The 70,705-nt window shown below is 44.7% G+C and overlaps 3 protein-coding genes and 1 pseudogene across 7 annotated transcripts; 1 reads left to right on the top strand and 3 right to left on the bottom strand.

Annotated features, from left to right (window-relative positions):
• Nucleotides 1-2,039: 2,039 nt before the first annotated feature.
• ZNF662 (zinc finger protein 662) lies at nt 2,040-13,299 on the bottom strand. Of its 3 annotated transcripts, XM_030935597.1 has the most exons (6): nt 13,000-13,282; nt 11,293-11,419; nt 10,542-10,658; nt 8,070-8,171; nt 6,910-7,057; nt 2,040-3,934 (listed from the first exon to the last, which is right to left on the bottom strand). In XM_030935597.1, exons 1-6 carry the CDS (start codon nt 13,087-13,089, stop codon nt 3,859-3,861), a joined length of 660 nt encoding a protein of 219 aa, XP_030791457.1. In that variant the 5' UTR covers nt 13,090-13,282; the 3' UTR covers nt 2,040-3,858. The 3 variants fall into 3 exon arrangements, with proteins under 3 accessions (XP_030791457.1, XP_010372636.1, XP_030791459.1); XM_010374334.2 differs by lacking the exon at nt 8,070-8,171 and having other exon boundaries at nt 10,542-10,655; nt 13,000-13,299; XM_030935599.1 differs by lacking the exon at nt 8,070-8,171.
• Nucleotides 13,300-30,856: 17,557 nt separating this feature from the next.
• LOC104670957 lies at nt 30,857-31,822 on the bottom strand (annotated as a pseudogene).
• A 12,712-nt stretch (nt 31,823-44,534) lies between these two features.
• Nucleotides 44,535-46,380, top strand: LOC104670956 (7-alpha-hydroxycholest-4-en-3-one 12-alpha-hydroxylase). The gene has a single exon (XM_010374333.2). It carries the CDS (start codon nt 44,869-44,871, stop codon nt 46,372-46,374), a length of 1,506 nt encoding a protein of 501 aa, XP_010372635.1. The 5' UTR covers nt 44,535-44,868; the 3' UTR covers nt 46,375-46,380.
• Nucleotides 46,381-55,007: 8,627 nt separating this feature from the next.
• On the bottom strand, nt 55,008-70,318 carry ACKR2 (atypical chemokine receptor 2). Of its 3 annotated transcripts, none has more exons than XM_030935580.1 (3): nt 69,894-70,318; nt 69,505-69,656; nt 55,008-56,385 (listed from the first exon to the last, which is right to left on the bottom strand). In XM_030935580.1, the coding sequence occupies exon 3, from the start codon at nt 56,353-56,355 to the stop codon at nt 55,201-55,203; it is 1,155 nt and encodes a 384-aa protein (XP_030791440.1). In that variant the 5' UTR covers nt 56,356-56,385; nt 69,505-69,656; nt 69,894-70,318; the 3' UTR covers nt 55,008-55,200. The 3 variants fall into 3 exon arrangements, with proteins under 3 accessions (XP_030791440.1, XP_010372634.1, XP_030791449.1); XM_010374332.2 differs by having other exon boundaries at nt 69,505-69,653; XM_030935589.1 differs by lacking the exon at nt 69,505-69,656.
• Nucleotides 70,319-70,705: the final 387 nt, after the last annotated feature.

Below are 70,705 nucleotides of genomic sequence, written 5' to 3'. Positions count from 1 at the left end.
AAATTGGGGTTGATAATGCAAGGGTGAAATTTGGTTTTCTCTCTCTTGAACAGGATTTTCATGTAATAGTAAAGGCTAATTAAAGGTTTTAGCTTTTTCAAATTTTTGAGTTATCATTTTGGCAAAATTAATTACTTATAGTAACCTGGAATTCTATTTTTTTTTTTTTTTTTTTTTTTGTGAGATGGAGTCTTGCTCTGTCACCCAGGCTGGAATGCAGTGGCACCATCTCAGTTCACTGCAATCTCCGCCTCCTGGGTTCAAGTAATTCTTGTGCCTTGGTCTCCTGAGTAGCTGGGATTACAGGCACCTGCCATCATGTCCAGCTAGTTTTGTTTTTTTCTTTTCTTTTTTTTTTTGATACGGAGTCTCGCTCTGTTGCCCAGGCTTGAGTGCAGTGGCCGGATCTTGGCTCACTGCACTGCAAGCTCCGCCTCCCAGGTTTATGCCATTCTCCTGCCTCAGCCTCCCGAGTAGCTGGGACTACAGGCGCCCGCCACCTCACCCAGCTAGTTTTTTGTATTTTTTAGTAGAGATGGGGTTTCACTGTGTTAGCCAGGATGGTCTCAATCTCCTGACCTCGTGATCCGCCCGTCTCGGCCTCCCAAAGTGCTGGGATTACAGGCTTGAGCTACTGCGCCCAGCCAGTTTTTGTATTTTTAGTAGAGACAGAGTTTCATCATGTTGGCCATGCTGGTTTCAAACACCTGACCTCAGGTGATCCACCTGCCTCGACCTCCCAAAGTCCTGGTATTACAGGCGTGAGCCACCATGCAGGGCCTGGAATTCTATTTCATAACATCAAGTGTTTTAAACATCTAACATATGTGACAGGCTTCCCAAAATCAAATTTCAGCTTCAAGGTTCTTTCCCTATCCCTTGCTGTTGGATGCTACAGAGGGCCCCTGAAGCATCCAGAAGAGAGGTAAACAGGATTATTTGACATGTTTATGTACATGGAATTGTCAAAATGATGTTTAATCTTCATATTATATTTTAGTGAATATTAATATTATATGCTCCAAAATTGTATGGGATGTCTACAATTCTAATGTCTGAGTATATGCTGTCAATCATAATTAAGGTTATTATGTTATTGTAAACCACAGAGATAACCAAATTTTGTCAATCATGTTTTTAACTATAACTACCCTGGACATTTTGTCATTCATAGACAATTGTCTTGTTTTGATCCTCTTCAAAGGATAGTTTATAACCAGCCATAAGGCTTTGACAGGTGCTCTCAAATGCAGGTTTCTGATAACCTTGGAGATTGTGACATTGGAATGAAGGAAAACATGCAGGACGCATGAAGGGCTGAAATGTTAATTAATATCAAACAGAACAAGAGTTAACAGAACATACTGAACTAAAAGAAAACTGAAGTCATCTTTTTTTAAAGTTTTTGCTCGAAATGTTGCTTATCCTTGTTTTGTTTTCAGAGTCAAGGAAACTTATTTTGAGCCATTTATAGCCTTTAATAATTGAGTATGGTATACTCATGTGATCAAAATTTGGAGCATATTTGTTTCTCTCCTACTTGCTTCTCCAGAATTTGGAAACTAGTTGTGAGTATTCTTAATTTATAGCAATATAGTTTTTTGCATCAGTGCAATAAGAATCACTTTCTTTTGCAACAGGACACCATTGCAGAAACTGGTTGCTTTACCAAGGCTTTGATTGGAAGGGTATGCTTCCCTTTTAGAAATCAAGCTTGACTTAAAGAGCCGATAAAAGCCCCTTGGGAAAACTGACCTCATACCTTGTCTACACAGTCCCCATACAGGTTTCCTAACCTGCAGTGAGTAAGGAATGTCACTTTCTACAAGGCCCAGGAACCCCATATTCTTGGGACCTCAAGAAGAGAGGAATTCACCCAACTCATAGGTATGTGAGGGTACAAACCCATGGCTGGGCTCAGCATTAAAAATCCTAAGATTCCTTGCAGAACAGAATTCCATCAAAGCCAATGTTAAAAGCCTATGTAAAAATAATTATTCTTGCTGCACTTTATGCAAATAATCAGGCCAAATACAAGACTAAAGTTTAATTTGCAAACAACTCCATCCTATTGTGATTTATTTTTAACAAAAATGAGAACTGGAGAGAGAAACTATGTTTCAAGATGTATACATTTGTCTTTAGATTCTAGACTCATTAGTTGTTTTTAAGTTTTTTGCACACATTTTAAACTAACGCTGATTATTCCTGTGAACCAACCAGCAATCTCCGGCTGCAGCTCAGGAGAAGCAAAAGGGATGAGTAATGTAAAAATCTGAATCAATATTCTAGTTCTGGGCAATTACCCTGCAAATCCTGCCAGATGATTAGAGTAAGTAAGGTGCTCATAACCCGGAGGTATCTTTTTTGGGAAAATAAGACCAAGGTAGCTAACCAAAGCCAAGCCCCATACACCCAAATCTTAGCAGGCATAACTATAGCTACCAGTTATCTGGGTGTGTCCACAGTTTTAGGATTTTTTTTTTAGCTGTCCTTACCATCTCCCCTTTGTTTCATTTTTATTATGTCTTCTAATAACCTAGTTTGTCTCTTCTCACCTTCAGGCCATTGAACTCCAAACGTTCATGCAATCGGAGCCTCAAACAATGGCTACCTTTTACCAGGGACCCTTAGATAGGCCTCAGGGAGATCTCACTGCTGTTTTCCCAAAACAGTGCCCCCATCAGCAGGAAGCACTTAAGATTGATCACTATCCTTATCCTTATTCTAAGAATAGATGTACTTATCCTAAGTTAGATGTACTTCTTTAGAGGGGGAATGATAGAGTCAGGAGACAGCCAAATGCTGCCCAGGTCATTGTGTACAGAGGGATTGCCTAAACATGCCCATGACGAAAAATTTCATCCCTTAACACATACACAGTTAAGAGAAATAAATCAATGTGGAGTGGCTCAGACTAAGGGCCTGCCTGCACACTGGGAGAATGGGGTGGAGCCACCAGGAATTCACGCACGGGTAGAAGACTGGGCTCTTCAGCTCATGTGTGGTGGCCTGGTAATTCAATTTAGTGAAGAGAAAACCTGCATGCAGGACCCCTCTTTTTGTTGAGAGTTTTCCTTTTCACTTAATAAATTCTGCCCTCCTCATTTTTCAGTGTGTCCCTGTGCCTAATTTTTCCTGGTCATGAGACAAGAACCCGGATTTTTGCTCAACTGAGGAAAAAATCCTGCATTAATGGTATGATTTAAAGCATCAGTTAGTTAGTATGCATGAAATTAACCTTAGGTCATGAGAGCCACCTATTTATTTAATTTTTATTTTTATTTTTTGAGATGGAGTTTCGCTCTTGTTGCCCAGGCTGGAGTGCAATAGCACAATCTTGGCTCACTGCAACCTCCACCTCCCAGGTTCAAGCAATTCTCCTGCCTCAGCCTCCTGAGTAGCTGGGATTACGGGCATGCACCACCAAACCTGGCTAATTTTTAGTAAAGATGTGGTTTCTCCATGTTGGTCAGGCTGGTCTTGAACTCCCAACCTCAGGTGATCCACCTGCCTGGGCCTCCCAAAGTGATGGGATTATAGGTGTAAGCCACCACACCCAGCAAGAGCCATCTATTTAGATGCTCAATTTCCAAGCAACTGAGATAAAACTGAGAAGCTTATGAGACTACTAAGCAAGAGGAAAAGGTGACACTGAGGAGTTGTATGAGAAAACAATGATTTCAAACACAAGACGGTATTAGTGTGGCTAATTTGCAAATAACAGAAAACTCTAACTCGTTTGATAGAAGATGTTTATTGGCTCACACAGCTGAAAAGTTCTGAGGTAGGTCTGCTTCAGGTAAGGTTTGGTCTAGTGGCTCAAAAGATGTCACCAAGAACCTAGTTTCTCTCTGTTTAGTCACTGTCTTCTTTGGTATTGGCTTTAATCCTCAGTCTCCATATGGTAGCATCTGGAAGCTTGAGATCTCCCCTTTTAATAGAAAAAAAAAAAGTTGCTATAATTCTAGGCCTCACATTTTCCTATGTGCCACAAAGAGGACAGATAAAATCTCCTCTGGTAGCTCTCAATGAAGAAAAGCCTCTCTTTTCCACAAAACCCAGTATCTCCTCATATCACAATGGCTCTGTGGCCAAGGGGATGGGATAAGCTGATTGACACAGCCAAACAGGGTCCACTCATGAAGATGGTGGTGGTGCTAAACCACATAGCTGAGAAAGGATACCTTCCCAAAGAATACCTGGGTAACTCTTCCCAGAGGGAAGGGGAAGAGATGATGGAAACCAATAAAAGATGACCACTTCTAAAAATGTTGTTTTATAAACTCTGATTTCAAGTAGTTAGTTAATTCTATAATTCCTAACTTTCCTGTGTAGACTCTACATGTTCCTCATGTTTGTTTTCTCTCTGGTCCTGGACCTAGGAAGGGCATTTCTGACTCTGATGCTGATACTGGATTATGTGAAAACTTTTCAACTATTGACTGGATGAAGCTATCTAACAAAGCATTAACCACCACCAGAAAGTGACCATTTCTCCCTCCCTTGGCAGTAGCCTCACAGTTTATTAGAATGTAGGCTATCATGGTAGTGAAGGATGCACAGACTGGGAGAGGATTTAGGATAGGAAGCAGTGAGAGGGGCTGGAACTATATAAATTTTTATGAAAAAAATCTCCAGTTGAGTTTACATATTCCCAATCCCAGAATGATGTCTCATAAAACAAAGGCAATCAGGTCTCTTAAGACCTGAATTGGCCAGGCGTGGTAGCTCAGGCCTGTAATCCCAGCACTTTGGGAGGCCGAGGCAGGTGGATCACAAGGTCAGGAGAGCGAGACCAGCCTGGCTAACATGGTGAAACCCCATCTCTATTAAAAATACAAAAAATTAGCCAGGCATGGTGGCAGGCACCTATAGTCCCAGCTACTCAGGAGGCTGAGGCAGAAGAATGGCATGAACCCGGGAGGTGGAGCTTGCAGTGAGCTGAGATTGCACCACTGCACTTCAGCCTGGACAACAGAGCAAGACACCGTCTCAAAAACAAAAAAATTAGAAAAAAAAGAAAAAGACCTAGATTACCCTCTGCTGTTTCCCTAAATTACTTTGGTGGCCTCAAAAGGAAAGTAACTTCTGAAGAAAAGGTCCTAGAGTTGATAATGTAACTGCAATGTTGCTTCCATCAAATAAGGTTTTCAGTGAGACAGAGTTATAAAAAGCAGTACTAATAAACACTTGTTTATTAGTATTGTACAAAGAGTACCTACAGAGATACACAACCAGTAGGAGTGATTGCCTCTGGGGAGAACTCAAGAGATAGGAATGACAAGGAAATTTACTTTTCACTGAACACCCTTTTCAACTATTTCAATTCTTTTTTATCATGAGCATGTTATATCTAGTCAAAGATTAATGTTTCAGGATTTGAAAAACAAAAGAAATGCAGCGCTGGTCCTCAGAGTCATTTAGCTGGAGTTAAGACTAAGAGACTTGAGACTATTAGAAAAATATAAGATGGCACATAATTAAACACTAACTTGGGTGGTATTGATTACAAGTAGAAGAGGAAGAGAGATCTGCTTAGTTGAAGGAGCTGGATCTGAGTGATGAAGGGAAACTAGAAGCACAGGAAAATAAGCAAATCAAAACGGGCAGAGACATAAATATGTACAATTAAGTAAAGAACAGTAAACTCTGCAGTCAGAGAGGCCTGGCTCCAATTTCAACTCTATAACTTACTGAACAACCCTGAATGAATTTTATAACCTCTTTCAACTCAGATTTCTCATTTGTAAAACAGGGAGAAGAGCACCTACCTTAATAGGATTGTTATGCATAATGTATGTAAAGTGGTTAGCACCTGATACAGAGTAGCTGCCCAACTAAATGATGCCTTGTACAAACATCATAGAACAGGGGGACCAGTCTTGCTAGACTAAATGTTCAAAACGGCAAGATAATACTGGCTATTAAAGTTAAGGGTTACAGCAAATTGTGAACAGTCATCTCATTTTGTCTCTGGGGTTCCTGCAGCATAAGAATTATAAACAAGTATCACCATTATGCACTCTCTAAAGTTCAAGGTGGTGAGAGATTTGACAGTTATAGGGCTTTTCTCTAGCATGGCGCCTCTGGTGCTTAATTAAGACAGAATTCTGACTGAAGGCCTTCCCACAGTCATTACATTTATAGGGTCTTTCCCCAGTATGGATTCTTTGATGTCGAATAAGGTGTGCCTTGCAAAAGAAGCTTTTCCCACAGTCAGTACATTCATGAGGCTTATCCCCAGTGTGGACCCTCTGGTGCTGAGAAAGATCTGAGTTCCACATGAAGCCTTTCCCACAGTCCTTACATTCATAAGGCTTCTTCCCAGTGTGCATTCTCTGATGTCGAAGGAGGGCTGGGTTTCGAGTAAAGCTTTTCCCACATTCCTTGCATGTATATGGTTTCTCACCAGTGTGGATCCGTTGATGTTGTGTAAGGCTTGTGTTCTGACTAAAGCCCTTCCCACATTCCTTACATTCAAAGGGTTTCTCTCCAGTATGTATTCTCTGATGACGAATCAGGTTTGACTTCCAAACAAAGGCCTTAGCACATTCTTGACATTCATAGGGTTTCACCCCACTGTGAATTCTCTGATGTGCAATGCAATGTGATCGAAAACTGAAAGCCTTCCCACATTCCTTACATCCATAGACCTTTTCTCCATTATGAGTTTTCTGGTGTTGATCAAAGTCCTCACTTTGATCAAAACACTTGCCACATTCCTCACATACATAGAATATTTGCTCACTTAGAATTTTGTGATGTATACCAAGGAGGTTATTGACATCAGTATTCTCTGAACTCTCTTCTACTGAGATCATCTCATCCTTGACAATCACTTCTATAATATCATTTGAAGAACTTTCCATACTTCCCCCATTGAGGTAACCAGGCCATCTCCCTAACCTGCTTTTCTCTTCACAGGTTTTCCCAAACCATAATTCCCGGGATCCACACCACCAAGGTCCACTTGATAGGACCATGAGGTCCTGTGCTTCCTCAAGACTTTCCTCCTTCAAGATAAAATCTTCTTTCTTCCTCTTCAACACACCCTCTGAAAAAAGAAATCAGAGCTTCAAATGTCATCATTATCCATGACAGAGCGACAAAGGTCACCAAGTGGTATTAATATGTCCACTTCTCTCCAACTGCCACCTGTCTCAGTGGCCCTGTCCTAGCTGAAAATGGCAAAAACAAGGCTAATACACAGAAAGAAACCAAAAGTAAAGACAGCAACTAGATAGAATCCCTGAGGGCTATGATTCCTGGCACCAAACCAAGTACCAGACTAGGCTCTCAGAAAACAGATGAATTGAATCTAAGGAAAACAAAGTCAGAATTCCTCCTAGGTAGCTGAGTACAGTTTGTAACATGAGAAGAACAGGCCAGGACTTAGGGCAGAGGACCTGTTCAGAAATAAGGAATCCTTAGTGGTATACCTGGGAACCTGGGCTTGTCACACACAGCAGACAGTAGCAAGAATGAGCTTCCTCATATTTTTCAACACTAAAAGGAAGTATAGTCTTCTCTTTCAATCCAATCACCAAGTTCACCATGAAACCATGGAAAGTGCCTTCTCAAACTACTCCAGGCAGAACTGGGTAAAGACTCCCTCCTCTTTGTTCTCATAGTGTCTTACTCACATTCTATTACAGCTTTATCATTTTTCTGTAATTATAAATTTATGTATAATGTCCCATGAGACTGTGAGTCCTTCCAGGATAAGGGCCATATATGACTTGATTTTTTTATCCCTAACAACTACCACAATGAGTAAAACACAGCATCTACATTAAAAATATTGGGTGATTATAGCAGCCAGATGGGGCAGGCCATCTGTTCAGTTTAAGCCTAAGACAAAAGACCCATCCTAATTTAATTAAATTAATTGAGCTTGTCCTAATGAAAGTTGGAAGCTTAGGGTTTAAGTTTTCTCTTAATTGGCTGATTTGGGGATTTGGCCCCCAAATTTTTTAGAACATGAATGGCAAAATGGACTTTTACATCTTATAAAAGACAGGAAAAGGTGTGACTGAGAGAAGAATGCTCATTTCCCTCTCACTTACCAGGACAAATTAGGCTTGGACCCTCTTTTTGCAGTTTCAGGTTTAATGGCTCTTCCACCTGCTCAAGATGGGAAATCTCAGCAGGTTTTAGAAATGGATATTCTGCCAGGGTCAAGATACAAATAAGGCTGGTTCAGTCAGAGGAGTGAGGCCCATCAGGAAAAGAGCAGACATGGAAGTGGCAGGGAGAGAATAAAGGTGGGTGAAAAGACTGGTAACATAGATAAGCAGAAATTTGAAGGTATAGAATAATAAGGATAGGCTAGGCATGGTGGCTCACACCTGTAATCCCAGCACTTTGGGAGGCCAAGGTCGGTGGATCACCTGAGGTCAGGAGTTCAAGACTAGCCTGGCCAACATGGTGAAACCCTATCTCCATTAAAAATACAAAAAAAATTAGTCAAGCATGGTGGCACACACCTGTGGTCCCAGCTCCTCGGGAGGCTGAGGCAGGATAATCACTTGAACCCGGGAGGCGGAGGTTGCAGTGAGCCGAGATTGTGCCACTGCACTCCAGCCCGGACGACAGAGCAAGACTCTGTCTCAAAAAAATAATAATAATAACATAAAGGATAGAAAATACTGGAACAGAGAAGTTGCAATTCCATCAGTTCCCAAAGATATGAAAACATGTAACTCACTTGAAAATGTCAAGAAGAAATAGAAAAGACTAAGGCCTCTTTGTCACCTATCCCTAGGAGGTGAAATCAAGTTCACATAGAAAACAATCAGGATAGGATGGAATTGCAATGAGCTATTCTTGAGGACTTCCTGTCTAGGCAGGCTATTCTGGGAAACCATAATATCCTAGTTTCCTTTCTATCCATTTATTGCTTTCTCATTCCACAAAGATTCAATGGATGGGGTCTCTCTATGGCATCCATAAGAAATGGACTCACACCCTCACTCAGCCACTTCCAAAAGTCACTTCCTACTCAATTACAGACATCTCTGTTCACAGAGATCTATTCTAATACACCTTACTTCTGCTTTTGCTAGAACTGTCGCTTTGTAACTTTCATCCAAAACCTCCTAAGAAACAGATCAATTCTACACCTTCAAATGACAACCTTTTCTGTTGCCAAATCCAGAGACTATGTATCCTCTGAGTATTAACTTCTGTAAGACAAAAGTGGACTTTGAGTAAGGAAAGGTATGTGCCAAGAAGTCAGCTGCAGGTCAGAGAGTTAGAATGCTGCGCAAGGAGTAACTTAGCTGTTAGTTTTCTACCTAAAGCAAAACAAAGCAAAGCAGAGAAATTCCCTTAGGTGGTGAGGAGAGGAAGCACTGAGAATGTAGAAGACACTGTGGTGGTCTTCCCACACCCATTCCACTCATCCCCACTGTAAAGTAGCTATGCCCTTTGTAGGGAGCTGGAGTGGGGAGTTGGTTATCCCAGCTCCACTCCCTAGGGTAGGCTCTGACTTAGATAAGCCAAGCAGGTTAATCCCATTCCACTCGCTACATGGGAGACTGATTCAGAGATCGGCAATTCAGACCAAGTCAATCAGTGCACAGTAGTTACCTTGCCACAGTGACTGATTTAGAGTTGGCATATGACTTAAGGTAGTCCATTACAGCATACTTGGCACTTTGATTCACAATGTTTAAAGCCTAAGGAAGGCCTGCCAGGTTTCTTCCCCTAGGTATGAAGCAGCAGAGTCCTGTTACTACCACCAATCACCTTACAACCAAAAGGGGAGCCAGACTGTAGACAAAGCCAACACATACAGAGACAGAGCAGAGAATGTAATTCTGATCAAACTGTACTTGCAGCCCATTCTACCTCAGACTTCCCAGTTACATTAAACAACAAATTCTTCTTTTTTGTTTAAGCCCAGTTTGAATCGGGTTTTAATACTTGCAGTCAAGAATACTCTAATATGAAAAGACACAACAAGGAATTGTGAGAATGAGGAAACTGGGAGCACAGCTCAAGTCTCACTGTGCCCAAAGAAGAGCCCTATGGGAAGATGAAATGGGGCCAAGGAGGCAACCAGGAAACACAGTTATCACTAGGAAACTAAGAGTGAGAAAGTCCTCTTGGGCCTAAAGTAATCCCAGGGCTTTCCCCTGAGGAACAGGAACTATTTGGCTGAGGGTTGAGAGTTCTTGGTTTCTAAAGATAAAGATGGCCATTACATCCCAAGCTGGAAGACTGTAAACAGGCCAGGAAGCAGAAAGGGCACCAAAGATCGGAGTAAACAGGAAACTCATGGGTCAAAGATACATCATAGTCATGATAACAGCAGAGATGGGGAAGAGGCAAAACAGGTTAATGAAGATGGCACACAGAGGAGTCAGGATGAATAAAACAAGGACTCAAGAAGATGGAAAACTATGGGAACACAGAGAAGAAATGGAATCCCACTAGTGTCCACAACACTAGGTTAAAAGAATATCTATCTATGACATTTTAAAGATCATGACAAGCAAACTGGTCAGATGACCGGCATGTGTGCCCTCACTCACCTGAGGAGATGCCCCTTGGGTCCTCTCCATCCAGAGCTCCCCAAGGAACCGAGCACCAGGGTGCTTCCCCTCGCTCCAGCTGGGAAATCAGAGCTGGTTTGGGAAACGGAAATGCTGCTTAAGAGGAAAAAAATGGGACAGGCAGGTGAGTGGTGTGACATAGAGTAATCCCAAGGCTCCTCCCAGGCCAGTGTCTTCAGGGACAAGAGGGGAAAAAAGGGAAACAACTAGGAAGAACAAGAAAAGGAATTTCAGGGGAAAGAACAAGAGAGGGGCCAGGAGACTTACAAAGGTCAGGAAGTTGACAGTAACTGTTTATGAGTTAGCAAATGGATGATTTCACTCATTGAGGAATTGCATCCTCAATTCTTACCTGTCCTCTCCCTCCTAGAGCTCTCATGTTCAGACATCCTCATGAGGATGCTAGGAATTGGCCTGGATCTTGCAAACCGAGAGGGCGGGGAACTGAAGGCTCAGTGGGGCACTGTGAATCTGCTCTCTTCTCACTATACCCACAGCACAAGGGTAGGGGTTGAGCAGCTCTCACTCTGGGGCAAGGAAGTCCTGTATAAGGCCCAAACTGATACCAGGACTTCCTACTTCCCAACAACTGCTGAGGTTGGGTCACTAAAAATCCAAGAGCCTGAAGCTGCCACTGAGCTGAGGGTTATCAGCAACTCCTGAGCCTTTGAAGAAAAAGGAGCCAGCAAATTCTGAAGGGTGGAGGCAGGGCCCAAAGGGAGACCCTTACCCAGGGAAGCCACAGCCCCATAATTCTCCAGCATCACATCCCTGTACAGGGCTCTCTGAGCAGGGCCCAGGCCGATCCATTCATTCTCAGAGAAGTAGACGGCCACATCCTCGAAGGTCACTGACTCCTGAAACAACATGTGTTTAAATGCCCTAGGACAACCTCAGGACCAGGCCAGGAGGAAGGGGAGACAGGGCACCAAAAGGTACTGTGGGGGGTGCCTGTGGGGATTCTGGATTCTGAATGTCTACAGGAACTCCATCAGCAGATGATTTTTGCCTCCTATGTACAAAGAGACAGGGCATCAGCTATCAATTTTATCATGTCTCTTCATCTCTATTTCAGCAAACATTTTCTCCTCTTTTTTGTGAGTCTGCAAAAGTTTTCTCGTTTCATCCTTATACCCCAAACCACATCTGTGCTCTAAGTCCCATCCTTTCTCCACAATGTGTCCTCCTTCAGCGGTCACCCACCCTTGATAACAACTATCATTTCTTAAGCCTGTGCCAAGCACTTGATACGTATTGTTTATGTCTCATAGCCTACTATCAGATCCATTTTATGGAAGAGGAAACTGAGACTCAGAGGGATTAACTTCCCCCAAAGTTCCAGAACTGAGACAGAACCCAGGCCTGTTTGACTCTGACTCTCGCCTGTTATGCCACACTGTCTTCCGTCCCCATTCCTACCCCTGCTGCCCCTGTGCAGGACTCTTCCTCCTTTGTCCTCCCCAGTCACTGCCACTAGCCACAGAGGCAGCTAGGACTCCTCAGAACATTCAGGTTGCCCTGGACACTGTACTCAACAGGACAGATCCTCGTTGTGACTTTACTCCCTGCACCCCCCGACTCGCAACACACTCTCATAAAGATCCCACCTCACTTGCTTCCCCTCGTCCCAATCTCCATGTTCCCATTTTCTATATCTCTAGGAGTCTCAGCTCCTGCACCTTCTTTCTCTTATCCTCTTCCTTAAGAAACAAATACTGCTCACCTCCAGCCATTGAGACTTCCTGTAATTCTCAGCTACTGCCTCCTTCAGGGTCTTAGTCTCCATACTGTGGAGGAGCTCATTCTGGTCCACTGCACGTCAGTCCTTGCGCACTACAAAGTCTCCACAGCTATTTATCCAGCACTCCAGGGCTCCAAGGCTTTGGCTGGCTCACCTTTGTCTGCCTAATAGAGTCCACATTCCTCTGCACTACAGACAATTCCATTCACTACTCACAGACCCAGCTTTCCTGGCCAAGATCATCAGCCACCACCACTCTCATCCCCTATCCTCTCACAATTCCATTGGGAAACCAAATTCTTTCCTCGCCCTGTTCTGTGCCCTTGCACCTGCGGCTACTCTTGCCTGAAGATCCAGTTCTTCCCTCCTGATCCTGCGTTGCAAATTCCTTTTCAACCTAATACCCAGCTCAAACATAACCAGCTCTGTAAAGGTGGCTCTGAAATTTTGGCCATTCATCGCCCCCCACAGCACCCTATGCGCTCTGCCCCAGCAGTCGGCTCAACCACGTGCCGCTGCACGTCTGCTCTCCTTGAGGCTCATGTCCCAGGGGTGTCGACTCCGCTGTGCTGCCTGTCCCTCGAGGCCCCTCACTCTGGGTTGTAACCCCATTTCCCAGCCGCCGCACCACCCGTCTCCGGGCCTAGAACCCAGGGCAGGGCCAAGCCTGCTTCCAGGCTCCGGCCCCGCACTCACCGGGCGCGCCCGGGGCGGCGCCGGCTGTCCCGGCAGCAGCTCAAGGTCAGGGCCGAGGCGTGTCCTGCTCGCCAGGGCCGCGGCCGCCATAGCCCGGGTCGCCCTCTGGGAAAGCGAGCGCGCGCCAGACCCGACCGGAGGCTGTTGGGGTCAGGAAGGAGCGCTCTGGACCTGGTCAGGTCTGACACGGCTACCCTGAGCCCTGGAGCCACCTGAGTAAGACTCCGACTCCGCTCCCCGCCAGCCCCACGCCCAACTCCTCGTGCTCCTCGCCAACCAGACCCCTGCATCCGGGAGCCCGGGGCTCGGGCCGCTCCGGTTGCTCTAGGACGGCGGAGGGCGCCGCGTCTCTGTGGTCCTCCTTTCTAGCTCTGGAAGGGAGGGGAGAGCAGTCTGGTTCTCCTGGAGACACAGACAATCCCAGGGGCCGCTACCGGGGTAGGGGTGCAGGCGGCTGGGGAGGAATCCGTCCCCAGCGCCCTAGGCCATCCCTTCCTCTCCAGCTCGCTGCACCCTGGGTGGACAGGTATTTGCTGACAGGAGATAGCGGGTACTTCACTGGACTGCACCTTCTCTTTTATCTCTCCTTTTACCAGTTTCTACATTCCCAGAGTAGACCTGTATTTTATGTTATGTCTTTTAACATTCTCATCTTTGTGCCTCTAACATGCGCCCGATGTCTAGCACCTCCTGGGGAGTAATTTCTTTAACTGCCAAGAAATATTTGTAGAATTGTCCACGAAAAGTCAAACCGTAAAATATTTGAAGAGATTTATCCTGAGCCAAATATGAGTGACCATGGCCCGTGCCACAGCCCCAGGAGATCCTGAGAACATGTGCCCAACGTGGTCGGGCTACAACTCGGTTTTACACATTTTAGGAAGACATAAGACATCAGTTAACACATGTAAGATGTACGTTGGTTTGGTATGGAAAGGTGGGACAACTGGAAGAGGAGGCTTTCAGGACATAGGTGGATTCAAAGATTTTCTGAGTAGCAATTGGTTGAAACAGTTAAGTTATTGTCTAAAGACTTAAAATCAATAGAAAGGGATGTCTCAGTTAAGATAAGGGCTTGTGGAGACCAAATTTTATCATGCAGATGGAGCCTGTAGCAGGCTTCAGAGAACAGACTGTAAGTGTTTATCATTATCACACTACCGGATAGTCTGTGAGACTTAAAGAGGCTGTTCTATCAGTCTTAAGGTGTGTATTGATGTTAACGCTGGTCAACTGGGCCTGAATTTCAAAAGGGAGGGGAGCATAATGAGCCGTGTCCAACTCCTCCTTTCCATCATGGCCTGAACCAGTTTTTCAAGTTAACTTTGGAATGCCCTTGGCCGAGAGGAGAGATCCATTCAGATGGTCAGAGGGCTTTGAATTTTAATTTTGGCTTACAGAATAAAAGAATGAATAAATGTTGAACCAGTTTTTCCGTTAAAGAAAGTAAGGCCCAAAGAGAAAATGGCTTGCCTAACATCACGCAACATGCCAGGAAATTAAATTTTTTAAGAGTTGTGAAAATAAATAAAGACTATTCAAGTGAGAACAAAGACTATTATTCAGAGCTTGCTATATATGACAAGAGAGTCAGCCCTCATCACTTGCATTCAGCAGACTGAAAGTCAGGCAGAAGAGTGGGGAAGGCTTCACAGTGGAAAAAAGGAACAGCTTCAGGTATTCCCTTATTGGAAGTTGCTGGCATGGGGATACTACAGGTGGGCTAACTAGAAGCAGGGCATCCTATGTAATTGGTTAGGGGGAAATATTTGGCTTTCTCTGGTCCTAAGTTGGAAATAATATGGGAAAAAGTAGGGAATCTGATAGTTTTCAATCAAATTGCTACCCCATCTCTACAAAAAAAAAAGAAAAGAAAAAGGAAGGAAAGGAAAGGAAAGGAAAGGAAAGGAAGGAAGGAAGGAAGGAAGGAAGGAAGGAAGGAAGGAAGGAAGGAAGGAAGGAAGGAAGGAAGGAGAGAGAGAGAGAAAGAAAGAGAGGGAGGGAGGGAGGGAGGAAGGAAGGAAAAGGGAGGGAGGGAGGAAGGAAGGAAAAGGGAGGGAGGGAGGGAGAGATCAAATACCAGCTGCTTGGGGTCAATTGCTACCAGGGTTATTGTTTTGATTAGTGGACTGAGTGCCACAGACAGTAATTTATTGGTTTGACTTCCTAGAGTGGTTACCATAGAAAATGGGTTTGCTTCCTGGACTAGTTGCTACAGATTGTGTGACAGAGTCCTGTTTTTCTATGTAGTCTGGCCGTTGCCCATTTGTATATTCAGTGTCTCAGGATGAACAAGGTAGGAAGATAAATATGGAATTCAAGTCCACAGGCTCAGATGCTCTGATGCCTGAATAGCTCCCCAGGTACTGAGCACTTGCAGATACCATACCTGTAAAAAATCACAGAGCAAAAGAGACCTCAGATGGACTCCCAGTCTTGTTTGTATGCAAGAAGATGCTAGAGAGGTTCTTAAATGGACAGTACCTGATAGTCTATGAGTACTGAGATGGAAGCAGTAACTCTTACCATGGGGAAGATCACTAGGTAGGTTGAGGATAAAATGAAGTCTCTTAGGATTTTCTTGGTGACAAGATGGAGAAAACTGGACTGGGTGACAAAACAATTATGAGGGTTTTAGCTCAGAACAAGGAACCCTGGAGATGCATGATTACTAAGTCATGGTCCACCAGAGGGAAGGTCTCTTATGGCTCTGAATAGTGTTTTGGTTCAAAACTTTTAGAAATCTGAAGAGGAGAAGAATAGGTAGTCTATTATATTTACCCATATTTTTACTCATTCCATTGTCCTTTCTGTCAAACACACAACAGCAGGCAAAGCCATGGCTTGACTGATTTGACTAATAAAGATACAATAGGTGGGGTGCAGTGGCTGACACCTGTAATCCCAGCACTTTGGGAGGCTGAGGCAGGCAGATCACCGGAGGTCAGGAGTTCGAGAACAGACTAGTCAACTTGGCGAAACCCCTTCTCTAGTAAAAATGCAAAGATTAACTGGGTTTGGTGGCATGTGCCTGTAATCCCAACTACTCTGGAGGCTGAGGCAGGAGAATCGCTTGATCCTGGAAGGCAGAGGTTGCAGTGAGCCAAAATCACGCCACTGCATGTCAGCCTAGGCAACAGAGTGAGACTCTGTCTCAAAAAAAAAAAAAAAAAAAACAATAAGCCATTTTTAGACTCATACAATGTATTATTTACATATCAAAAGGAAGAGTAGACAAACAGGCCAGCTCCCCAGGTCCTCATCCTACATGCTAAAAAGAATGCCATGAAACAAAAGGGAGCTGGATGTCTGCAATGTGAGTTGTCCATACCCCATTTCTGAGGAGCCAATTTTAGACTGCAACAGTCTACTTTGTTGCAGTCTAATATTGGCTCCTCAGAAATGGGGTATCCAACAACTCACATTGGGTTGAGTGATGAACCTACGTGGTGGCTTATGCTCTTGAGAATTCTTAACCATATGTGTGATAGGTTGGGAGGTGGAATTGTGGACTTGGGAGGACCTACCCTCCTCAGGATATAACTGCAGGCTACAACACTACTTCCTTCTGGGGGACAAAAGTCTCATGCTTCATCAGAACCTTGGAGGCGACGAAAAACTGTCTCATGACAGCCTCCCATAGGAGATAGGAAAGGGAGTGAGGGATGACCTTGTAAAGCTCCTCTCATCCCCTTGTGTTCTGGAGGATCACAAGACAACCTGCTAAGACTTAGATTAGCTGCTGTTCATGCCTTTTCCTGTGTGGCCTATGTAGCTATGTGCAAGGTAGCCGGGGTACCATGGCAGAGTCATTTGCCTACAACTCTACCTCCCAACCTATCACGCATATGGTTAAGAATTCTCAGGAGCATAAGCTGCCACTTAGGCTCATCAGATACTCTAGTTAATTGTACTGATAAAGACTTGGACCAGATCTACTCCATTTCTCTTAGGCAACATCAAATCAGAGTAACCATGATTACGAGTCCCTGTAGTTTAATCAGGCCCACTGGATGGTAGACATATTCCCAATCCAGAACCAAGCCAGTTAATATGGCTGAATGCAGGTGAGGCAAGAGGTGTTGGCAGTGGCACATATCGCACCTGAACTGACCAATGGGAAATCCAAAACAATATACAATCAGTCATGCTAGAGAATTTAGAACAATAAATGGTCTATGAAAAAATGTGCAAAAGAGTCCAGTGATAACAGAATGAAGCTAAAGGGAATAATATCAACTTTCAGAAAGTTAACTTTGTTATGTTATATCTTAGTGAGGCTGTTCCTTTCTGGAGCCAGTGGTTTTGGGAAGATTGTGATAGTTTTAAAATTAAGATGGTTTGTTGGCCAGTGGTCAAGTTGATAGTGGTAGCAGAAGTCTGGGTTAAACTGGCCAGATATCCTGCAGACAGTAGCTAAGAGAAATTAATGGACCTTCCTTCTGAAACCACCTTTGCAAAAATTATAAGAGAAAATTATGATGGTGAAAGGGATCTGAACTAATCGACTCCATCTTGCTTTTAACTTCCAAGGTGTCATTGTTCATTCCTGGGCACCGCCAAACTAACTTTGGGAGGCCCTTAGTTTATAATTTAACTTTGAAACAAAGATAGTAACAGCCCTTTTCCAAAACAAACCCCCTTCCTGCCTGCAGACTAGACTGCCCTTGCAGGACTAACAAATTAGCCACAAGAGTAGAAATTATGGTTTAAGAGTCATGCAGCTGGAGGCTGGAAGATTCTGAACCTCCCCAAATTGTTCCTGGGGATAATATCACTCTTTTAAAACCTAAGATCAGTGCTTGAGATGTTTTGCAGACCCTGCACGCAGTGGATCAACTGGCACCACCCAGATCCGTAAACTGGCCCATCTGGTATTGTGGCCCCCACCCAGGAACTGACTCAACACAAGAGGACAGCTTCAGCTCCCTATGATTTTATCTCTGACCTGGCCAATCAGAACTCTCCACTTTCCAACCCCCTACCCACCAAATTATCCTTAAAAACCACAACCCCCAAGTTTTCAGGGAGACTGATTTAAGTAATGATAAAAACTCCAGTCTTCCATACGCTGGCTCTGCATGAATTAAACCCTTTCTTTATTACAATTACCATGTCTTGATAAATCAGCTCTGTCTAGGCAGCAGGCAAGGAGAGCCTGTTGGGCGGTTACACCTCTGCCCTGACAACCCAAAGTCTAAGGTGTTCTCTTCTTACCAACCAGGATTGTTGTTCCTCTTGTTCCACAGCTACGTGATCAATATGACTCGTCTCTGCAACAATCACTCCACCTATTTCCCAACTCCCCTGTGTCTTACACACCATACACTGAGACTCATCTCTAGTTAGTTCAGTAGTTTCTTTCTTATATAACTTGTAGAATCCTAGAATGTCTCCCACCTTCTGACATGTGGGCCATGCCAAGACCACCTTAGGAGTTGTCTTCTCGTATTTACGATTTATGGTCACTATAATCATTATCTATAATTGGCCAAATCCAGTTAGCACAGCTGGGTGGCAACACACACACACACACACACACACAGTCAGTCTCCCGCTCCCTGGCTCTTACTTCCTACTGTCAAACTGCAGTAGTTCAGTTTCCCAGGGGTAAGCATAGGAAGGGGAAAAAATAGAGAAGAATTAATTATGTGGTTATGTCTCTTGCAGTCAGGGCCTTCTCCCACTCCTGAACCTTCTGCAAGTGTTACTGCCAGCAAGTCTGCAAACAGTGGCAAATCTGCACTGATCCCGACCCTTGTCTTCTCAGAGGAAAGATTTCAACTGAAAGACTGAGGCAAGTTTTAAAGCAGAGGCAAAGGTTTATTAAAAGAAGCAAAGCACACTTGGAAGAGGGCCAAGTAGGGAACTTGAGAGATCAAGTGCCCCCCTCAGCCTTTGGCTGTGGATTTTTATAAACTGGCTTTTGGTTCCAGGATTTATCTTCTCCTCCCTTGATCCCTCTGTTGGGGTGGGCTGTTGCTCAGCTGCCACACGTGCAGTGGCGTGCTAGTACTTGGGAGGAGCCGCATGTGCAGTGTGCTTACTGAGGTTGTGCACATGCTCACTTGGAGCGATTTTCCCTTACGGGTTGATCACCCCCAGAGGAAGGTCATATACCAGTCAAACACCACCATTTTGTCCCCTACTTTTGCCCCCATGCTTAAGATCAGATCTGGGCATGGTGGCTCACGCCTATAATCCCAGCACTTTGGGAGGTCGAGGCAGGTGGATCATTTGAGGTCAGGAGTTCGAGACCAGCCAGGCCAACATGGCAAAACACTGTCTCTACTAAAAATTTTTTTTAAATTAGCCAGGTGTGGTGGGTGCCTGTAATCCCAGCTACTGGGGAGGCTGAGGCAGGAGAATCACTTGAATCCAGGAGGCAGAGGTTGCAGTGAGCTGAGATCGTGCCACTGCACTCCAGCCTGGGTGACTGAGTGAGACTCTGCCTCAAACAAAAAAAACTGATCAGGGAATTGTGATTTGCTGGCTCCAGATGTTTTCTATCTATTGGGGAACTCCTCTCCGTCTTGGTCCCAGTCATGGCCACTTCTCATTTCAGAGGGACAGTTTTACGATAGCTTGACCATCACCTGATGAGTGCCTGCCATTTCCAGAATTCTCTCTACTGCCACCTCCTGGGGCAAGTGAATGGCCTCTAGTAGCTCTAAGATTTGGGGCCCATACTTAGCAGGAGTATCCCAAGTTGCTGGGTATTCCCTTTCCTTCCAGATAGTGGCTTGGGTGTGAAGCACCAAAAAGTCATATTTGGAATCTGTATAAATGGTTATTCTTTTCCCTTCCCCTAGTGTTAGGGCTCTGGTTAACAAGATGAGTTTTGCTAGCTGTCCTGAGGTCCCCAAGGATAGAGCTTTAGCCTCTGTGTATCCTGCATACATAGTTTCATTCTGAACAAAACTGCTCCCATCTGAAAACCATATTTTGTCCAGATTGTCCAAGGGCTGATCCTTTAAGTCTTCCCATCTGGCATAAATTTGGTTATCTCACAACATGAATGTGTTGAGTCATCCTCTCCTGGTAATGGCAGTAAGGAGGCTGGGATGAGGGTGGAGCACCACTCAACTGTTACCTGTGGGATTTCTAACAACAAGACTTGGTACTTTAGCAATCTGTTGTCAGTGAGCCATTGTGGCAATTTTATGTCCAGTAAGGAGCTTATTTGTTGGACATCAGAGAACTGGATTGACTGTATCATGGTGCTTTTGAGGACCTCCTCCAGTAGGAGGGCTGCTGCAGCCACTACCTTGAGGCAGTGTGACCACCTGTGTGCTACTGGGTCTACGTTATTTGAAAAGTAACCTACAGGACATTTGATTGACCCAACGGTTTGAGTTAGGATTCCTAAGGCTACACCTTGGCTTTTGGTGATGAAAAGCTAAAACAGTTTGGTTAGTATAGGTAGCCCAAGGGCTGGGGCTTATGAGAGAGCAGTTTTTAGCTGCCTAAAGGCTTGTTCCTAATCTTTTCCCCAGAGAAGTGAGTCCCTATCAGTCGCTTCCTTTAGAGCCTACTATAAGGACTTAACAATCCCACCATAACCCAGTATTTAAAGTCTGCAATATCCTGTGATCCCAAGAAAGGCCTGATGCTGCTTTTGGGTGGCTGGGATAGGTATTTTAAGGACGGCCTGTATCCGTTCTAGGGAGAACTTATGTTCTCAAGGGGTCAGGATTATCCCTAGGTTTTGGATCTCTTGTCTTAGTAGCTGTGCCTTGGCCTTGGATGCTTTGTACCCTTTGTCTGCAAGAAAATTTAGTGTCTGGACTAGATGTTGGATTCCCAGTTGTCTTGTGGGGGAGAGATTAGCAGGTCATTCACATACTGTAGGAGACATCTGACCCCCTCAAGAGTTAGGTCCTGAAAATCTTTAGCCAAGGCTTGCCTAAACAAATGGGGACTATCTCTAAAACCCTGCAGAAGCACAGTCCAGGTGAGCTGTTGGCTCCTTCCTTTTTCATTTTCCCATTCAAATGCAAATAGCAATTGGGAAGATGGTTCTATGGGCATACAAAAGAAGGTATCCTTCTGGGATGTCTAGGTCAAGGTTAGTATGTTTCACGTGGGCCTTATGTAGCCTCTCTAAGAAAGCAGTGGGATTTTCAAGAGAGCCTTGATCTTATATTAAGGCCAATTTATTGTGATTTACAGGCTTTCCTCTGCTATCCTTCATCCCCATTATGGGGATGTGGTTCACTGCCCATATACCCCCCTGGGTATTGTATTCCCAGTTGGAGGCCAACGTGGGGAAGGGCAGTGGCCCTCACAAGGTAGCCACCAGGGTCAGTCATGTGCATTGCACTTGCAAATTGCTGGGCCGCCTCCATAATGGACTCATGTTCTCCCTTAGACAGAGTTTGGCCTAGTGTGACTGTGAAGTCCTTCCAAGTAAGTTCAAATGTTAAGCCTAGTTAATGGAACCCTTCAATGTATTAGTCAGGGTTTTCCATAAACTTCCATAGCTCCATTTTAATCTAGCTCAGGTCTTACATAGTGATTGGAGTCTGGACTCTAGTTGGCCCACTGGGGCTGCTAACCTCCTGAAGGGGGGATAACTTAAGGGGGTGGTGTCCAGAGGGTGACCCTGGGTAAGCACAGGAAGGTTATGGGACTGGGAGACCTGGATATAATGGGGATAGAAGAGGCAATGTTGTTTGAACTAAATTCCACCTTTGGTTCCTCTGGGGCTTGAGCCCTGTGCAAATCTGATAAAGAATCTCCCAAATCTACTGGAGGAGGTTGCCTGGCGATGGCTGCTATCATCGCTGGGTCCATTTTACAAGCCCAACAGAGGTCAGGTTTGTCTCTTAGGGCCATGAAAGCCTGCGCATAAGGGATTTATGTCCATTTTCCCTGCTGGCAGCAAAACGAATCTAGTTGATGGATAGTATTAAAATCAATACTTCCATTTTCTGGCCAAGATTGCTGGTCCCCAAGTTCATATCAGAACCAGGCTGTGTTACAAAAAAAATTAGCCTTTTTCTTTTTAGAATTTGGGGGTCAAACTTTTCCCAGTTCTTGAGGATGCATCCAAGGGGTGTGTCCTGTGATATGGAGATGTGATTGCCCATCTGTGAAGAGAGAACAGAGGAGAGAAGGGGAAAAAAGATACCCCCTTGTTTCCCTACTATCTTTTGCCTGCATTTATGGCATCAGAGTGAAGAGGCCATCCTCCATTCATTCTAGGGGTTCCTTCACTTATGGCAGACCAGAGTGAATAGGGTATCCCCATTCATCCTTGGGGTTCCTGCACTTATGGCAGACCAGAGTGAACAGGGCATTCCCCCATTCAACCTACGTATTCCGGAATGAACCAGTGCTTACCAGGTACCCCTAACTTTGGTCCCATCTTGTTTTATGGAGGCATGATTACCCACCTGTGAAGAGAGAACAGAGGAGAAAAGGGAACAAGAAGACATCCCCCCTCATTCCCTTAATCCTGCACTATGGCAAACCAGAATGAACAGAGTACCCCCGTCCCGTTCATCCTTGGGATTCTGGAATGAACTGGTACTTACTGGGTACTCCTAACCCTGATCCCATCCCATTTTGGGGATCAGCCTTAATCTCTGTTCTGTGGGTAATTTGGTCTCCTGAACCTGTGGCCTTGGGCTGGCCTGTATCTCTGTCTACAAGACTTTGCAGTGACCTTTGTCTGAAGCATTCTTGCAATGAAATGGTTTCCTATCCTCTCAAGTTCCCATTCCCCATGTCCTTTTAGGTAAATGAGGACCCTGTTCCCAGCCAATAGCCTTAAAGAGACTGGGCTCCTTTTTCCCCGTATACAGGCTTTGAGATCTAAGTGAATGTTGAGGATGGCATGAAGGGAGGCAGAGAAAGGTAGGAATATTTCATCCTCTGTAGGCAGCATGCAAAAGTAATGTTTAAATAAGCAGGGCAATTCTTCTGCAACAGGTAGGAAGGGAGGAAGCACTGGGGCTGCTTGTGGAAATCCTTTCTTTCACAGAAACAACACCCAGTCCCTAGGGGACAGTACTTGTCTACCTTCTTGATATAAAGGAGAAACCTCCAGAGAACCAGGGAATTTTGAACAAGGGCTCTTATGGTGACATTATGGTCACCATAATGGTGAAAATGGCAGAATAGGGACCTCTAAAAATTGTCTCTTCTTTAAAAAGGGGATTAGAAAACTAGCAAGAAAGAATTGTCAGAATCAACTTCTTCAGGATTCTGGAAGCTAACCTAAGGCTTGTAGCAACTTAGAGATCATTTATTCAAGAAAACAGCTGAATTTTGGTAGAAGCAACAAGCTTTGTGGTGTTTTAACTTGCCCTATTCCCATCCCTCCTCTACAGTTTTGCAATATCTTTGAATACCAACAACCCACAATCATAGTGAAAATCAGCAGCCTGGCAGCCACCAGAGGGGGAAGATGGGGTTAGAGTTCCTTCAAAACCTCATTCCTGGAGAATTGTCATTATTTGACCTGTCTAGTGGTTCCCTGGAAAACCCCACTTGCAAGGCTATCTTTATTTGACCCAACTTGGAGTTCACTCAGTGCAAAAGGCTTTTTCATGAATGAGTCAGTCAAAAACATTTAGAGTTAATTGTTCAACTTTGCAGCTGCCTAAGGTGATGGATAACAATTGGAGCAAATCATAGGCTAATGAAAGAACTTAAAAGGAAAACCTGGAGAATGAGATGTCCATAGAGGCTTTGAATAGTTCTGACATATTCCTAGGAATATAGATGTCCCCATACATACATTGAGCTGTGCATATGTCCAGGAAAGATATGAGGAAGCTCTAAGATCTCACCTCTGGCTGACTCTGAGGGTCTGTGCAAGCAGGAAGTGAAAGCTAAGGCAGTGTTGTCAAACACCCCGCTGAATGTTGAGGGTGTACCTAAACATGCTTATGTGGAAGTGGCACAAAGTTTTCTAAATGGTGAAAGAAAAGAAAAGTCAACCCAGAATTCTATGCCCAGTCAAAATATCCTTCGGGAACAAAGATGAAATCAAGATATTCTCAGGTTAAGGTGATAACCTACAGATCACATTTGCCAGGCTGCCAAATTAATCACCTGGGAAGGATCTTGCGATTCACGGCTTGCATCCTGTTTCAGAGTAAACAATCTTGTGGTGAATTCCCAAATCTTATTATTAGTTCCTCAAACTGTTGATGTACTAATTAATATGTAACCTGCTGACGTTGAAAAGGACAATGAATTTTTTCTTTTTTTTTCTGAGACAGAGTCTTGCTCTGTCATCCAGGCTGGAATGCAGTGGTACAATCTTGGCTCACTGCAACCTGCACCTCCCGGGTTCAAGTGATTTTCCTGCCTCAGCCTCCTGAGAAACTGAGATTACAGGCACACACCACCACGCCCAGCTAATTTTTGTATTTTTTAGTAGAGATGGAGTTTCACCATGTTGGCCAGGCTGGTCTCAAACTCCTGACCTCATGATCCACCTGCCTCGGCCTCCCAAAGTGCTGGGATTACAGGCATGAGCAACCATGCCCAGCCAATGATTTGTTTTTGAATCACAAAGTTTTGCTGATTTGTTTCTAAAGCATAAAGTTTTACTGATTGCCTTGCACGTAAAACATTTTAGCCTGTATATTGTCATATGTAGCCAATGATTGTAACCTCTATATTTTACTTGCCAACAAAAAAGGACAATGCCTATAAGTAGTACCCTCAAAAGGAAGGTAAGGTACTATATAGCCTATTGACTCCTATGTAGGTCCAATATCTCCAACTGTTGCTCCAGAGTTCGCTTTACTATTCACTTGTGTGGCTGGCAGTTCAGTCCCCACCCATCATAAACCCAAAATACCAGAGCCACAAGAACAGAACAATTTCAAGGCTTTGTTCCTGACATTCCCATTTGGCTGCCCCAGCTGTGGCAGAAGCAAGGCCCAGGTACGGTTTGTGCTGTCCCTCCAGAAGTCATAGAAGAAAAACCATGGCACCATCATGGAGCTAACTCTCCAAATGCACAGAAAGCAAGAGCTGTGGGGGCATAGCTAGATGATTAAATTTCAAATGATGCCCCAGAGAGCCTCAGGGCCCAGGCAGAGGAGTGCCACAGGGGCAGGGCCACCACAGAGGGCCCCCACTAAGGCAGTGCACAGTGAACATGGGAGCAGGGCTGCCCCCAAGACCCTAGACTGGTAGAGCCCCAGCATGCAACTCTATCTGGAAGCACCATGGGCAGAAGACTCTCACTCATGAGAGCTACCTTGTGAGCTGCATTCAGCAAAGCTATGGGGCAAGGCTGCCTGGAGCCTTGGGGACCCAGTCCCCACCCCAGTGTGTCCAGAAGTGGGAACATGGAGTCAAAGAAGATTATTCTCCAGCCTTAAGATTTAACGTTGTTTTCCTTGTTGGGTTTTGGACTTACTTGGGACCTGTTATCCTTTCGTTCTTTCCTACTTCTCCCTTTCAGAATGGAAGTATTTATCCTATGCTTGTCCCACCATTGTATTGTAAACTAAAAATAAAATTCTACATCCCACAACTGACTGAATGGACCATCTCTTGGCCAAGGGAACCAGAGAAAAACCTTGAAAACTAAGTTCTTGGCCATGATTAGACTCACCTCATTACACCCACTCCCTTGCTAACCACAATGAGGTTTTCTTCCCTAAAAGTAAACAGAAACCAGACCTTTCAAAATACTCCACCTCTGATATCAACAAACTGCCTAATCCTGTCACTCCTTTTTGACTGATATAAAAAACCACCAACCATTGAGTGGTTCTGGTACAGAGAATGCACAGTAAGGGTGAAGCACATCCTCTGCTTCACCTTTTGACATCAGAGGGCCAGAAACTTCATCTTCAGCTCATGCTAATGCCGCCATTTTTTGAATATGGGTCCCATGGAGAAGCACAAAGCTCAACTGTGCATGTACACGTGTCTCCTCAAAACTACTCATGACTCTTCCTATAGAGTATTGAATATGTATATTTGGCTGTCTTGCTCAGCATAAATTCCTATTCCCTTTTCACCTGCCTCAAAGTGTCTGTTTCTGGCTTCTGGCTGGAGGCTATGCCTCCCAGCCTGTCAGAATGGCCACCCTGCAAGCTGCAATCCTTTATGAGAAATAAAGATCTCCTTACCAAATGTATGAACTTCATCATTCTTCAGTTGACAGTATTTTAGAAGCACATAACTTGTTTAATTTCACAGGCTTACAGCTGGAGGAGACTTTGCCTCAGGATGAATCGCTCCTTTGAGTCTCACTCATATCTGATTTAGATGAGAGTCTGGACTTTAAACTTTTAAGTTGATACTGGGACATGTTAAGACTTATGGGAGTGACTGGGCATAATGGCTCATTCCTGTAATCCCAGCACTTTAGGAAGCCGAGGCAGGAAGATCACTTGAGGCCAGGAGTTCCAGACCAGCCTGGGCAACATAGTGGGACCCTATCTCTACAAAAAAAAAAATTTTTTAATGAAAAAAAAAAGACATATGGAGCTATTGGAATGGAATGAATGTATTTTGCCTATGAGATGGATATGAATGTTTAGGGTCAGGGGCAGAATGCTGTGTCCTTCCAATGTTGAAACTTAATCTTTTTTTCTTTTTTTGAGACGAAGTCTCACTCTGTTGCCCAGGCTGGAGTGTAGAGGTGTGATCTTGGCTCACTGCAATCTCCACCTCCCAGGTTCAAGCGATTCTCCTGCCTCAGTCTCGCTAGTAGCTGAGATTATAGGCATGCACCACCAGGCCCGGCTATATTTGGTATTTTTAGTAGAGATGGGATTTTACCATGTTGGCCAGACTGGTCTTAAACTCCTGGCCTCAAGTGATTCGCCTGCCTCAGCCTCCCAAAGTGCTGGGATTACAGGCATGAGCCACATGCCCAGCCATGAAACTAAATATTTATTGTTATGGTATTAAGAGGCAGGACTTTTTGGGAAGTGATTAAGTCATAAGAGCTTCATGCATGAGACTAGTGCCCTTATAAAAGAGGTTGAAGTGAGCTCTCCAACCCCTTCTGCCATATGAGGACACAGCAACAAGGCACCATCTGTGAAGGATGGGCCCTCACCAGATACCAAATCTGCTGGTGCTTTGATCTTGTACTTCCAGAACTACAGGCAATTGATTTCTGTTGTTTATAAATTACCCTAAGTCTAAGGTATTTTGTTATAGCAGCAGGAAAAGACCAAGACAAAGGAGCCCCCTGCAATTAAATATGAATTTGAAAATCAGCTTTTCTACGTCTGTGGAAAAGTCTATTGGAATTTTGATTGGTACTGCATTGAATCTGTAGATCACTTTGGATTGTATTAACATCTTCACAATGTTAAGTCTTCCTTCCTATTCATGAACGTAGGATATTTTTTCATTTATTTAAGTCTTTAATTTCTTTCAGTAATAGTTTGTAGTTTCAGGATACAAGCCTTTCACCAACTTGGTTAGATTCCTAAGTGTTTAATGCTTTTAGATGCTATTGGAAATAACATTGCTTTCTTAATTTCCTTTTTGGATTGTTCATACCTGCTATATAGAAACACAACTGATTTTTGTTTTGATCTTATATGCTACAACTGTGCTAAATTAGTTTATTAGCTCTACTAGTTCTTTTGGACTCAGATTTTCTGTATATAGGATCATGTTATCTGCAAATATAATTTTCCCTCTTCCATTCAAATTTGGATGACTTTTATTTTTTTTCTTCTACTATTGAGCTCTAACTTTATCCTGTTTGGGATGGAGAAGATATGTATAATAGCTATCTTTATAAATCTATTAAGACTTGTTTTGTGGCCTAACATTTGTTCTCTCTGGGAGAATGTTCCATATGCATTTGAGAAGAATGTGTATTCTGCTGTTTTGGGGTGGAGTGTTTTATATTTACCTGTTAAGTCTAGTTGGTTTATTGCATTGTTCAAATTCTCTGTTTTCTTATCCTCTGTCTGAATGATCTATCCATTATTGGAAATGGGGTAAATAAGTCTCCAACTATTACTCTAAAAATGTATTTATCCCCTCAATTCTGTCAATTTTTGCTTTATGTATTTTGAGGGTCTATTATTAGGTGTGTAATGTTTATAGTTGTTTAACTTGCCTGCTGTATGGAACATTTTATTAATACATTGAAACTGCCATGGCAAAGTTATCACTGATACTGTGAACGAGATCGGACCTAACCAACTCCATCTTGCTTCTTACTTCCAAGCTGTTCTTGTTCATTCATAGGCATAGACTGAACTAACTTTGGAAGAAACTTAGTTTATGGTTTAAAACAAAGATGATACAGCCCTTTCCCAAAACAAACCTCCTTCTTGCCTGGGGACTAGACTGCCTTCATAGGACTATCAAATTAGCCACAATATTAGAAATTATGGTTTTGGGCCGGACGCAGTGGCTCACACCTGTAATCTCAGCACTTTGGAGGCCAAGACAGGCAGATCACTTGAGATCAGGAGTTCAAGACAAGCCTGGCCAACATGGTGAAACCCCGTCTCTATTAAAAATACAAAAACTAGCTGGCCGTGGTGGCAGGTGCCTGTAATCTCTTGGGAAGCTGAGGTAGGAGAATTGCTTGAACCCAGGAGGTGGAGGTTGCAGTGAGCCAAGATTGCACCACTGTACTCTAGCCTGGGCGGCAAGAGTCTGAAAAAAGAAATTATGGTTTAGGAATCTTGTAACTGGAGACTACAAGATTCTGACCCTCCCCAAATTACTCCTGGGGATAAAATCATTATTGTAAAACCTAAGACCAGTGCTTCAGATATTTTACATACCCTGCACTTGATGAATCAGCTGGCACCACCCAGATCAATAAACTGGCTAAGCTGGTGTTGTAGCCCCCACCCAGGAACTGACTCAGCACAAGAAGACAGGTTCAACTCCCTGTGATTTCATCTCTGACCAATCAGCAGTCCCAGCTCACTGGCTTCCCCCTACTCACCAAATTGTCCTTAAAAACTCTGATCCCTGAATGCTCAGGGAGACTTATTTGAGTAATAACAAAACTCTGGTCTCCTGCATATCTGGCTTTGCATGAATTACTCTTTCTCTATTGCAATTCCCCTCTTTTGATAAATCAGCTCTGTCTAGGCAGTGGGGAGGGTGAACCCACTGGGCACTTACAATATAATGTACTTCTTTGTCTCTTATAACCTGTTTGTTGTATAATGAAACTATACCCATTAAATACTAATCCCCATTTCCCCCATGCTTCGGCTTCTGGCAACCACCATGCTTTCTGTCACTATAAATTTAAGCACTCTAGGAAACTCATTTAAGAGGAATCATACTATGTTTATCCTTTTTATGACTGGCTTATTTCATGTCGCATAATATCTTTAAGTTTCATCTGTGTTGTAGGAAGTGTCAAAATTTCCTTCATTTTTAAGACCAAGTAAATATTCCACTGATGTGTGTATATACCACATTTTATTCATTCATCTGTCACTGGTTACTTCGTTGCTCCCACCTTTTGGCTTTTGTGAATAATGCCACTATGAACACGAGTGTGCAAATGTCTTGAGTTCCTGCCATCATTTCTTTTGGATATATACCCAGAAGCAGATCACGTGGTAATTCTATGTTTAATTTTTTGAAGAATCATACCATTTCCCAGAGGCTGCATTTTACATTCCCGCCAGCAATACGCAAGGGTTGCAATTTCTCCACATCCTATCACTTGTTATTTTCTTTTGGTTTTTAAAAAAAATAATAGTTTTTCAGAGTTTATCTTACTTGGAGTTTGTTGAGCATCTTGAATTTGTAGATTTGTATTTTCATTGAGTTTAGGAAGTTTTCAGACATTATTTCTGTGGCAGGCCAGGTCTCACTAACACAGGCCTCCATAACAACTGTTTCAGTACTAAGTGGTTAAGTTAAATATTCAAAGCTGAAAGAGCCAATGCCCTTTATACAAAGGCTGGAATGTAAGAAATACCCACCAAGAGTTTTGCCTAGGCCTTTCCTGGGCCTTGAAGCATTACAAAATAACAAAGGAATTCTTAATAGGACCCATTTAGGATTAAACAAGTTTTACTAGGGTTCTGAAGGAACTCCCCAAACCTCTGTGATTTAGCAGGAGACAACATAAGAGTAATCACCCACCGGCACCTGGACCCATTTAGATTAAGTAAATTTACTGAGGCTCCCAAGGAGGGTCTTCAGGACTCAGACCTTAGTTATAGATTATAAGTGGCATCACTTATGTCTTTAGATGAATGCACACTTCCACATAGACATATAGCTTAGAAGGTATATAAGCTCTGGAAAACTTTGTAATTTTGAGTTGGTCTGGCAATAATTTCCAGGCCTTCTCCCTGTAACTGGTTACAGAAATAAAAAACTCTCTTTCTCCCCAGTTCATCTGCATCTTGTTATTGGGCAGCAAGAAATAGCAGCCCTACCCTCAGTTTGGTCTGGGAACATTTCTTCAACTAGTCTTTCTGCCTCTTTCTCTCTTTCCTTCTAATATTCACATTATGCATATATTGGTCTGCTTGATGGTATATCCTGGGTCCCTTAGGCTCTGTTCACTTTTCTTTTTTTTTTTTTTTATTTAAGACATTTATTCAGCATCACAATCAGGCTATTACATTTAGCAATCAATAGCGTGGGTGCAAAAAAAAAAAAACTACATTAAAACCCTTTGTTGGAATGCTTTACACTTTCCACAGAACAGAAACTAAAATAACCTGTTATATAATTAGTCACAAATACAGTCCTCGAGTTTTTTGCCCATACACGAGTATTTGTCTAAAACATGGCTTCTTTGTAGCAGCTAGGCCCTGCCACCACTGTGCTTGGCTGAGTTCACAAATCTGTGGTAACCTGTAGCTTCCATCACTTCTCTGGCTCCCCTCTCTTGCTAAGCTTTGTTTCCTAATTAAAATCTTCTCCCACTGCCATAGCTGCTGCTGCTACTACTGGAACTGCCATAGGCACCTTGGTTTTGTGGTTTGGCAAAGTATTGGCCTACACCACCATAGGGGCCAGAGCTTCTGCCTCCAAAGTTTCCTCCCTTCATGGGTCCAAAATTTGAAGACTGACTGTTGTAATTGACAAAATCATTGTAGCTTCCACCACCTCCAAAATTGCTTCCATCATTACCAAGTCCATTATAGCCATCCCCCCTGCCACTATATCCAGCACCACCATGGCTGCCACCAAAGCCACCACAACCACTGAAGTTTCCTTCACCACCAAAGTTGTCATTCCCACCAAAACCACCTCCATGACCACCACCAAAGTTTCCAGAACCACTTCGACCTCTTTGGCTGGATGAAGCACTAGCCATCTTTTGCTTTGACAAAGCTTTCCTAGCTTCATAGTTATGGCCATTCACAGTATGGTATTTCTAAATGACAGTCTTATCCATGGAGTCATGGTTGTCAAAGGTTATAAAGGCAAAGCCCCTTTTCTTGCCACTGCCTCGGTCAGTCATGTTTTCAATCACTTCAATTTTCCCATACTGTTCAAAATAATCTCTTAGGTGATGTTCTTCAGTGTCTTCTTTAATGCCACCAACAAATATCTTTTTCACAGTTAAGTGGGCACCTGGTCTTTGAGAATCTTCTCTTGAGACAGCTCTCTTTGGTTCCACGACTCTTCCATCCACCTTGTGTGGCCTTGCATTCATGGCTGCATCCACCTCCTCCACAGTGGCATATGTGACAAACCCACAGCCCCTGGAGTGCTTGGTGTTTGGATCGCTCATTACCACACAGTCCATGAGCGTTCCCCATTGCTCAAAATGGCTCCTCAGGCTCTCATTGGTTGTTTCAAAGCTCAACCCTCCAATGAAGAGCTTCCTCAGCTATTCGGGTTCTTTAGGAGACTCTGACTTAGACATGACAGCAGGGAGAAAAGAGACTTTAATGATGCTTCTTCAACAGTGTCCACAGGCAAAGGAGCAAGCTGATGAATGTATCTGCCAGCCTACCTCTCTGTTCACTTTTCTTCATCCTTTTTTCTTTCTGTTCCTCCAGTTCAATAATTTCAATCATCCTATCTTTAAGTTTGCAGATTCTTTATTTTACTTGTGCAAATCTGCTTTTAACCACCCCCACCCTCACCCCAGTGTATTTTCCCTTTTAGTTATGATACTTTTCAGCTCCAGAGTTTCCTTTAGGTTTCTCCTTATCATTTCTATCTCTTTATTGATATTTTGATTCTATTCGTACATTGTTTTCTTCTTTGTCCATGATTACCTTTAGCTCTTTGAGTATCTTTAACCTATTTCCCACGAAAATATTCCCCAGTGGCCCTTGCAGTGCAGTGAATACACCACGATAACTCATGGATTACAGTCCTAACCTTACCCCCAAAGTCTGCCCAATTATTAAATGCTATCATCATATACATTTCTGTTACATTAGGATTAGAGAAAAGTTCTGTTTGGAAATAACTTCAAGAATAGTTTTTATACTTTACTTTCACATTGAAGATCAATCTGATTTGCTTCAGCCTCAAAGAGTGTGTTTATGTAAAATTAAATGAGTACTGGCAGTGAGCTGCAACTTTTTTCTAAATGAGAAATGGGTTAAGACAGTCATTCTAAAGTCTTTGTCTATGAAGTCCACTATCTGGGCTTCCTCAAGAACATTTCTTACTGACTTCTTTTATTACTTTGAATGAACCAACTTTTTTGTTTCTTTGTATGCTTTGCGATTTTTTATTTTTTATTTTTATTTTTTATTTTTGTAGAGACTGGACATTTGAATTTTACATTGCGATAACTCTGGAAATAATATTATCCCACTTATCTCAGGGTTTGACTTTTAAGAAATATTTTAGAGTGTCTGTGCTAGGGATCATCCTGAGGTGAAAGTTTAAGGTCTTTTCTGAACCTATGTCTTTCCCTGGGTATGCACACATGACTTCTAAATTCCCCCATACACACAGTTGATTTTGAATGTAAAAAAAAAAAAAAAAAAAACAGGCTGGGCACGGTGGCTCACGCCTGAGATCCTAGCACTTTGGGAGGCCAAGGCACCAGATCACGAGATCAGGAGATCGAGACCATCCTGGCTAACATGGTGAAACCCTGTCTCTACTAAAAATACAAAAAATTAGCCTGGCGTGGTGGTGGGCGCCTGTAGTCCCAGCTACTCAGGAGACTGAGGCGTGAACCCAGGAGGTGGAGCTTGCAGTAAGCCGAAATCACACCACTGCACTCCAGCCTGGTCAACAGAGCGAGACTCTGTCTCAAGAAAAAAAAAAAAACAGGCCAGGCGATGTGGCTCATGCCTGTAATCCCAGCACTTTGGGAGGCCGAGGCAGGTGGATCATGAGGTCAGGAGATCAAGACCATCCTGGCTAACACAGTGAAACCCCATCTCTACTAAAAACACAAAAAATTAGCCGGGCATAGTGGTACATGCCTGTAGTCCCAGCTACTGGGAGGCTGAGGCATGAGAATCGCTTGAACCCAGGAGGTGGAGGTTGCAATGAGCCGAGGTCTCACCACTGCACTCCAGCCTAAGCAACAGAGCGAGACTCCATCTAAAAAAAAAAGAAAAAAGAAAAGAAAAGAAAAAAACCAGAGGTGCAGCTCCTTTTAATGTTTTAATGCCCTAGAGACTGCTTCAGCCAATGGAGGTGAACCAATGGCAGCCAGCCTCCATGGCTACACCTCATTGATAAGAAGCAGCTATCAGCAATTGTAACACAGAACCCCAATATCTGGAGAACAAAGTCCTAATTTCCCACTCTGGCTTCAGCAACCCATGTCAGAAACATGTCATGGCTGCCTGCCATGGTTCTTATGGGTGGGTATCCAATAAAAGCTGAAATCAACCACTATTAGCCACAATTTACCAACCAACCTTTCCTTTGGAAGCTGCAAGTATTCAAATTGATCCCAGAGTTCCAAAATAGTCACTTTAGACAGTTCTGCTAGTACAATGCTCTCTAGGTGATGAGATGGATTTTTGGTGCTTCCTGTTCCACCAACTTCTCTGACCAGAAGTCCTCAGTAGTTCTCCACTGCCTGTCAAATAAGATTCATGCCTCAGCTGAATTCAAGACACCCCAGAATAGGCACCAAGCCATCTTTCCAACTGTTTGCCAGATCCTACTGCACAACTGTCACAAGGATGATAGTGATCGACAGGAAGGTAACATCACACATGGGCAAAGGATACTAATCCAGTCTCTTCATGGAAAGTCAAGCTTTCCTGGCCCTCAGATTCACCATGAAGGTGCACGATTGCTGAAGATACTGCTTGATTACAGTGGAATGCAGTGGAAGTTCAACCAAGTATTTTACAAAGTTCTCCTTGCCTTGGGTTGCGGGGGGTAGGGGGACTTAGACTCTCCAAGCTACTCTAGAAACCATGGCATTAAGATCACATCGTTTACACTTGCAAATGCATTGGTCCCCTCTTATCTGCAATTTTACTTTCTGTGGTTTCAGTTATCCACAGCCATGGTCTGAAAATATTAAATGAAAAATTCCAAAAATAATTCATAAGTCTTAAGTTGCACGCTGTTCTGAGTAGTGTTATGAAATCTCACACCACCCTGCTCCATCCCACTGTACACCAAAAGTATCTGAGAAAGGACTTAATCAATTTTGAAGTTTATTTTGCCAAGGCTAAGGACATACCCAGGAGACAGGTCTCTCTCTGTCTTTTTCCAAAGATGATGTTGAAGATTTCAATATTTAAAAGGGAAAAGCAGGCTGCAGGGGAAAGAGAGAGGGTGTAGTCGTTACTGAATCCACATGTAAGAGAAAAGGAGCAGGTAGGGGAATATGTAATTATGTATTCATCTCACGCTAAGTAAATCTGCAGGTTACATAAGATAAGGTGAACACAGAGTAGCTGCCTGTGGAGATTTTTTACCTTTTATCTGTAGCTATCTGCTTAGGAACAAAAGGAAAGGCAGCTTCTTGCATGAGTCAGCTTTTAACTTGACTTTTTCCTATCAGCTCAGTGAATTGGGGTCCCAAGTTGTTATTTCCTTTCACACCACCCAGGACGTGAATTATCCCTTTGTCTAGCATAGCCACGCTGTATACACTCCCTGACCATTAGTCACTTGGTGGCCATTACAGTTATCACATTGACAGATCACAAGAAGGAGGGTGAGTACAGTACAATAAAATATTTTTAGAACGAGACCACATTCACATAACTTGTATTACAACATATTATTATAATTGTTCTATTTTACTATAAATTATTGTTGTAGATCTCTAACTGTGCCTAATTTATAAGTTAAACTTTATCATAGTTATATATACAGAAAAAAATATAGTATATATAGAATTCAGTACTATTCATGGTTTTATGCATCCACTAGGGATCTTGGGATGTATCCCCTGCAGACAAGGCAGGACTCCTGTAACTACTAACAACTCTGATATTTTCTTGAGGGTTTGGTGTGCATGTGGATTGAAAGTTAGTTTCCTGGATAGCATGTTCATCAGAGTTATAGGCTTCGGGCCTGCCTGAGTTGTACCCGCATTGACATATCAGACGAACTGGACTTTCTTCTTCAAGCACATCTCACCAGCTCTTTAGATGCCTTTCTCCATAGAGTTGATAGAAATGAGACAGCCAAATGCTGCTCAGGTCATTGTGCACAGGGGGCTTGCCTAAACATGCCCATGGTGAAAAATTCTGTCCCTTAACACATGTGCAGTAAAGGAAATAAATCAATGTGGAGTGGCTTAGACTAAGGGCCCGCCTGTGCACTAGGAGATTGGGGTGTAGCCACTGGGAATTCACACTTTATGCAGTGGGGAGAAGCCTGGCCTCTTCAGCTGGTGGGTGGTGGCCTGGTATTCAATCTGTGAGGTGGGAGCCTGTTGGCAAACCCCCTCTTCTTTCGCTGAGAGCTTCCTTTCAATAAATTCCACTCCCCTCACCTTTCAATGTGTCCATGTGCCTAATTTTTCATGGTTGTGAGACCAGAAATCAGATTTTAGCTGAACTAAGGAGCAAAAAATCCTCATCAGTGTTTGCCTGAAATACCTTACTTTTTCATTCACAACCTGACCCTATATATCCTTACTAGCCCAACTCAAAAGGCTTATTTTTTATAAACCCCTTTCTGACCCTGTTCCCTTTATGCCAACAAAGTGTGACACTGCTCTCAGAATCCATTGGCATTTGGCTCGTACTGCTTTAGCATTGTATATTTGATATTGCATGCTTATCCCATTTAATCAGTGAGATCCTTGAAGGATGATTTAAAAATCCAGTCGATCTTTGTCTCCCTAAGACTAAGATACTACCTTGCATATGCTAAGCCTGCAATAAATTATTTGTTGCTATGAACTATGGAACTGTATACGGACAACTTGTTTCTCTAGCTCCAATTTCTCCCATTTTACATTTCTCTGACGCACTTAGCAGTAAAGCTTGCACAAACAAACTGGCTGTACTAAATGTTTGGCTCTACCACTGAATAAATGTGTGCCCAAGGGAGAGTTCCTCACATCTCTAAGCCCTATTGTTCTCAACTCTAAAATAAGACTGAATGTCTGCAACAGTAATCAGAGATGGAATTGGAGAATTATTCTTCCATTCAACAAACATTTATAGAGCATTTACTATCTATCAGGCAATGTGCTAGGTCTTGAGGATACACCAATAGACAAGACATAGCCCTTGATTTTAAAGAGTTGATTGTGGTGCCAGCACACATTGACTCAGGAAAGCTGATTGTCACAGGTAGCAAATATCTGGGGCTGGTGGTGCAGGTGATAAAGGAATTTACCAAGATAGCTGTAGGTAAACAAAGACAGATTTATTAGAGAAAGTATAAAAATATGTTGCAAAGTTGCAACAGGCAGCACAGCAGAGAATGGACTGTCTACACTGAGGCAGGGGCTGGAGGGAAGTTTTATAGGGTCCTGCTCTTGGGGCCACTTGCGGACAGGATAGGTCGTTATGCCCGCAGGTTATTTGTGATTAGCCATCTTTCAGAACAACTGCTCATTGTTCTTCCCCACCTGTGGTTTATTTTATTTTTTATTTTATTTTATTTTATTTTATTTTATTTTATTTTATTTTATTTTATTTTGAGACGGAGTTTTCCTCTGTCACCCAGGCTAGAATGGAGTGCAGTGGTACGATCTCGGCTAACTGCAACTTCAGACTCCCGGGTTAAAGTGATTCTTCTGCCTCAGCCTCCCATGTGGCTGGGATTACAGGTGTGCACCAGCATACCCAACAAATTTTTGTATTTTCAGTAGAGGCGGGTTTTGCTATGTTGGTCAAGCTGGTCTCAAACTCCTGACTTCAGATGATCTGCCCGCCTCACCCTCCCAAAGTGCTGAGATTTCAGGTGTAAGCTACTGCGCCCAGACGAAAATTGACTTTATAGAGAATAAACAAAGACACCAGATCATTTCACATAATGATAAATGTTTTGATGAAACTAAAATAGGTTAATGATACAAAGTAACTTTAAAAAGAGACTACTTTACATAGAGTAGTCAGGGAGGGCCTTTCTATAAGGTGAAATCTGAGTTGAGGCCTGAATAATTAAAAGAAACCAAGCGAGGCATATGGCACATGCCTGAAGTTCCACCTACTTGGGAGGCTGAGGCAGGCAGATTGCCTGAGGCCAAGAGTTGGAGGCCAGCCTGGACAACATATTGAGATCTTATCTCTTAAAAAATGAATAAATAAAATAAGTTGTATTAGTCCATTTTCACAGTGCTGATAAAGACATACCCAAGACTGGGTAATTTATAAAGAAAAGGAGGTTTAATGGACTCACAGTTCCACGTGGCTGGGGAGGCGTCACAATCATGACAGAAGGCGAAAGGCATGACTTACATGGTGGCAGATGAGAGAATGAGAACCAAGCAAAAGGGCTTTCCCCTTACAAAATCATCAGATCTCATGAGAATTACTACCATGAGAACAGTATGGGGGAAACCACCCCCATGATTCAATTATCTGTCACTGGGTCCCTCCTACACCAGGTGGGAATTATGGGAGCTACAATTAAGATGAGATTTGGGTGGGGACACAGCCAAGCCATATCACCAGTCATGCAAATAGCTAAGGAAAGAGCATTTCAGGCAGAAAGGACAAGGACAAAGGACTTGAGGAAGGCCCTGGGACTGGCAGTATGACAGTGGATGAACTCAAGTTCTAAAGTCAGACTTATTAGACTCTTGGCTGTACCACTTGCTAGTGGTGCAACTCTAGACAAGTTACTGGCCCTTGAAATCTCAATTTTCTCCTCTGTAAAAGGAGGTCATTATTGCTTCATATGGTTGGGTGCATAAAATTACTGACATAGCAAGTCACAGACCAAAAAAAAAAAAAGCCCTGCTTGCAAGGTAGGCCCCTGGCTAGTGTCTGGGAACTTCACTTTCAAAGTGCGTCCAGTCAACACTTAACCAATAAGAGTAGTTCGTTATAACTTGACTATTTATACAAACCTGATTTATAAGGAACATCTGCTTTCCTTCTAGGAGTCTGGAATTTTAGTATATACTCAGCAGAAGGTGCCTACATGACCAGTCCCCCAATAAAAACCTTGGGCACTGACTACCTTTTGTGCTTCCCTAGGTAGAAACATGGCACATATGTTGCTGCGTTTCCACTGCTAGGAGGAGTAAGCTTTGTGTGATCTCTCCTGGCAGGGAGAAAGAACTCGGAATCCTGCACATAGATTCCTCCAGACTCCACCTATGTCTTTTTCCCTTATGATCTGGTTATGTATTCCACCAGATGGACAGGCAGAGAATACTTGCTCTTCCTCAGGCAGAGGCTGGCTTGCCCCTGGGAATTAAGCCCATGTGGCTGCCCTCCCCACCATCTCAAGGGGCTGGGGACCAGCAATCCAGCTGTAATCAGTCTTAGTCATGATTACAAATGTATTCTGAGTCCCATGAGTTCTTCTACTGAATCTCTGAACCTGGTTGATATAAGGATTAAACAGCAAAATACGTGAATTTAGTGTAATACTTAGCTCAAGGTAAGTTCTCAAAATAAGAATGGTGATGGTGTTGGTGGCGACGGGAATGATCAGCATAAAGCCATCCACTGGTTAGAAGCTCAACGCCAATCATACCAATTCCCACCCTATCCCTCCACCCTCTCACACTATATGCCTTCATATCTCTTGGCAAATTAGTGAATGCACAACCCAATACCTTTATAATAGCATCTCACTGCTGGCGAGTACCTCAAATTCAGTACCTCTTGCTTTGACACATCAGAATAAAGGCCCAGAAGTGTGAAACAAAATGTTCCGGGTCAGGCCATGAATTGGTGGAAGAGTTGGGACAAGAACCCAGGTTTGCCTTTTATGTCCTACACTGGCTCTACGGCAACCTGGTATAAGTGATGCAGGCTAGCAGTAAGCACAGTGACCCTTGAGCCAGTCTGTCGAGAACCCAGGCTGCCATGGAGGTGGTTCCTTCTCCTCCGGGAAAACAGAAGGAACCTGGAAAGCTAGAACGAAAAAAGAGCCATAAATAAGCCCTAAGTGAAACGATTATTACCTGCTCTAAAAGCCGGGTGAAATAGTTTCTCCCCTGTATTTCCATTTCAATGGTACTGCTTACTGCTGGGGGCGAGGCAGTGAGCAAGAGGTGGCACATACTGGGGGAGCAATCAATATCATCCAGAGTTTAAAAAGGGGCAAACAAGACGCAGGGAAGAGCTGGTGCATCCGGACTGGAGAACCCACAGCGGAGAACCCCAGTAAAGGAACCACAGCAGATAAACAGAAACCTCAGGTCAGTGCCCAGTTGCTCAAAATGCTGGGCCATATATAGAATGAGAAGTCATGACATCGGACAGGAACATGGAACTACTAGGGCCCAGTGTAAAAAACTCAACCCACTGTCCTGCCCACTATGGAATGTGCGAATGAGGTTAGCAATAAAGGATCTAACCCCCAAAACGCCCCAGGACAACCAAAATGATGCTCTTGCCGGGCTTATGCCGTGACAACTGCCAGGGGCGTGGGCCGAGGGGCAGTAGTGGGCTCAGCGCGCGAGTCGGAAACAGCTGCCGTGAGGTAGGAAGAAAGCAGCGCCTTCAGCATGTCCTCCCGTCGGCCCGGGACCACGCCCTTACTGAGAGCACAGCCGCCGAACTGACACGCACAGCTCCTCAGCACAAAGAAGGTGCAAAGTCCCGCAGAGCGACCGCCAGAGGTCAGCAACACACTGCCTACTCCCCGCCGCGCCTCCGGGAGAGGCCCTGGCGGAGGCTGCGGGGACCGGAAGTGCACCCGCCCCTTTCCCGCGGGCCCGCGGCCCCTCTGGCCGGCCCGAAGGCAGCCTCCGTGTGTCTTTGGGCCTACCTGGCCCGGTAGCCCCAGTAGAGTTTGAGAGGATTGACTCCAATTTTGAAAAAAAGTTCTACTGTGGGTAAAACGCTATCAAACAGCATTACATGCTACAGAGAAATCTTTCCTAAAAGGAAGGGTCAACTGGTGCGACAACCTCGATTGTTGCCCCGCCCCAGCCCCTGACAGATCCCGGACCGAAGGGGCGAGGAGGGGACATGCCCCCCGCTCCCGTTGTTGGCTTGGGTTGCTGGTCCCCAGCCCCTCTGGAGGGAGAGGAGGGCAGTCCGGTGGGCTGACTTCCCAGGGGCAAGCCGATCTCCGCCTGAGGAAGAGCCCGTATTCCCTGGCCTGTCAAGGCAACAACCGAGGTTGCCGCACCAGTTGACTCTTCCTTTTAGGAAAGATTTCTTTGTAGCATGCAATGCTGTTTGATAGCATTTTACCCACAGTAGAACTTTTTTTCAAAATTGGAATCAATCCTCTCAAATTCTACTGCTGCTTTATTAACTAACTTTATGTAATATTCTAAATTCTTTGTTGTTGTTTCAACAGTGTTCCCAGCATCTTCACCAGTAGTTTCCATCTCAAAAAACCACTTTCTTAGCTCATCCATAAGAAGTTACTCCTCATCCATTCAAGTTCAATCAGGAGATTGCAGCAATTCAGTCACATCTTCTGGCTCCACTTCTAGTTCTAATTCTCTGTTTCCACCCATCTGCAGTGACTTCCTCCACTGAAGCCTTGAACCACTCAAAGTCATTCATGAGGGTTGGAATCAACTTCTTTCAAACTCTTGTTCATGTTGATATGTTAACCTCCTCCCGTGAATCACAAATGTTCTTAGTGGCTCTAAAATGGTGAATCCTTTCCATAAGGTTTTCAATTTACTTTGCTCAGATGCATTAGAGGAATCACCGTCTACAGCAGCTATAGCCTTATGAAATGTATTTATGAACTACTAAGACTGAAAAGTCAAAATTACTCCTTGATCCATGGGTTGCAGAATGGATGTTGTGGTAGCAGCCATGAAAACAACATTCATCTCTTTGAACATCTTCATCAGAGATCTTGGGTGACCAGGTGCATTGTTAATGACTAATAATACATTGAAAAGAATCTTTTTTTCTGAGCAGTAGGTCTCAGCAGTGGGCCTAAGTAAACCATGCTGCAAACAGATGTGCTGCCATCCAGGCTTTGTTTTGTTTGTTTGTTTTGAGACAGGGTCTCACTCTGTCACCCAGGCTGAAGTGCAGTGACATGATTTTGGCTCACTGCAGCTTCAACCTCCCAGGCTCAGGTGATCCTCCCACCTCAGCCTCCCAAGTAGCTGGGACCACAGGCATACACCACCATACCTGGCTAAATTTTGTAATTTTTGTAGAGACAGGGTTTCGCCACGTTACCCAGGCTGGTCTCCAAGCAATCCACTTGCCTTAGCCTTCCAAATTGCTGGGATTACAGGCGCGAGCCACCACACTTGGCATTGTTACTTATAGAGTACAGGCAGAGTAGATTTAGCATAATTCCTAAGGGCTCTAGGATTTTCAGAACAGTCATGAGCATTGGCTTCAGCTGAAAGTCACCAGCTACATCAGCCCCTAAAAAGAGAGTCATCCTACCCTTAGAGGCTTTGAAGCAGGGCATTGACTTTGCTCTAGGAAAGTCCTTAGATGGTCTCTTCTTCCAATATAAGGTCGTTTCATCTACATTAAAAATCTGTTGTTTAGTGCAGCCGTATTCATCAGTTATCTTAGCTACATCTTTTGGCTAACTTACTGCAGCTTCTTCATCAATACCTGCTGCTTCACATTGCACTTCTATGTTATAGAGATGGCTTCTTTCCTTAAACCTAATGAACTAGCCTCTGCTAGCTTCAAACTTTTCTCACTGCTTCTTCATCACTTTCAGCCTTCATAGAATTGAAGAGAGTTAAGACCTTGCTCTGGATTAGGCTTTGGCTAAGGGAATGTTGTAGCTGGTTTGATCTATGCAGGCCACTAAAACTTTCTTCGTATCAGCAATAAAGCTGTTTTTCTTATTATTCATGTATTCACTGGGGTAGCACTTCTAATTTCCTTCAAGAACTTTTCTTTTGCATTTACAACTTAAATAACTGTGCAGTGCAACAAACCTAGATTTCAGCCTATCTTGGTCTTCCTCACTAAGCTTAATCATTTCTGGCTTGTGATTTAAAGTGAAATTTAAAGCGATTTAAAGTGCAGCTCTTCCTTTCACTTGAACACTTAGATGCCATTGTAAGGTTATTAGCTGGCCTAATTTCAACATTGCTGTGTCTTGGGAAATAGGAAAGCCCAAGGAGAGATAGAGAGAGGGGAGGACAACTGGTCAGTGGAACAGTCAGAATACACACAACATTTACCAATTACATTTGCATCATATATGGGCCCAGTTCATGGTGCCCCAAAACAATTACAATACTAGCATATCACAGATCACCATAACAGCTGTAATGATAATAATGAAAAAAATTGAAATATTGTGAGAATTACAGAATATGACACAGAGACACAAAATTAGCACAAACTGTTGGAAAAATGGTGCCAATAGACTTGCTCAATGCAGGGTTGCCACAAACCTTCAATTTGTAAAAAACACAGTATCTGTGAAGTGCAATAAAGCAAAGCACAATAAATGAGAAATACATGTATAATTACTTTGGGCGGTGACTTACTGTCTTTCTCCCTCCATTAGACCATAAACTGCAAGAGGGCAGGGATTGTGTCTATCTCATTCACGATTATAATCCCAGATCTTAGCAACATTTCTGCCAGTAAGTGCCCAATAAATATCTAGTGAATGGATAGATGGGGCTTCTCCAAGGAAGGAGAGAATGAATGGATGAGTGTGGGTTAATGAATGAGATAAGAATGAATGTGAAATAATGGTTCATCCATTAAAAACTAGGGGACACGGTTCAGTTCATTGGATTTGACCCAGTTTCTGACCGAATTCTAAGGTTGAGGAGAGTTGATGATGCCGAGTACTGTGGTGGTCCTGAGCAATTAAAGAGGGATTCTGGGAAGCAGAGTGTGGACAGTTCCAACTCCCTGCCAAGGGGAAGCTCATGGGCAAAGGAAGCTCACTCCAGAGGGGATATGGAAGTTCCATACCCTCTTTTGTCTGAAGAGCCGAAGTCCCTATTTTCAGGTCGTTAGGAAGTTAAAAAGTAATTTGGAGGTTATCAGAACTGATTGAATTGAATTTGAACCTCACCTATCACAACAGTGGGCCAGGCTGCTTGACTAATGCCTTGGTGTCAATCGTACAGCTTTCTGCTTCTTGAGCTGCTGGCAGGGACCTGGCCTGACATGTCTCAGAAGGCCGTTAGTCAATGATTAGCGTATCTCAAGGCCTCGAGCCAGGACAGCTGTCAAAGAGGGTCCCCACTGCATTCTGCACCTACATCCTCATTGTGAAATGAAGCATGAAGCGACTGAGTAAGGTCCCTATCATCTCTGACATTTTACAATTCCAGGATTCTGCCTTCTTGTCAGAGAAGTTTACAGGCAAGCAGTTGGGCAGGTGAGAGGGCTGCACGTGAGAGGCTCAGCCTCTGCTTGAAGAGTCGTCATCTGGGAGGCTCTGTGGCCTCCTCAGATGAATTCATTCACACTAATACCCCAAGACGGAGTCAACACCCCCTCCAGAAGCTCAGCCTTCTCAGTATCTAAAGCCCCAGCATCGATGCCTCTTTTCTTTGGGTTAGGGGTCAGAGCTCTTGTGGAAGGGCATATAGTAATTCTTCACTTGCCTTTGACTGTGTACTGTGTGCACATGGAGGTAGGAGCAGACGTGACTTCAACAAGGCCATGCCCCCTTGGCAAGTATCTTTGAGACCAGAGAGGAAGACAGACTAGGGAAAGGATGACGAGATAAGCATGGGGCTGCCGTGAAGTCCAGGGGAGCGTGCAGAGGTAAGAGAAAAGGCTTTAGGATACTAACTAACATATATGGAGCACTAGCATGAGCCAGGCACTATTCTAAGTGCTTTGCAGGTTTTATCTCTTTTTGCCTCACAACAGCACCTATGAGACACTTCACAGATGAAGGAACGGAGGCACAGTGAGGTTAAGTTACTTGACCAAGGGGGCCAACTAGTAATGGAGGCATTTGTTGCATCTTCTAAAGATGATGAAAGAGTAGATGTGAGATTTTGTAAGTGCTTGATTCATTTCTACCGAATGAACTGGCAAATAAATAAATGCATATGTAAATGGGGGTGTAAATAGTCAGTCAGCCACGGAGGTGGGAATGGGCTCAAGGCAGGCTTAGAGAGAAGGTGCAAGAGCTGAGTCTGAAAAGGCCAGAGCAAAGTATGAAGCTGGTGAGCAGCTGTGACCATAGCTGGAGGCTTCTCTTTGAGCTTTCTCCTGTTTACCTCCTCCTCCCCTACATGACCAGTCAGCCAAGTGTTAAGTCCAGGGGAACATTTTGCTGCTTCCAAGTACTGTCTCGCTAGTGTTATTTGCCATAACTTGTGGCCACAGGGCAAGGTCCAGGTGCTCAGACCTTTACATCCTGGACTTTCCAAGACCTCCCAAAGCTCTCTGGCACCCAGGGAACAGTGTGTGTGTCGACAGCTTAATCCGCAGGAGCATAGCCATGGTGCTCTGGGGTCCAGTGCTGGGAGCTCTGCTGGTGGTCATTGCTGGATACCTGTGCCTGCCAGGGATGCTCCGACAACGTAGGCCACGGGAGCCCCCTCTGGACAAGGGTACTGTGCCCTGGCTTGGCTATGCCATGGCTTTCCGGAAGAATATGTTTGAATTTCTGAAGCGCATGAGGAGCAAGCATGGGGATGTGTTCACAGTGCAGCTAGGGGGCCAGTACTTCACCTTTGTCATGGACCCCCTCTCCTTTGGCCCCATCCTCAAGGACACACAGAGAAAACTAGACTTTGGGCAATATGCAAAAAAACTGGTGCTGAAGGTATTTGGATACCGTTCAGTGCAAGGGGACCATGAGATGATACACTCAGCCAGCATCAAGCATCTGAGGGGGGATGGCTTGAAGGATCTTAATGAGACCATGCTGGACAGCCTGTCCTTTGTAATGCTGAAGTCGAAAGGCTGGAGTCTGGGTGCCAGTTGCTGGCACGAGGACAGCCTCTTCCACTTCTGCTATTATATCTTGTTCACAGCTGGCTACCTGAGCTTGTTCGGCTACACGAAGGACAAGGAGCAGGACCTGCTACAGGCAGGAGAGTTATTCGTGGAGTTTCGCAAGTTTGACCTTCTTTTCCCCAGGTTTGTCTACTCTCTGCTGTGGCCCCAAGAGTGGCTAGAAGTGGGCCGACTCCAGCGTCTCTTTCACAAGATGCTCTCCGTGAGCCACAGCCAGGAGAAGGAGGGCATCAGCAACTGGTTGTGCAACATGCTTCAGTTTCTGAGGGAGCAGGGGGTACCTTCAGCTATGCAGGACAAGTTCAACTTCATGATGCTGTGGGCCTCCCAGGGGAACACGGGGCCTACCTCTTTCTGGGCCCTCTTGTTCCTCCTGAAGCACCCAGAAGCTATTCGGGCTGTGAGGGAGGAAGCTACCCAGGTCCTGGGTGAGGCCAGACTGGAGACCAAGCAGTCCTTTGCCTTCAAACTCAGTGCCCTGCAACACACCCCAGTTCTGGACAGTGTGGTAGAGGAGACACTGAGGCTGAGGGCTGCACCCACCCTCCTCAGGTTGGTTCATGAAGACTATACCCTGAAGATGGCCAGTGGGCAGGAGTATCTGTTCCGCCGTGGAGACATCCTGGCCCTCTTTCCCTACCTCTCAGTGCACGTGGATCCTGACATCCACCCCGAGCCCACTATCTTCAAGTATGATCGCTTCCTCAACCCTAATGGCAGCCGGAAAGTGGACTTCTTCAAGGCAGGCAAGAAGATCCACCACTACACCATGCCCTGGGGTTCGGGCGTTTCCATCTGCCCTGGGAGGTTCTTCGCACTCAGTGAGGTGAAGCTCTTTATCCTGCTTATGGTCACACACTTTGACTTAGAGTTGGTGGACCCTGACACACCACTACCCCATGTTGACCCTCAGCGCTGGGGTTTTGGCACCATGCAGCCCAGCCATGATGTGCGCTTCCGCTACCGCCTGCATCCTATAGAGTGAGTTCGGCCAAGCCAGCTGCAAACCTAGCCGGAGGGATTCTATTGGGTCTCTCACCTGTTCTCACCCCTCTGCAGCCCCAAGCCCCCATTGGCCACCCTTCCTTCTGGTCCTGTGGCACCCCCTACCTCTGTTCTGCCTGTCCTCGCTCTCTCCCTGCCTAGTCATCTGACAAGTTTATCATTCTCTTTAAAATACCATCTCTCAGAGTGGGTTCTGCTGAACCCTCCTCTCACAGGAAGTCCAGGGGAAGGAGGAGTATCTTGTTTTGGGAGATGATGCCTGCCTTGAGAAGTCCTGAGTACAGAAACTGTTTCCCCCCAGACATGAGTAACATGGCATCTTGCAAACATCAGCCTCCATCCTCCCACCTTGCTTTAGTTTTTTCAGCAACACTTATCGCATATCCTATGGAATTCAGGCTCTAGAACAGTGTCATCCAATATAAATATGAAGCAAGCTACATGAGTAGTGGGGTTTTTTGGTTTTGTTTGTTTGTTTGTTTGTTTGTTTGTTTTGAGACAGAGTCTTGCTCTGTTGCCCAGGCTGGAGTGCAGTGGTGCAATCTCTGTTCATTGCAACCTCTGCCTCCTGGGTTCAAGCAATTCTCCTGCCTCAGCCTCCTGAGTAGCTGGGATTACAGGCACGTGCCACCTTGCCCAGCGAATTTAGTTTCCTGGTAAACACATTTTTAAAAAGTAAAATGAAACAGAATTCATTTTTATAATACTTTACTTAATCCAATATATCCAAAATATTGACATTTCAACGTGATCACTATTAAAAATTTTAACGAAATAGTTTTTACCTTCCCTTTTTCATCCTGTCTTCAAAGTCTGGTATGTACTGTATTTTTGCAGCTCTTCCCAGTTCGGACTAGCCACATTCCAAGTGCTTCATCGCCATGTGTGGCAGGTGGCTGTCCTATTGGATAGCACAGGTCTAGAGAAACGCTACCTTTTTTTTTTTTTTTTTTTTTTTTTGAGACAGTCTCGCTCTGTTGCCCAGGCTGCAGTGCAGTGGTGTGATCTTGGCTCACTACAACCTCTGCCTCCAGGGTTCAAGTAATTCTCCTGCCTCAGTCTTCTGAGTAGCTGGGATTACAGGCTCACCCCACCACACTCAGCTAGTTTCTGTATTTTTAGTAGAGACGGCGTTTCACCATGTTGGCCAGGCTGGTCTCGACCTCCTGACCTCAGGTGATCCACCTGCTTCGGCCTCCCAAAGTTCTGGGATTACAGGCGTGAGCCACTGCACCCAGCCAGGATGCCTTTAATGTCGGAATTATTCAAGATCCCTCCTCAGTGCCCATGTCTCCCCTACCTCAGGGTACTGTCAACCCTCCCTTGGTTTCCATGAATATTGCTGAACTCAGAGCTTTCTCCTATCCCCAGACCCCCATGGGAGTCTCCCAGCACCTCTGACTCAGCTTGGCCAATGCAGAACTTGGCATCTGAGCCCCTGCCTCTTCCCTGAACCACTTGTTCTCCTGATTTCCCTGCTCTCTCTGCTCAGAACACTACCAATCACCCCATCTCCCAGAGACACTGTCCCTCCTCCTCTTTCACCTTCATACAAGCAGGCCCCCGTCCTGTCAGTACACCCCCTGTGATGCCTCTGAAATGTGTACCCTTTTCCCTTCTCCTACTGTCATTCTTATACCTGTGACCTCTGCATTTCTCTTCTACGCTGCTGCCAGAGGCTTTTTTGCCAAAAGCACTTCTGACTGTTACTCTTTTACTTTCCTGGTTCCCTTTTGACTTCACACACTTGACATTTAAATTTTGTCACAGATGGTCCCCCTTGCCTTCACATACCTGATGTTTAAATTTTGTCACGGTTGGTCTCCAAACTCCCCAACTTTGCCAACTTTCTCCAATGAAACCATCCCTAAAGTAGAAGCATTGCTTTTCCCGCCCATGCCAGTACCAGCTACTCCTTCCTGGAAGACTTCCTGGATTTCACTCATCCCATCCTCTGGCCAGAAATGGCCTCCAAACTGTGGAGCTCCTGCAGCACCATTTGTATCATAGCATATCTGTTATGTGTCGTTGCTTTCTGTATCTTGGTTTCTGCCTGCTGCCCACTTCCCCAGACTGAAGCCTACTGGGGCATGGTATTTTATTCATTTCTGACCTCCAATTCCCTAAGTGAAGATTAAATGTTAGAAACCTGACTTCTAGTCTCAGCTATTTTGCTTTCTGTCCTCAAATCATTTCCTGGCCTTAGCCCTCCAATCTGTGAAATGAAGACAACGCCCCTTCCCAGCGTGCTTACCAGTGCTGCAAGAGGGTGAGGGGGTGGCTGACATAGCTGCAGCTGGCTGATGGCAGGGCCCCAGCTGGAGCTGGGACAGGAGAAAGAACGATTGTGGGAACTGGATAGAGGGTCTTGGAGGAGGTCGGCCCAGGCTGCATGGACCCCCTGACCCAGTGACCAACCAGTGGAGCTTCTCTCTGCTACTTCTATCTTACATCGCTGGCAGCCTCACATTTCTCCTGAGGCTGCCTGTTCTTCTCTGCCAAGAGAGTAGGCAGGGGTCTGAGCTGGGGTGAGAGTCTGTCCCCAACTAGCTGTGTGACCCTGGGCCAGGGCTTGCCTTTCTCTGAGGTCAGCTGCCCATAAATGCTGATGTCTGCCTGGGGCTTGATAAAGCTCTGCCTGGTTAGGAGAAGCTGAGATATCCCAGCCTATTCCATAAGGACCAGGAGCACAAGGAGAAGAGTTGAGTAGGGGGCATGGAAGGAGGAGAAAGGGGCTGGAAGGTGGAAGACTGTCCATGGGAAACGTACCAATGACATATCTGCCCAGCCAGGCCCTGTGCCCAGTACAATGGGGCTGGGGTTATGGGGAAGCAGGAACAGAGCCTTCACACACCTCCTTGGCCCTCCCTAGACCTTGGTGCTATGTCTCCTTTTATGCCTCATACCCAAGGGAATATGGACCAGGATTGGCCTGTGGATTGGCTGGGGTGGGGCTGAGGGCCTGAGTTCCCTGAGTCAGGACCAGAAGGTCTCAAATGGGAGTGACCATGTGCAGATAGGAACTTAATGGACCCTGTGGCCTTTCTGAGAGCCCCAGAGGAGATGCTTGGGACCGAGGGAAGCCTCAGCGGGTGAGGTGTGAGGTGAATGCAAGTGTACCATCCTGCAGTCAGCGATATCCAGCATAACTACAGGCCCTCCAGGAAGCAAGAGCCCCCAAGGATTGGAGTGTGGGCAGGGAGCCCAATGCCCCATGCTCACCTGCTGGCATGAGAGGGTCCCATGGCCCATGTAGCTCTCTGCCCCCTGCATGAGGACTGCTGCAGCCAACCCTGGCAGAGGCCTTGAGCAGGAGGAAGACTGCGACCACCAAGGATGCCTCTAGTCACCACCCACCCAACCCAGTCATTCTGCCCCCAATTCCTCATTTCTGTGCCAAATGTTTTCTTCCTCTCATCCTTTTCCTCATCAGGACCTCAGAGGAAAGTCCACTAAATGTGTTCTCTCTAAAGATGGTTTATAATAAAGCAAGATCAGGGGTGGCTTTCCAATGGTGAAATTTCAGGCACCTGGGAAGGAAAAGAGATGCTTTTCTCATAGAGAATTACTGGAGTCAAAACATCACATTTCATGGCGTTGAGCATGGGCAGCAGTCCTGCCCATGGGCAAAGCAACTTCTACGCTTCTCCCTAGGTCAGCCTATGGGAAGAATCCACCTTGCCTCAGAGCCTGAGGGTCAGAGGAATTCTGATTGCTTTCCTGAGACCCCTGGGAAAGGTTTGAGCAGTGCAGTCAGGGAGCCAGACCTTGTCAGGCCTTTGGGGAGACAGACAGCAACAGGAGGAACCAAGGCCCAGGCCAGAAAGTAAGGCTGGGATGGAGAGGGCTTTATCCTGGCCTGGGCTGTGAGAGCTGCCAAGCTGCTCTCAAACTATGTAGCATTTAAGACAGTGACAGAGAATGAGGTACCTGCAGCAAGCCCTTGCCCTCTCCTTTGGACATAGGCTTCAGGGCACTACTTGTTATATTCTTGCCTTTTGCAGCAAGTATACACTCACACACACACAGAGAAAGGCATGAAAGAACAAATAGGACTGGGTGAAGTGGCTCACGCCTGCAATCCCAGCACTTTGGGAGGCCGAGGTGGGCACATCACTTGAGCTCAGAAATTTGAGACCAACCTGGCCAACATGGTGAAACCCTGTCTCTAAAAATTCAAAAATTAGCTCATGCCTGTAATCCCATCTACTCAGAAGACTGAGGCACAGGAATTGCTTGAACCTGGGAGGCAGAGGTTGCAGTGAGCTGGGATCATGTCACTGCACTCCAGTAAGACTCTGTCTCAAAAAAAGAAAGAATAGGAAACTTGCAGGCACATAATCAGACCCACTTGGACACAGTGACACAGCTGCATCATAACCAACTACACAACCATATATACTATGCACAACCCACACAGCAACACAGACACATGCACACATACTTCCCAGACACATAGGCACACAGACACACACAAATCCACCAATGCTGGTGTGACAAGCCCTGCTGGGTGTCCCTTGCCTGACATCTTCTCTGTGCATCATGGGCACAAAGTCAGGGCCTCCGAGCACCTAGACCCTGTTGGTGCAGCTCAGGCTGTATCTCACCAGCCAGGCTGGCAAACGAACAGAAGTTCCTTGTAGGACAAGATTTCCGGAGCTCTGAAGTAGAATTCCATCCTCCGCATCCTCAAACAAATATCCACCTTCAGATCTAGAGCTTCATTTCCCAGGGAACTAGGAAGCTCAGAGTCCTTCCTGATGGTGTGGAATTGGGGGCCTTGCGGAGAGAGAACTAAAGGCAGAGCTGAGAGAGACTGGATGTGGGGAAGGCACAGGGCAACTTGTGCTACATCAAGAGACCGCCAGACGGCACATGATACATGTGCTATGACTACGCCATCAAAAGCTCAGGGGAAGAGAAGAAACAGCGGGAGAAGAAACAGTGGGCAGAATACTGCTTGCCTGTTCAATCCTCTATCAGCCATTCACTCACAAAAAAAAAAAAAAACTTATCCATTCATTCCAAAAAGAATCTACTATACTCTGAGCATGTATTGAAGCACAGGGGATGCAAAGTTTACACATGGCAAAGTCCCTGCTCTCATGGAGCTTATGTTCACCCAGCCGTCTGTTCTCCTACCCTCCATTCCATCCACCAAAAAGTTTCCTTTCCTGTGTGCCAGGTTCCACGTTCAATTGTGCAGGGCAGACATGGTGGGACATGTGCAGGTGGAACCAGGTAGTTCTATGAGGTGGAAAGAGCAGTTGAGTGCTTCAGAAGCTTGGGAAAGAGAGATGCCATGTGGGCAGGCAGCTCCCTGGGGAAAGGCTTCTCAGTGGATGTGTCGGGGGGCAGGGAGAATGCCAAGCATTAGAGACATGAAGAGAAAAGCACTGGGCACAGTATATCAGTCAGGAATCTTTAGGTTGCAAGTAACAAAAACAACATGACTCCACATGGAAAGGAATTTATTGGTTCTTGTAACGGTCGAATCCAAGATTGGGACGAGCTTCAGAGGTGCTTTGTTTCTGAGGCTCAAACAGTGCCCTCAGGATCTGCTCACTCACATGCGCTATCTCCTTCACCTTCTGAAGTTTGGGTGGAGGAAGGAGTAGCTCCAGATCTCAAACCCTCTCAGCTTCAGTTTCATGCCTGTCTTCTCGCATGTTCTAGTGACATCGCACTTCATTGGCTCTGCCTGGGTCATGTGCCCACCCCTAAAAAAATCACCATGACCAGGGAAATGTGAAGGCAGTAACTGACCCATGTCCCATGCTCCACCCAACCTCCTCTCAAAACACAGGGCAGAGTGACCAAGCAGTGGTGTCCCAGAGAAAGTGGGATTCAGTTATAAAACAAGGGTGAGGGAATACCTGCCTGGAAATTATCCTAATTACACAAGGGTGCCCACAAGACCAAAGGCATAGAAGTTGAAATGTTCTGGAAATGAAAAGGGAATGGAGGAGTATGAGGGCTAGAAGATGTATGGGGTCCTATTTGCAAAAGCACTAGCCTTGACATCAGACAAAGATTTTGGACTTGATTGTGCAGGTTCCAGGGAAATCTGAAGGCTTCTGAGATGGGGCCCAGGCCAAGTGTGTTCACTGCCTCCTTCTGCAGACTGCACATGGTCCTGGGACATTCCCTGGGCAGAGCACTTCCAGGCCCTCCTGATTGCCAGATGCTGGGGCCACCATCAGGGCTACAAGAATGGTCCTTTTAATAGTATTTCCCAGCTGGACTACAGAGAATGTGGAACCCTGGTTAGTGGAGGACCTTAGGCTCTTTTTCCCCAGCAATGCCAGAAGGAAAATGCTTCCTCCTCCACCTGTGCATTTAATAGACACTTTCTGAAAACCTACACACTCGGCCCTGTGTTAGGGGGTTGGGTACAGCAGTGAGCCTAACCAAGATCCCCACCTTGTGGAATTCACCTGGGACAATGTGGGTGGGGACAGTAGCACTGAACCTCACAAATAGGAGAAACATATACAACGTCTGAAAGAAATAAGTGCTATTGAAAAAATTAAAACATAGAGCATCAGGAAGATCAGGAGCGTCAGAGATGGGCAAGTTTGTGTTAAATAGGTTGGACAGGTGAGTGAAAGGTGAGATCTGAGCTAAGACCTCAGGAGGTGAGAGAGTGAGCCAAGCAGACAGCTGAGAGGAGAGCAGTCCAGGAAGAGGAATCCCCAGGGGGATGTGTCAAGAGTGTTTGAGATCAGTTGTGTCTGGAGCACTGGAGGCTGGTGGACATAAGGGCAGAGTGTAGCCAGGGCGGGTGCAGATCACACAGTCCTTAAAGGATTACTGTAAGGAGTTGGGCTTGTTAAATAAAAACTATGGTAGGCCATTGTTTTGGACTAAGCTCCTGCACTAGGTCCCAGCTGACCAGACCAAACCAAAATGGAATCTGTTGTATGAAAGTTCCATTTCCTCAAACCGAAACTAAGTTGTTATCTGATCTTTGAGACTCCTGGAGACAGAGTTAACAGCCAAATTCCCAAACATGACAGTTTCAGTTGGCGTGATAATGCAGACAGTAACCATGCTCATGATAATGAAGTGCCCCCTGTTTTAATCATCATTAAAAAGTAACCTGAAGAAACCTGATGTCAAACACCCTGTTCCGGCCGTATATAGAAAGTAACTTTGAAATGATCAGTCTGGCTCTGTGCAGTGGCTCACACCTGTAATCCCAGCACTTTGGGAGGCTGAGGCAGGCAGATTGCTTGAGCCAAGAGGTTCCAGTCCAACCTGGGTAACATAGTGAGACCCTGTCTCTACAAAAAAATACAAAAATTAGCCAGGTGTGGTGGTGTGCTCCTGTAGTCCTAGCTACTTGGGGGGCTGAGATGGGAGGATCACTTGAGCTCAGGAGGTGGTGGCTGCAGTGAGCCATGATTGTGGGAGTGGACTTCAGCCTGGGTGACAGAGTGAGACCCTGTGTCAAAAAAAAAAAAAAAATCAATCTTCTTTTTGTTCTTCATTTCTTCCTGCTTTCGACAGCCCTTTCCTGTCTATAAAACTAACCTCTTCTACCCAGCTCATTGGAACACTCTTTCTATTTTATGTAGTGAATCTGTTCCTGATTCAATGAGTGTATCGCCTGATTCTAGAGTTGCCAATAACGCTGAGACCTTGAAACTAAATTTGTTGTAATCTGGTGTTTTGACAGGCTGATGCTCTGAGGGAGGAGGGAGTAAAGGCTAAGAGTGTCAGGATCACTCTGCTGCTAGGTGCAGATGAGAAGGGAGGAGAGCAAGAGAGAGGAAGCACAGGGGCCAGCTGAAAAACTATTGCAGCAATTCTCCAGCCTGGCCAACATGGTGAAACTCCATTTCAAATAAAAATACAAAAATTAGGGCCAGGCATGGTGGCTCACACCTGTAATCCCAGCACTTTGGGAGGACAAGGCGGGTGGATCCCAAGGTCAAGAGATCAAGACCATCCTGGCCAACATGGTAAAACCCTGTCTCTACTAAAAATACAAAAATTAACTGGGCATGGTGGCAGGCGCCTGTAGTTCCAGCTACTCAGGAGGCTGAGGCAGGAGAATCGCTTGAACCCGGGAGATGGAGGTTGCAGTAAGCTGAGATCGCGCCATTGCTCTCCAACCTGGGCAATGAGAGTGAGACTTCATCTCAAAAAAAAAAAGAAAAAAGAAATAAAAAGAAAAAGAAATACAAAAATTAGCTGGGCATGGTGGCAGGCGCCTATAGTCCCAACTACTTGGGAGGCTGAGGCATGAGAATCGCTTCAACCTGGGAGGAGGAGGCTGCAGTCACTGCACTCCAGCCTGGGCAACACAGCAATAGAGCAAGACACTGTCAGAAGGAAGGAAAGGAAGGAAGGAAGGAAGGAAGGAAGGAAGGAAGGAAGGAAGGAAGGAAGGAAGGAAGGAAGGAAGGAAGGAAGGAAGGAAGGAAGGAAGGGGAGAGAGAGAGAGAGAGAGAGAGAGAGAGAGGAAGAAAGAAAGAAAGAAAGAAAGAAAGAAAGAAAGAAAGAAAGAAAGAAAGAAAGAAAGAAAGAAAGAAAGAAAGAAAGAAAGAAAGAAAGAAAGAAAGAAAGAAAGAGAAAGGACCATTGTAGGAATTCAGAAAAGAAAGCATGGTGTCCTGGAAGCAAGTGAAGAAAATGGAGGAAGAAGGCAGGGGCGAGCAAATGCTGCTGATGGTTGAGAACTGAGAACTGACCACTGGGTTTAGCAACATGGTCACTGAGGCCCCTGGAAACAGCACTTTGAGTGGATGCCCAATTGAGCTGGTTCCCACCTGTTCCCACCAGACTGAGGTTTGGTCACTCAGGCTGATTTATTCCCCACATCCTCCTTGTTAGGGGAGTTCTCAGACTGCCTCTCCCCAAGGTCATTCATGCCAGTCATTTCTTCTTGGGCAGTAAGTATGCTGCTCTCAGAACAGTTGGATAATGGGGCCTGGGCAGTGCCAGGTGCCAGGTGCCATCCAAGCACAGCGGCCAGGAAAGCCTTCAGGTACTGGCGGAAGCGGCGACTGGAGAAGGCATACAGGATGGGTGAAAAGCAGCAGTGAAGGAAGCCAGTGCTCTCTGTCACCTGGAGTGTGTAGTCTAGGTGCTGGCTGACCTTACAGTTCCCGAATACTTGCAGGTCCAACAGCGTATGCAGAAACAAGGTGAGATTGTATGGGAACCATAGCACGAAAAAGGCCACCACCAGGGCTGCAGCTATTTTTAGAGCCCGGCCCTGGCCTGGGGGCCTCAGCCTCACCAAGACACAACCAATACGGGCATAGAAGAAGATCATGGCAAGGAGTGGAAGGAGAAACCCTAGGAGGTTCTGCTGGAAGCGGAGGAAGAGCTTCCAAATGGTCCCGTGCCCGCCGAAATCTGCGTGGCAGTTCCACACACCCTTGGGATTTTCATGTGTCTGTACAAAGACCATATCAGGGATGGAGACGGCCAGGGACACAGCCCATACTATGGTAGCAAGGAGCAGGCTCTTGGCCCGGGTCCTCAGCCTGTGGTAGGGCTGAGCATGAACGATCTCCAGGTACTTGTCCAGGCTCATGCAGCTAATGAAAAAGATGCCACTGTAAAAGTTAGTAGTATAAAGAGTGCTCACCATCTTGCACAAGAAACTCCCAAAGACCCAATGCCAGGCCACGGAGATGCCCCAGAAGGGCAGTGTCACCAGAAACAGAAGGTTGGAGATGGCCAGATTCAGCAGATAGACCTCAGTCATCCGCCTGCGAGGCACGTACCGGAGCAAGACCATGAGAAGAAGAAGGTTCCCGCTCAGGCCCAACACAAAAATCAGGCTATAGAAGACTGGCAGGAAGACTTTGCCAAAGGACACCACTGCATCCTTCCTGCAGAGCATGAAGGTCACCTCATCCAGGTAGTCATAGTAATAGAAGGTGCTATTCTCAGGACCGGCATCCTCAGTGGTGAGTGGCTGCGGAGAGGCAGTGGTGGCCATATTGGAAGGAAGTGCCCCAGTCCCGACGTCCTGTAGAGGTGTGGGGAAAAAATATGGTGAGACCTAGCATTCTCTACCTTTCTCTGAACCCACTTTTGCTGCTGCACTGGAATGTCCAATAGACTCTTCAAATCTACATCAGCACCTGCAGTCCAGCAAGTAAGAGTACAATCTTAGGGAGCCATCTGCACCACTTAATGGTTATGTCACCAAGATATCCCCCTCACCTTTGTCTTATAACTGAATCCCACTTACTCTGGGACACTTACTCTTGGATAAGCAACTAACCTTTAGGTGTTCTCAGAGTATGTAATTCTTTCATTATGGTTTTGTTTCTTTATTTTTCTCCTTCATTATTTAAAAATACCTATAGTGTTTTTCAAATTCTTCTTTATTCTTTAGGGATATCAATTCATCTATTTAATGTGTCTCCTGACCCTTCCTCATGTACGGCTTATAATTTTTTTTAATGGCAGCTTAGCTTCAGTGGAGCTTTTTTAAAAAAAATTTTGTTTATTATACTTTAAGCTCTGGGATACATGTGCAAAACGTGCAGGTTTATTACATAGGTATACACATGCCATGGTGGTTTGCTACACCCATCAACCTGTCATTTACATTAGGTATTTCTTCTTCTTTTTTTTTTTTTAATTATACTTTAAGTTCTAGGGTACATGTGCACAGTGAAGTATTTCTCCTAATGTTATCCCTCCCCTAGCCCACAAGCCCCCAACAGTCCAGGGTGTGTGATGTTCCCCTCCCTGTGTCCATGTGTTCTCATTGTTCAACTCCCACTTATGAGTGAGAACATGCAGTGTTTGGTTTTCTGTTCTTGTGTTAGTTTGCTGAGAATGATGGCTTCCAGCTTCATCCACTTCCCTGCAAAGGACATGAACTCATCCTTTTTATGGCTGCATAGTATTCCATCCTGTGTATGTGCCACAATTTCTTTATCCAGTCTATCATTGATGGGCATTTGGGTTTATTCCAAGTCTTTGCTATTGTGAACAGTGCTGCAATAAACATATGTGTACATGTGTCTTTATAGTAGAATGATTAATAATCCTTTAGGTATATACCCAGTAAGGGAATTTCTGGGTCAAATGGTATTTCTGGTTCTAGATCCTTGAGGAATTGCCACACTATCTTCCACAATGGTTGAACTAATTTACAGTCCCACCAACAGTGTAAAAACATTCCTATTTCTCCACATCCTCTCAAGCATCTGTTGTTTCCTGACTTTTTAATGATCACCATTCTAACTGGGATTAGATGGTATCTCATCTCATTGTGGTTTTTATTTGCATTTCTCTAATGACCAGTAATGATGAGCTTTTTTTTTTTCATGTCTGTTGGCCGCATAAATGTCTTCTTTTGAGAAGTATCTGTTCATATCCCTCACCCACTTTTTAATGGGGTTGTTTTCTTCGTGTAAATTTGTTTAAGTTCTTTGTAGATTCTGGATATTAACCCTTTGGCAGATGGATAGATTGCAAACATTTTCTCCTGTTCTGTAGGTTGCCGGTTCACTCTGATGATAGTTTATTTTGCTGTGCAGAAGCTCTTTAGTTTAATTAGATCCCATTTGTCAATTTTGGCTTTTGTTGCCATTGCTTTTGGTGTTTTAGTCATGAAGTCTTTGCCTATGCCTATGTCCTGAATGGTATTGCCTAGGTTTTCTTCTAGGGTTTTTATGATTTTAGGTCTTACATTTAGGTCTTTCATTCATCTTGAGTTTACTTTTGTATAAGGTGTAAGGAATGGGTCCAGTTTCAGTTCTCTGCATATGGCTAGCCAGTTTTCCCAACACCATTTATTAAATAGGGAATTTTTTCCCCATTGCTTGTTTTTGTCACGTTTGTCAAAGATCAGATGGTTGTAGACCTGTGATGTTATTTCTGAGGCCTGTGTTCTGTTCCATTTGTCTATATATCTGTTTTGGTACCAGTACCATGCTGTTTTGGTTACTGTAGCCTTGTAGTATAGTTTGAAGTCAGGTAGTGTGATGCCTCCAGCTTTTTTCTTTTTGCTTAGGATTGTCTTGGTTACATGGGCTCTTTTTTTGGTTCCATATGAAATTTAAAGTAGTTTTTTTCTAATTCAGTGAATAAAGTCAATGGTAGCTTGATGGGGATAGCATTGAATCTATAAATTATTTTGGGCAGTATGGCCATTTTCATGATATTCATTCTTCCTATCCATGAGCATGGAATGTTTTGCCATTTGTTTGTGTCCTCTCTTCTTTCCTTGTAGTTCTCCTTGAACAGGTTCTTCACATCCCTTGTAAGGTGTATTCTTAGGTATTTTATTCTCTTTGTAGCATTTGTGAATGGGAGTTCACTCATGAGTTGGCTCTCTGTTTGTCTGTTATTGGTGTATAGGAATGCTTTTGATTTTTGCACACTGATTTTGTTTTCTGAGACTTTGCGGAAGTTGCTTATCAGCTTAAGGAGATTTTGGGCAGAGACAATGGGGTTTTCTAAATATACAATCATGTCATCTGCAAACATAGACAATTTGACTTCCTCTCTTCCTATCTGAATACGCTTTATTTCTTTCTATTGCCTGATTGCCCTGGCCAGAACTTCTAATACTATGTTGAATAGGAGTGGTGAGAGAGGGCATCCTTGTCTTATGCTGGTTTTCAAAGGGAATGCTTCCAGATTTTGCCCATTCAGTATGATATTGGCTGTGGGTTTCTTATCAATAGCTCTTATTATTTTGAGATACGTTCCATCAGTACCCAGTTTATGGAGAGTTTTTAGCATGAAGGGGTGTTGAATTTTATTGAAGGCCTTTTCTGCATCTATTGAGATAATAATGTGATTTTGTCATTGGTTCTGTTTATGTGATGGATTACATTTATTGATTTGCATATGTTGAACCAACCTTGCATCCCAGGGATGAAGCTGACTTGATGTTGGTAGATAAGCTTTTTGATGTGCTGCTGGATTTGGTTTGCCAGTATTTTATTGAGAATTTTAGCATCAATGTTCATCAGGGATATTGGCCTGAAATTTTCTTTTTTTGTTGTGTCTTTCCCAGGTTTTGGTATCAGGATGATGCTGGCCTAATAAAATGAGTTAGGGAGGATTCCCTCTTTTTTCTATTGTTTAGAATAGTTTTGGAAGGAATGGTACCAGCTCCTCTTTGTACTTCTGATAGAATTCAGCTGTGAATCTGTCTGGTCCTGGGCTTTTTTGGTTGGGAGGCTATTAATTACTGCCTCAATTTCAGAACTTGTTATTGCTCTCTTCAGTGATTCCACTTCTTCCTGGTTTAGTCTTGAGAGGGTATATGTGTCCAGGAATTTATCCATTTCTTCTAGATTTTCTGGTTTATTTGTGTAGAGGTGTTTATAGTATTCTCTGATGCGTCTATAGTATTCTCTGTTTGTGTCTACTTGATTCTTGTCTCTTTTCTTCTTTATCAGTCTGGCTAGTGGTCTATCTATTTTGTTGATCTTTTCAAAAAACCAGCTCCTGGATTCAATGATTTTTTGAAGGGCTTTTCATCTCTCTCTCTCTCCTTCAGTTCTACTCTGATCTTAGTTATTTCTTGTCTTCTGCTAGCTTTTGAATTTGTTTGCTCTTGCTTCTCTAGTTCTTTTAATTGTGATGTTAGGTTGTCGATTTTAGATCTTTCCTGCTTTCTCCTGTGGGCATTTAGTGCTATAAATTTTCCTCTAAACACTGCTTTAGCTGTGTCCCAGAGATTTTAGTACATTGTGTCTTTGCTCTCATTGGTTTCAAAGAACTTATTTATTTCTGCCTTCATTTCGTTATTTACCCAGTAGTCATTCAGGAGCAGGTTATTTAGTTTCCATGTAGCTGTGTAGTTTTGGGTGAGTTTCTTAATCCTGAACTCTAACTTGATTGCACTGTGGTCTGAGAGACTGTTTGTTATCATTTCCATTCTTTTGCATTTGCTGAGGAATGTTTTACTTCCAATTATGTGGTCAACTTTAGAATAAGTGTGATGTTTTGGTATCAGGATGCTGAGAAGAATGTATATTCTATTGATTTGGGGTGGAGAGCTCTGTAGATGTCTATTAGGTCCACTTGGTCCAGAGCTGAGTTCAAGTCCTGAATATCCTTGCTAATTTTCTGTCTCATTGGTCTGTCTACTATTGACAGTGGGGTGTTAAAGTCTCCCATTATTATTGTGTGGGAGTCTAAGTCTCTTTGTAGGTCTCTGAGAACTTGCTTTATGAATCTAGGTGCTCCTGTATTGGGTGCATATATATTTAGGATAGTTAGCTCTTCTTGTTGCATTGATCCCTTTACCATTATGTAATGCCCCTCTTTGCCTTTTTGATCTTTGTTGGTTTAAAGTCTGTTTTATCAGAGACTGGGATTGCAATCCCTGCTTTTTTTTTTTTTTTTTTTTTTTTTTTTTTTTTTTTTTTTTGCTTTCCATTTGCTTGGTAAATATTCCTCCATCCCTTTATTTTGAGCCTATGTGTGTCTTTGAATGTAAGGTGGGTCTCCTGAATACAGCACACCGATGGGTCTTGACTCTATCCAATTTGCCAGTCTGTATCTTCTAATTGGGGCATTTAGCCTGTTTACATTTAAGGTTATTATTGTTATGTGTGAATTTGATCCTGTCATTATGATGTTAGCTGGTTATTTTGCCCATTAGTTGATGCAGTTTCTTCATAGGTGTCGATGGTCTTTACAATTTGGTATGTTTTTGCAGTGGCTGGTACCAGTTTGTCCTTTCCATGTTTAGTGCTTCCTTCAGGAGCTCTTGTAAGGCAGGCCTGGTTGTGACAAAATCTCTCAGCATTTGCTTGTCTGTAAAGATTTTATTGCTCCTTCACGCATGAAGCTTAGTTTGGCTGGATATGAAATTCTGGATTGAAACTTCTTCTCTTTAAGAATGTTAAATATTGGACTCCCACTCTCTTCTGGCCTGTAGGGTTTCTGCAGAGAGATCCGATGTTACTCTGATGGGCTTCCCTTTGTGGGTAACCCAACCTGTCTCTCTGGCTGCCCTTAACATTTTTTCCTTCATTTCAACCTTGGTGAATCTGAAAATGATGTGTCTTGGGGTTGCTCTTCTCGAGGAGTACCTTTGCGGTGTTCTCTGTATTTCCTGAATTTGAATGTTGGCCTGTCTTGCTAGGTTGGAGAATTTCTTCTGGATAATATCCTGAAGAATGTTTTCCAACTTGGTTCCATTCTCTCTGTCACTTTCAGGTACACCAATCAAATGTAGATTTGGTCTTTTCACATAGTCTCCATATTTCTTGGAGGCTTTGTTCATTCCTTCATATTCTCTTTTCTCTAATATTGTTTTCACACTTTATTTCATTAAGTTGATCTTAAATCTCTGATATCCTTTCTTCCGCTTGATTGATTCAGCTATTGATCCTTGTGTATGCTTCACGAAGTTCTTGTGCTGTGTTTTTCAGCTCCATCAGGTCATTTATATTCTTCTCTAAACTGGTCATTCTAGTTAGCAATTCCTCTAACCTTTTTTCAAGGTTCTTAGCTTCCTTGCATTGGGTTAGAACATGCTCCTTTAGCTCAGATGAGTTTGTTATTACACACCTACTGAAGCCTACTTCTGTCAATTCGTCAAACTCATTCTCCATCCAGTTTTGTTCCCTTGCTAGTGAGGAGTTGTGATCATTTGGAGGAGAAGAGGCATTCTGGTTTTTTGAATTTTTAGCCTTTTTGCACTGGTTTTTCCTCATCTTCGTGGATTTATCTACCTTTGGTCTTTGATGTTGGTGGCCTTCAGATGGGGTTTCTGTGTGGATGTATTTTTGTTGATGCTGTTCCTTTCTGTTTGTTAGTTTTCCTTCTAACAGTCAGGTCCCTTTGCTGCAGGTCTGCTGGAGTTTGCTGGAGGTCCACTCCAGACCCTGTTTGCCTGGGTGTCACTAGCAGAGGCTGCAGAATGGCAAATATTGCTGCCTGTTTCTTTCTCTGGAAGCTTCACCCCAGAGGGGCACCCATCAGATGCCAGCCAGAGCTCTCCTGTGTGAGGTATCTGTCAACCCCTGCTGGGAAGTATCTCCCATTGAGGAGGCACAGGGGTCAGGGACCCACTTGAGGAAGCAGTCTGTCCCTTAGCAGAGCTCAAGTGCTGTGCTGGGAGATCCACTGCTCTCTTCAGAGCCAGCAGGCAGGAACATTTAAGTCTGCTGAAGCTGCGCCCATAGCCACCCCTCCCCCCAGGTGCTCTGTCCCAGGGAAATGGGAGTTTTATCTATAAGCCCCTGATTGGGGCTGCTGCCTTTCTTTCAGAGATGCCCTGCCCAGAGAGGAGGAATCTAGAGAGGGAGCCTGGCTACAGTGGCTTTGCCAAGCTGCAGTGGGCTCTGCCCAGTTCGAACTTCCCAGTGGCTTTGTTTACAATGTGAGGGGAAAACCGCCTACTCTAGCCTCAGTAATGGCAGATGCCCATGGGGCTTGTTTTATCCATAAATGTCCAATGCATCCACCCTGGCTTTGGGTTTTCTTTACTCCTGTCACCTGAGGATTCCCCTTGCTTTTTGAGAGTTTTTAAATATTTTATTTGTAAATAGTTTCATATCAATATTTTCTTTTCTTTCTTTTTTTTCTTTTCTTTTTTTTTTTTTTTTTTTTTTTTTTTGAGATGGAGTGTCGCTCTGTCACCCAGGCTGGAGTGCAGTGGTGCAATTTCGGCTCATTGCAAGCTCCATCTCCTAGGTTCAGGCCATTTACCTGCCTCAGCCTCCCGGCCATTCACCTGCCTCAGCCTCCCGAGTAGCTGGAACTACAGGCACCCACCACCACGCCCAGCTAATTTTTTGTATTTTTAGTAGAGAGGGGGTTTCACCATGTTAGCCAGGATGGTCTCGATCTCCTGACCTCATGATCCGCCCGCCTCGGCCTTCCAAAGTGCTGGGATTACAGGCATGAGCCACCGCGCCTTGCCTCATATAATATTTTCAATGACAAATATTTAATATTTTAAATATTTTATCCAGTATTTCTGTTTGTAGCAGAAAGGTGTGATCCATCATGTTGATGGGCTCAGAACCTACTAAACTTTTCTACCTCTCAGTTTCCTCATCTTTAAAATGAAAATAATAACTGTGCCTATCTTGTGATGTTCTTGTTATGCTTAAATGTGATAATACATGCAGAGCACTTTAAGTTTTACAAAACTGACTGGAACATAGCAAGCATGCAATAAATGCGAGCTTAAATTATTGCTTTGCCCAGAACTGAGTTCATCATTTCCCCACCAGCCCCTTTCTTCTTTCCTAGGCCTATCTAACTGAATGACTCCACCAACTATTCAGTCACCTAAGACTGAAACATGGGATATCTTGCAGATTCTTTCCTCCTAACCCTCACAACCACCCTGTGAGTCTCTCCTCTTGAATCGGCCCACTTGTCTCTAAGTCCTATAAAAATATGTACATGACACTCTTTTAATGAAATTAAGACAAATGAAACAAAACATATATACTTTTGAAGGAGTACAAATAGATAACAGGAAGACATAGGAATGAGAGGCACCAAATTCAAGATGGCAGGTGCCTGGGCAGAAGCCAGCAGCATGGGATTGGGATGGAGCATGGAGATGGGATGAGTCACTGTCCACGGTCAAGTGTCATCTAAGGCAGTGACATCCCAGAATTGTATTGCTTTGTTTAAAATAATTTTTTGATGAGAGCTTCACATAAACCAGTGATACAAGTATGTCATGAACTAAGAATTAGGCTCAAATCTGTAGTGTGTTCCAGGAGAAAGAGAGGTGAAGACAGACTTCATGTTGAACAAAGAGCACTCACCAATGGGGAAGGGGGCTTGAGGAGGAAAGAGGAAGGAGATAAAAAGGAATTTGTGGCCCAAGCAGGCAATTGTGAAGAGCCACTGAAGAGGGGCCTGTAGATTACTGAGGGTCATGGGCCACAAACTGAGAAATGCAAATCAGCTCTACCCCATACTTCTGGATTTTATTTTTTAATATTTTACTTGCATGAGCTTGAACTTTTTAATATGTTCAATGCCCCCTTGTATTTATTCTGTAAATTATTTATTCTTTTAATGGGTGGGATGCTCATTTTATGAGGTCTTATAATAGTGAGGATGTTAACTTTTTTCATATATGTTGCAAACATTTTCCTTAGCCCTTTCTGATAAAAGTTTTATCCCCTTTTTTCAGGCAGACTTCGAAATAAATGTTGACTTGGGTCCTCAGTTGGCCCAAAGTATCTGTGATACCATGGTCTCATGGCTGGTGGAACAATTCAGTGCTACTAAAGCAGAACCTCTTCTGAGGGAGTCCTGGAGTGCTCCCACTCTGTGAGCCTCTGCCCCACCCTTGGGCTCCTATCCAATGGCATCTGGACCAGATGCTGTGGAAACCACACATGACCTGTCCCCACCCCAGGAGCTCAGCCTGAGTGGCTTTATCTAAGGCCCAGCTCTGTTCCTGATCAACCTCAGGAACTTTACCCAGTGCCCTTTTTTTTTTTTTTTTTTTTTTTTTTTTTTTTTTTTTGCTGGTCTTCCTGTCCTCTCCTCTGCACCAGGGGCCTCCTGGCCTTCAACTCCTCCCTTTTCTGGGCAGCAGTAAGGACACTCCTAGCATATGGCTGGAGCTGGGAGCCTGTGAGCTGCTGCTGCAGAAGGAAGATGTGAGGAGTGTACTCGGGCCTTATCAGGGCTTATTACTCAGGAGGTGACATTGATTAAACACCAGATTTTCTGAGCTGCTGACATGGACCTTGATCTTGACTTGATTTCTCAAAGCCCTCTGACTTTTGTTTCAGCAAACAACCAAGTCTGATGAATGTTTCAATCAAAGCCAGAGGTCAGAGTCAGCAGACCCTGCTAGTCCAAGCCACCTTTGTTCTCCCTCTACATGGAACACTCTATCCCCTTCCCACTCAAGGTCTTTAGCCTCCTGATCTTTCACTCTGGGAATCTTTTCAAGTCATGCTCACTTCTGGAGCAACCATCCTCCTATCACTTTCATCAGTAAAGACAACAAAAATGACAACAGCAATCAGGCCTTTACCCTCCTGATCTCTCACTCTGGGAATCTTTCCAGGTCATCCTCACCTATGGAGCAACCATCCTCCTATCACTTTCATCAATAATGCCAACAACAGTGGTAACAGCAAGTAGGCCTTTACCCCTGATCTTTGACTCTGGGAATCTTTCCAGGTCTCCCTCACCTCTGGAGCAACCATCCCCTCCTATCACTTTCATCAGTAATCCCAACAATGACAGCAGCAGTCAGCACTCCCATATGCATGTTACAGCTGACCGGGCACCTTCATATGCACTGCCGTAGCCTTGTAAGGCAAATCAGGAAGGAACCATCAGCCCCATTTAATCCAGGAGCAAAGCAACTTTACCAGGGTCACACAGGAAGTCACTAGCCAAGCTGCATCTGAAATCCAAGTCTTCAGACTCCAGGCACATGGTGCCTTGTCCCTGGTCCCACCTCATCCTTGAAGGCTGGGCACAGTGGCTCATGCTTGTAATTCCAGCACTTTGGGAGGCCGAGGTGGGTGGATCACCTGAGGTCAGGAGTTTGAGACCAGCCTGGTCAACATTGCAAAACCCCGTCTCTACTGAAAATACAAAATTAGCCCGGCGTGGTGGCAGGTGCCTGTAATCCCAGCTACTTGGGAGGCTGAGGCAGGAGAATCACTTGAACCCGGGAGGCAGAGGTTGCAGTGAGCTGAGATCACACCACTGCACTCTAGCCTGGGCAACAAGAGTGAAACTCCGTCTCAAAGAAAAAAAAAAGAAAAAAAGAGAAAGGTGTGATTGAGTCTTTGCTGGTTGTCCAGGATCTTACCCTCACTGGGAGATATCCAGGGCTCCCCTCCCTTAGGTCTCTCAGGAAAGTCACAGTTGAGGCAACAAGAGGAAGGATATTGTGACAAGGATGCAGCCATGTTAGTTGGGCTCCTTCTATGAGTTGAACACTCACATGTAATTTTCTCACCTTATCTTCGCCATAGTTCTGGGAAGCAAAGTGAGTATAATCCCTACTTTCCAGATAAAGAAACAGGTGTGGAGAGGTGAAGCCCAATTGTCCACAGCCTCAGATTAGCAAATGGGGGGCCGGGGATTGGATGGCCCTCAAAATGTGAGGTGGAAGTGATGACCCCATCCTCCCCACACTCCCTTTCAAAATGGATCAAACTTAAATTCGAAGGTTGAGGTTCTGACAGTGGGACTTCTGGCCTCAGCAACTACTGGCAGGAAGGTTCAAAGCCAGTGGTGTGCTGAGAGCCAGTCATGGCATCTGAGAGGCATTAAACAAATGATCATGGAATTAACCAACTCTGCGTTCAGTGATGTTAAGTTGGTAATTTGAAACTGGGAATATTTACACCATGACAAAAGCTATAAATCAAGGCTTTCCTCTCCTCTGCCATCCTACCTCCCCTGTGCCCCCAGCCCAGAGCTGGTTGTCAAACCTTCACCAGCACTCCCCTGATCAGACCCCACACAGCTTGACCAAACCCTGCTTGACTCACTGAACCCTCTTTTGTGTCTCCCACATCTCCCCTCTTCCACCTTAAACATCAATTTCACGACCACCCTCCCCACAGCCAAGAAGCCTATGGACAGGGTCACATGTAGGTCCCTCAGGTGCTGAAAGCACACCCATGCTGAGTGTACTGTTCACAGTGCAGCTGATTCAGCATGCAAGCTGATCACATAAACAAGATTGAATGTGATCTCCAGAGGCCACACCAGCCTTTGAAATATGAAACCAAGGATATCATTTGAGATCACTTCTAGTGGAAAATACTTTTGCTGGCTTCCTTTGAATGTGGAAATCATATCCTCCTTTAAAATACAATCTAGAGTAAGGGCTTTAAATGTATTAACTTATTTAATCCTCACATTTACCTGATAGAAGTAAATACTATTATTAGCCCCGTTTTAGAGCTGAGGATACTAACACACAGGGAAGTTAGAGAACTGGTCCAAGATCACAGAGCAATTGAGTAGTAGAGCCAGGATTTGAAACCGGGCGTCCATGCTCTTAAATGCTAGGTTACAATACAACTCAAAGAAAATAGTAAGCACAGCCAGGTGCAGTGGCATGCACCTCTAGTCCCAGCTACTTGGGAGGCTGAGATTGGTGGATTCCTTGAGCCCAGGAGTTTGATACCAGCATAGGCAACATAGCGAGACCCTGTCTCAAAAAAATAACAGTAATAACAACTAGGTTGTAGATCCCCTCACCTGGGCTTTATATGTAATAATGCACTGACTTCTCACAATAACCTTATAAAATGGGCCCCATTTTACAGATGAGGAACTGAGACTCAGAGAAGGGGAGTAACGTGCCCAAGGACACACAGCAAGTATACGGCAGAACTGGAAACCAAGTTCCTGCAGCTGGCTCCAGAGCTGGAGCCCCAAATCACACACTGGGAGTTCAGCCTGTGTGCGCCCCTTCCTCGGGCTTGCAGGATGAACAGCTGCCTTCTGGACGGTCTGCATAGGAAGCATATTTGGATCGTGATTTATAAAACACAATGAAGATAATAAAAACCAGTCCTGACACTTACACAGGGCTTTGTGTTTCCATATACCCTTTTTTTTTTTTATCCCAGTCATTGCTGTGTCTTCCTGGCTCCCTCATGAAGGGGTGAACAAGTATCGCCTCTCTGGTTTCCCAGGAACTCCAGGGCCACACTGCAAGGCAGGCACAGCTGGCCAGAGGAATCAGCTGGCCTCTGATTGCAGACCACTGCATGCTCTCTCTCCTTACTTTTTTAACATGTTATTTTTTTCCTGATTACCATAATAATATATATTCAATGTAAAATGTAGAAATACAGCGGAAAAATAAGAAAGAGGCCAAAAAACAAAAGTCCCCTGTGATGCTACCATTGCAAAAATAACCCACAGGAACATCTTGGTGTATCCTGTTTGCTTTCATGCTCAGAGTCACGTCTGGTACACCAGATTACACAAAGTCTGGCTGGAAGGGAGTGGTCTTATCCATTCCTCAGCAGGGCAGGAGTCCCCCTTGCAGCCTCCAGCTAGAAATAGCTCCTGAGATATGTGAGGCCCGCCTGCTCCCCACGCTCCCTGGGATCCCACATCACTTACTGTTTCCTGGCCTGGTCAGGAAATAGAGATGTTTGTGACGTGTATAATATCACAAGAGTAACCCTCCTCCCAAAGCTTATTTCAGCTAACAAAAAGTAAGCACTTTTAGAGCCTGACCCTTCAAGGAGCTGCTGCTGCAGAAGGTGAGACTTTCATGTCTTTCCCAGAATGTTTTTTGATGTTTTGTTTTTTGCCTCTCTCCTTGTTGCCTGAAATGTCCCCGTGAGAACAACTTGCGTGTGTATTTCAGCATGAAAATGAAACCCCACCATCCCCAGAAAGGGCAGGACACTCAGCATGGTAGAATAGACAGAATAGGCAAGGGTAGAACAGACAGAATACAGCTTGACTCACTTCTTAATGGCTGTGCAACTCTGAGCTCATAATTTAACCTCTCTGAGCCTTAACTTTCTCACCTATAATATGCCTCCCTTGCAGGGTTATTATGATAAACTAAGGGCCTGGCATATATTATTGGTTCTCTTCCAGCCCCTAAAATGAATAAATTCGCTGATTAAATGACACTTGATTCAGGCTGGGATGCATGGGAGGGGATCCAGGGGCTATTTGAATCTGGAACTGTTTTGGGCAGAAGGAAGGGGCCAAGAATTTGGGAAAGGAGGAGGACGGGGAGAGGGTGGACATGTGCAAAAGAAGAGACCACAGAGCTGTGAAACTTTGGCCCTGGGAGAGAGGCCCTTAAAGACCATCTCATCTGCCCCATTATCTTACAGCTGGGAACACTGAGGCCCAGAGATGGAAAGGAATGCCTGAGCTCCCCCAGCCAGGTTGGAGAACCAACTCTCAGGGGTTTTCAGAATCTGCAAAGCATATTCTCAGAGCCAGAGTCAAGGAGGGGAAAGAGGTCAGAAGACCCATCACTCTCAAGGTGCTGGAAACAATTGCTCCAACAGCTGCCCTGGAGAGAAAGCTCTGCACTGACTTAGCACCTTCCTCTTCCCAGCACCTGTGCCCACTCCCCAAGCCACCGGGTTCAGTCTCTCCCTGTGGCCCCTGGGCTGTCCCACCGCCACCCTCCACCCCAAGTGTGGCTATAACCTACCGGAGCCAGAATGACTTGCTTGGGAAGGTCCACCACAAGCCTGAAAGGAGAGAGCAGTGCCCAGGTGCCTCTTCCTCAGGGAAATGCAGAGAGAGTGTAATTCCTCTCCATGTACTCATCCCCTCTCTGGACAGCAGCCTGCGTATATCCTGCTTTCAACCGGAAAAAAAAAAATCCCTTTGCCTTTGCCCCAGCCCTCATCTCAGCTGCATAGCCGTGAGCTATTTCTCTCATTGATAAGAGTCAAGCTCAGATGACCTCCCACCCTATAAAAGAGCATCCCCCAAAGACAGTGTTTGGAAAGCATGTATCCCCTCTCTGGAATGATTCCCTGGTAGCTGGGTCAAGTCCACTAACAGCCCATCCCAGACGTCCAGGCCTTTGCTTACCCTGTGTCTACCTGAAGAGCCTTCCCAACATCACCTTCAGAGATCCTGCCTCCAGCTTCTTCATCCTGGATACCTTCTCAGCAAGATCTCACTCCCATTCTGCCCCAGTTCTAAACTCCACCCAATCTCTTTCTCTGGCCATAACTCCCACTAAGCAGGGCTGTGTCTGCTACACCCACTGTGTCACCAATAGTTTCATCTCCCAGACTTTCCTAATCATCTTCCCTCTTTCCTTCCCTTCTCCCTGACTCCCCTTCATAGCATCTCTGTATGGTTAGCCTCTTGTTTAACTATCTGTTCCCCTGCTGGGTCAGGAGCTCTCAGGGGAAGGACCATATCAGACCCCCCAACCAGAGCCCAGGGACAGGCCAGAGACTGAATGAGTGAGTGAATGAATGACTGTGGATATATGATGCATTGCCTGCCACATGCTTAGCAGTATGGGGGCTCGCCTTCCCAGCACAACATCTGTGGTCCAGGATCAGTATCTCAGCCGCCCTCACCTCCAGTCCCACTGCCCCCTTGATACACAGCAAGTGCTTGGTGAATGCCTGTTGTCTTCACCTGAACTGAGCAATAATAGAGCAGTAATGTCAGGTGGTTAAAGGCATGGCATTGGAGTCACACACAGCTGGGCTTGGACCTGGCTCTGCATTTACTGGCTGTGTGACCTAGAGATGGTGCCTTCACCTCTCTGGGCCTCGGTTTTTGCATCTTTATTGGGGATAGGGATAGTCCCTCAGACAGGCGTCAGAGAATGGAATGTCCCAAGAAGACGGATATGGACTTAGACATTTGCCTTTCTCTGGGGT

This window comes from Rhinopithecus roxellana, chromosome 1 (assembly GCF_007565055.1).
Source record: "Rhinopithecus roxellana isolate Shanxi Qingling chromosome 1, ASM756505v1, whole genome shotgun sequence".
NCBI classification, from domain to species: domain Eukaryota; kingdom Metazoa; phylum Chordata; class Mammalia; order Primates; family Cercopithecidae; genus Rhinopithecus; species Rhinopithecus roxellana.
Note: the sequence above shows the minus strand (reverse complement) of the source record. Positions and strands in the feature narration are given on the sequence as shown.

Excerpts from the sequence above, each read along its gene's own strand:
- ZNF662 (XM_030935597.1), bottom strand. The coding sequence starts at position 13,089 with ATGGCGGCCGCGGCCCTGGCGAGCAGGACACGCCTCGGCCCTGACCTT. Across the intron at positions 11,420-12,999 it reads CGCCGCCCCGGGCGCGCCCG|GAGTCAGTGACCTTCGAGGA; the intron begins GTGAGTGCGGGG and ends ATGTTGTTTCAG. Across the intron at positions 8,172-10,541 it reads CCCAAGGGGCATCTCCTCAG|AATATCCATTTCTAAAACCT; the intron begins GTGAGTGAGGGC and ends TGACCCTGGCAG.
- LOC104670956 (XM_010374333.2), top strand. The coding sequence starts at position 44,869 with ATGGTGCTCTGGGGTCCAGTGCTGGGAGCTCTGCTGGTGGTCATTGCT.
- ACKR2 (XM_030935580.1), bottom strand. The coding sequence starts at position 56,355 with ATGGCCACCACTGCCTCTCCGCAGCCACTCACCACTGAGGATGCCGGT.